At 41.6% G+C, this 72089-nt stretch overlaps 1 protein-coding gene across 2 annotated transcripts; it reads right to left on the reverse strand.

The window, feature by feature from the left end:
* Positions 1-8168: 8168 nt before the first annotated feature.
* panx1a (pannexin 1a) lies at positions 8169-25744 on the reverse strand. 2 transcript variants are annotated; one of them, XM_028800515.2, is made up of 5 exons: positions 25265-25744; positions 16318-16457; positions 15228-15409; positions 13275-13927; positions 8169-12956 (listed from the first exon to the last, which is right to left on the reverse strand). In XM_028800515.2, exons 1-5 carry the CDS (start codon positions 25443-25445, stop codon positions 12853-12855), a joined length of 1260 nt encoding a protein of 419 aa, XP_028656348.1. In that variant the 5' UTR covers positions 25446-25744; the 3' UTR covers positions 8169-12852. The 2 variants fall into 2 exon arrangements, with proteins under 2 accessions (XP_028656348.1, XP_028656349.1); XM_028800516.2 differs by having other exon boundaries at positions 13275-13924; positions 25265-25743.
* Positions 25745-72089: the final 46345 nt, after the last annotated feature.

Consider the following 72089-nt stretch of genomic DNA (forward strand, 5'->3'; position numbering starts at 1 on the left):
GTTTTGCCCAAACTGAGTCAATTTCTCTTTACCCAAATGAACCTCAATTTCCTGTTCCATCTGAGTAGCCGGTACAAAGGGGGGCGAGCCAGCTAGTGAAGTCACTTAAGGTAACTTTCCATTAGGAGGTCCTGAAATGAGTGGCATAGTGGGGGAGGCAGTAAGGAGCGGAGAAGTGTATCTCTTCAGACGATTAGAATGGACAGCTTGTAACTTGGTAGGCTCAGAAGGGCACCTTGTATAATAAGTGACACCCAAGTCATCCCCAGAAGAACCTGTGCACTCCACAATTTCAAATGGTCCTTTCCAGTGAGGAGACAGTTTCTGACTTGTAGGGTCATGCGGCCAAATAAGCTCTCCTGGGGAGTATGGCTCATGTCTGACAATATGGTCATAAAAATGCTTCTGTAACCCTAACCCTAACCCTAACTGATTATTCCTAGCAACAGTGTGGAAAGCTGCTTGGAATTTATTTCTCAGTTGGTTAACATAGTCCACAAGGGGTCCCGGTAGCAATTATAGCGGTTGTCGAGTCAGATGATACTAAAATATCAGCAGGCGTTCGAGCCTCTCTACCATAAGAAAGAACGAAAGGGTCATAGCCTGTGCTGGAGTGTGTGCTGCTGTTGTATGCAAATGCCACAGGGTTCAGAAATTCATCCCATTCCACTGAGTGTTGCAGTATGGTTCGTTTCACCTGCTCAATGAAAGTAGAAGACCTTCCTAAATGTATCTTGCAGGCATAACTAATTGAGCACTCATCAACTTTCTAAGGCACGAGTTTGCACCTGGAAAATGAATAAGGTACACAAACTGAAAATACTAGTTCCTTTTTAATCCATTACATATACACTTACCAAACCGAGTTTCTTTGCAGCCTTTGTCAATTTTCGTAAAAAGCGTTCGACTCAGTTAATCGAGCTGCCCTGTGGGACATCCTGAGGTTTTGTGGAATCCTCTCAAGGTTGCTGGATATCATGGCCGGTCTATACACTGGTACTGTGAGTGCTGTGCAGAGTGGAGGCAGGACCTCTGTGTTTTTCCCAGTTGATTCTGGAGTTCGTCAGGGGTGTGTTCTTGCTCTTACTCTATTCAATGCTTGTATGGACTGGGTTTTGGGCAAGGTCGTGGGGTCCAGCGGCTGTGGGGCATCTGTTGGTGAAGAAAAAGTCACTGATCTTGACTTTGCTAACAATGCTGTGAAGCCTGTGATCGTCAATGGAGGGTCTGATCGGGACACATGAGTGACTGAGCAAGAAGTGTGAGTGTCTGGGCTTGTGAGTGCCCTGGATAAAAACCAAGATCAGGCCTTTAATGACCTCTTGGGCAAAGCCATCAGCAGTGTGTCTGTTTGCAGAGAGAGTGCCGACCTTGTTGAGAGGTTTACTTACCTTGGCAGTGACATTCATGTCTCTGGTGACTCTTCCTATGCAGTCAGTAGACAGATTGGGATAGCATGGGGGGTCATGAGGTCTCTGGAAAGGGGTGTGTGGCACTCCTAATATCTTTGAAAAAGGACGAAGGTCCGAGTCTTCAGAGTCCTGGTGCTTCCTGTCTTGCTATATGGTTGCGAGACATGGACACTATCCAGTAACCTGAGATGAAGACTGGACTCCTTTGGTACTGTGTCTCTTCAAAGAATCCTTGGGTACCATTGGTTTGACTTTGTGTCGAATGCGCAGTTGTTCAAGGAGTCCTGAATGAGGCACATTACCTGCATTGTGAGGGAGCATCAGTTATGGCACTACCACCATGTGGCGCGATTCCCAAAGGGTGATCCAGCTCACAGGATTCACATTGTTGGAGACCAGAGTGGCTGGACCAGGCCAAGAGGTCGACCACGTAACACCTGGTTGCGGCAGATTGAAGGTCAATTCCGGAGGGTGGGACTGGACCACGTGTTTGCCTGGGGAGTTGCAAACCAGGATCCTGAGCTGTTTCATCGTGTGGTGGGTGCAGCAACACACTGTACCAATACATGCTCCCCAACTTGACTTGACTTGATATACACTTAGCTGCTGACAGATGGGCCCTGAATCTGTGGTTGAAATCCTGCACCGTTTTTATTTTTTGGGTGAAATTTCCACATTATCCCAGTTTCTGCCAAAGTTTTCCTCCCACATTCCCAAAGAAGTCCATGATCTGTTCTTTTTCAGTCTTTATGTTTGATCATTTTTATCATTATGTTTGATGTTATCATCAAGACTCCATTTTGTTTTCTAATGTCTTATTTGATGTTGTGGCCACGGCCAGGTCTATACTGGGTAAAGTTACTATATCCTTCACCAGTCACAAGACACACAAGTCATGTGACATATTACATCATCATTGCCCACCTATAAAAGATGGTGGGGATGCATGTTTCAGATTCCTTTCATTGAATTAAAGATCTTCACCATGCAGCTCTTCATAGGAACCGAGCAATTTGAAAGGTGTTCTGTTTTGTTTTTTTGCATATTGGGTTTTAATAATTGGTTCCTTTGTCTGTTTTTCTGTGCGTTCTGCCTCTGGTTCTGCCTTAGGTGTTTTTATCCCTCCATTCATTTATTAAATCTAACAGGGCACACTTTCTCATATCAAGTCCTTAACTTCAGATTAGGTTAACTGGCAACTCTAAACTCATCCGAGCTTAAAGGTGTGTGTACTCTGTGATGACCTGGGTACGTCCTGGCCAGAGTTGTTTGGGCTGGTGCTGCTGAAATAGGCCCCCACAGCCCTAAACTGGATTAAGCAGATTTGAGAATGTTATGGCATGTACATATAATCCTGCGCAGGCTGTATGTGTTATGTTTATATGTGTATGTTTATGGTATACACTCATTCTTGAGTGTGTATTGTTTAACTTGTGCACAACCTGTCAATTTCTGCTTGTGTGTACAGTATATACAGCATGTACAACTCAAAAAAAGTTTGGACAGTAAGGAAAATGCAAATAAAAGCAAAAAGCAGTGATCAGTAAATGATAGCAAATGATCTTAGACCAGAAAACAATGTAACAGCTGTGAAGGACAGCCAGGTCCCATGCCTGGCAGGGACACCCCTACTGCATCTGTTCCTGGGGAGCTACCATGGACAGCTCAATACCTCCCCCGGGATGCTTGGTGGCAGCCTCCCTGGCAGACGATGATTCCCCAACCGGGCACATGGCTCCATGGGAGATGGAGTCCTCCACAGCCTGGTTGGGGGCTCGGATGGCCGCCAGGGGGAGCTGCATGGAGTCTGCAGCCCGGCTGGTCAAATCTTCAGCCCCACCTGGAAATGCAATTAGCACCAGGTGATCAAGCACCTGGAATGCTTCCGGGTGGGGTATAAAAAAGGCCAGCCACCACCACTCGAGAGAGCCAGAGTCGGGAGGAGGAGGACTAAGCCTGAGGAGGAGTGGTGGTGAAGAGAAGCGTGTTGTGGTAATATTTGTGAGTGTTTTGGGACTGTGTTGGGCCTGTGGGACACGGGGAAGGCGTGCCCCACGGCTGAAGAAAAAATAAAAGTGTGCTTTGTTTAAGTACGTGCCCCTGCGTCAGTCTGTGCCAGGTCAGGCGCTGTATAGCGTCTTTATTACACAGCCCATTATTTGATGTTTCAAATAATGAATTTTATTTATTTATTCAAAAATAAGCATTTATTTTGATTTCAATGCTTGTAACATATTCCTAAAAATTTTGCGCAGTAAAGAATTCACCACTTTGTAACTTTACCTTTCCTTCCATAACACTTAATAAATATTCAGTTATGGAAAAACACCTATTCATTTACTGTTTCAGGTGTAATTTTGTCCCATTCGTCTTGCAAATAAGTCTTAGGGTGTACAACAGCATGGGGTCTTCATTGTCACATTTTGCGTTTCAAAATGCAGCATACATTCTCAGCTGGGGACTGGTCAGAACTGCAGTCGGGCCAGCAGCCGCACGCACTTTTAATGCAGCCATGCCTTTGTAATGCATGCAGAATGTGGTTTTTGCATTGTCTTGCTAAAATATGCATGGGAGTCCATAGAAGAGATACAGTCTTAAAGGCAGCATATGTTGCTCCAAAATCTGTATGGACTTTTCAGCATTAATAATGTCTTCAGATAAGTGCAAGTTACCCTTGCCCAGGGCTCTGACACAACCACATAGCAACACAGTCGCTAGCATGTGGACTTTTACCTGATAACAGTCTGGATAGTCATTTTCTTCTTTGAGCTGGAAGACATAATGTCCTTAATGTACCAAAAAAAGACTTGAAACTTTGATTCATGCGACCACAATACACGTTTCTGATGTGTGATGGCCCATGCCAGATGCCTCTGAGCCCAGAGAAGTGAGTGGTGCCTCTGGACACTGTTAACATGCAGTATGTGCTTACGTTTTGCACAGTGCCGTTGTAGCCAGCATTTGTGGATGTGAATACATATTATGTTACTTGATAAAGTACTCTTGAGCCCATGTGGTTATATCACTTATTGATAAATGGCAGTTCTTGATGGGGTGTCATTTGAGGGTTTTTGCTGACCTAAACTTTAAACTTAAACCTCTGGCAGTTTACCGCTTACCTTTCCACCATTTTAGATCATTCATTGCATTTTATCTGATTAAATTTGAAGAAAAACTGGCATAATGGAGGTGTTCTAAAACCTTTGACCAGCAGTGTAATTGTGCACACACACAGCACATGTATCGGTGGGTTTATTCATATGTGAGAGTGCATGGTGTGTATGTAGAAGAATAGATGTGTTTGTCTGTGTACCTTAACATTCAGTCTTATACCACACTAGCTGTGCTACTCAGCGTCACCCTGAACATTTCTGAAGACAGTCTGCCCTGCTATTGGTTAATCAGATATATCAGAAGTACTACTGCATGTAATGAAGTACTTTTTGTATACAATATTTGTAGGTTTTTTTTGCCAGAGTCTAATATCATTACTGTATAATATTCACGTATTCACTGGAGCTCCTTACTCTTGAATATGCCCCATTCAATAGCCCACGAGTGAAACATTCCTGCTGCAGATCAGCTCCTGCTTTTCCTAGTGCCTGATGTTGGCTTTTGTTGCTGATCATTGAGAAACACAATTTTACAGGGATCTGTGTTATTCTTGAATTGAAGCAGGTTATCAGTAGTAATATTTGGAATTTTGAGTATTTAAGTCCACTTGCCTTCTTCCCTGTGCTTGCTGAGATCGGCTACCGCTTCCCCGCAACTCTGCTTAGGATGAAGCAGGCTTAGAAGATGGATGGGTAGATGATGATTAGCAGTAGCAGTAGTATATATTAACAGTTTTCATTTGTATTTTCGTGTTTTTTTTATCATTTGGATGTTCAAGCTTCAGTTTTATATATATTATATTCAGTTGTATATATATTATGCAATCATAGCATATTGAAATGCACCCCTACACACCTCCTTGAGCCAGGAGCCCAGGAATTGGATTAGGCTGTTTTGAGAATGGAATATAAATCAACATTTAATGGAATGTATTTGTAAAATACAGTACCAATGTTATGAGGAGAATAATATGCAAGAATCAGAGTAATGCTCATGTCCATATATGGTATAAAACACACAAATGCTAAACTGTCTCGATTTTTTGTTTTTGCTTTTGCAGGCAGGGTGGAATGGGTGGAGAAGAGTGTCACGGGTGATGTGTGACAGACGGGTATCAGCAAGAGTGAAAGAGAAGCTCTACAGGACGGTAGTGAGACCAGCTATGTTATATGGGTTGGAGACGGTGGCACTGACCAGAAAGCAGGAATTTTACCTGTATATGTATACAGTAGATTTTGATTTGTGTCAGTTGTGTATCTTCTGTATTCGTCATGTGAGAAAGCTCGCATTCTTGCACATATTCACATCCACATTTTCACTTGGTGGTGCAGCTGCCTCGCAGTAAGGAGACCTGGGTTTGTGTCCCAGGTCCCCCCTGTGTGATTTGCATGTTATCCATGTGTCAGTGTGGGTTTCCGCCGGCTGCTCTCATTTCCTCTCACGGTCCAAAGGTATGCAGGTTAGGTGAACGGGTGGCACTAAATTGGCCCTGGTTGGATGTGTGTTTGTTCACCCTGAATGATCTGGTGCCATGTCCTGGGTTTGTTCCTGCTTTGTGCCCAAAGTTACCTGGGATGGGCTCCAGAACACCCTGCAGGTTAGAAAATTATATTTCTACACTTGCATCTGTTATTGTCTATGCAAACATGTTTTTGTGGGCATATGCAGTACATTTGGGGTCTCTAAGGACATGAATGCCACAGTGATGGCCAGGAAATAATACGGTGTCTGAAGGATCCCGAGTGGCACAGCCTGAATCGACCCTGTCTGCTAATAGCTGGCATCCATTTGCTTTTCAGTTTACATTCTTCTTCCTTTTCTGCAGCAGCCCCAAATAAGTATTCCGCATCACGTAACTGGGAGCATAGAGGACAAATTAGCACCATTAATGTAATTACGAAGCGGAAGAGGCCCTGCGTGCAGGCTGCCCATCAACCCATTAGGGAGAAAGCACTCACTTGTATGGATGGACGTGCTCTGCAGTGAGGGGTCTGCAGGACCAATCCTTCAAGAGTCCAGCACCTGCTGTTGTTGGCCCCCTTTGACTCTTGTTTAGCCAATCAGACTCCTCTGACTGCATGCCATGGACAGTATGCCACTTAGTCACAGAACTCTCTCCTCACATGCCCAGCGAGAATGTCAGAGAAACTCTGAGTCCCAAAAGTCTTAGTGTGCCCAAGTGCTTACTTCCATCTGCTCCACCAGTGTCCTCAATGGTGCCACCTGAATCCTTAGGAGTGGCAGTAGCTGTGTGGTTGGCGGTAGGGTGGAGGTGCCAGTTGTGAGGATCAAAGCCCTTCAGGAATGAGGCTGCAGTCAGCCTTGGGGCCTTTGAGCTGTAGACAAGAGAAATCTGCGTTGTCATGGAAACACCGTTCATTCAGTTTTTGCCATTATTTGAAGAAGGAAACAGTAATTCCCTCTGAGGAGAAGAACAAGCTCTTGGCATCAATAAGGGCTATTTTCTCACTGAAATCAAAGGCGGTGGTCTCAGAAAAAAACACTAGAACCCCTGCTGCTATTATGGCTCCAACAGAGCTATAGGGGGCCAGGCGCGTGTGTATGGGATAGCCTGGCTCATCATATTTAGCCTAAGTAGCCATAGTGCTGATGCCAAACTGGGATGGATACCATTTACCTGCTCTGACTTGTTCCCAGAGGTCTCCAAGCCTGGTGGTAGAGCAAAATGGTGTAAATGCACAGGCATGGATGGCACTAGGAGGAGCAGTGGGTCAGGCTGCTGGATACTCGTTCATGATGGTAATGGATGCAAACTTCTGTGTATAAGCGTATGACTTTGAGATGCAGACGTGTGCCCTCACGTGTTGGTTTACTGCCCCTCATGCAAGGAGGCCACCTGGCCGTTGTTAAGAATGTGTGGGCATTTGGGTTCTGCATGCACTGCCAACTATGCCTTACCTCATGTCCAGCATATTTTGTTTGATACCACCTGTTCTTATGTCACTGGATAGCCCCATCTCTAACTGGGTGACCACAAGCTGCCACTAAGGATTCCATTTTTCACCTTCCCACTTGAGGTCCAGGCTGTTCTGCCCCACCGCCTGGAGACTCAGACCCCCCCACCCCCACCTCCATAGTCAGCGTGCCAAGCCGTGTGCCGTGTCCATGTGCAGCTTACCTGTAATTGGATCTCTGAAGTCTAAATAGGCGAGCGGCACATAAAAGACATGTGGCTGCCGCTGCAAACAGGCTCTGCTGGGCTGTGCAGGAGATTAAAGGGGCTGTGATTCGCCATCGCCTCCCACGCTGTTTGGTCATTAGCAGGCCACTAAAGGCCATTGCATTAGTCTGGAGGGAGAAAGCATCTCCTTCAAACTGACACAGCTTAAGATTGTGAATGTCTGCCTGTCTGCTGTCTATCTGAGGTCCAGGGTTGACCGTAGCATTTGAGGTGTGCCAGAGCAAAGAGGCGAGGGTGCATGTGTTGAATGCTGGTCAGACATGCATGTGATAACTTCACCGTACAATGTACATGTGATAAAACAACTACAACTACTACTACTTATGTACATGAATCTGGATCATAAATGTCCAGCAAAGCAGATCATATGTAACCCTGCAAGGAATCAACTGCAGCTTTCTCTTACAAGTAACCTTGAGTCCAAAAAATACAGGACAGTGTTTGAGTGTGCAACAAGAGCTTTATTCACCACTGTTTCCCAGCATGCATTCCCAGTTGCCATGTGCCTCTCAAAAGCCAGAGTACCACATGATGCTCGAGAGACACCAGAGCTCTGTGTTGAGACACACTGTAAATAACCCTGCGGGCGACACTAACTCATGCCACATATGGCTTAAGGAGCACTTGAACAAAAAGAATACCCACAAACCCATAATAAATTACCAATGTCCAGCTGGCATCCCACTTCCCTGGTTATACCAGACAGGCTAAAACCAGCATATGGCCATTCCCAGCTTACATTCACCAGAACTTTAGTCTGAGATTAAGGCCATAACACCCAGTGCTAGCTATGGGACTGGCCTCTTCCAAGTTTCAGTATAACAGCTGGCATTTTAGAGTAAGCCACTGAGCTGGAAAGCTGCATCATGAGCTAAGAGAGACACATCTGAAGCTGGCTACTGGAAATTGTCTTCATCTGTGCGATACAACTGGTGGCTTTTAAATTCAATGTCCTGAGTTTGCATTTCAAGAAAGACAACTAGAGAGGCAGTGGGAACATCACCCCAAGTGACAGCTCCAAAAGTAAATGGGGGTGACCTGCTAAGCATGCAGACTGTAGGCATGCATGAAAACACAAACTATCTAATGAACCTCTGGGCTTTCCTGAGTTGCAACGATTGGAGGTTAATGGGGAGACGGAGGAGAAAATGTGGGACCCTCCAACAGCAAGTGTCCTTCCAGTGAGTCAGGATATTATTTTGACTGGAATTGTCCACTCATGGGAGACACAGCCCCAGTTACTTTACGAACCAGGATCATGCCAGACAAGAGAAGGCGTAGTGAGAACAAACCCCAGATACACTGGAGCTAAAAGAAAAAAGAACAATCAAAATAAATGCTGGGCCAAATTTAGTCTAAAGTGTGGTCAAACACAAACCAATACCAAGAGAACAAGCCCACCATGCACAAACCTCAGCCCCAAACCAATGTACTGTAGAAAGACCCTATGGATGAAATGACAATATACCAGGGCAGAGAATAAGGCCAGAGCACAGGCGAGTCCAATTTTGCCAAAAGACAGAGAGAGAACTGGCCCAGTGTCTCTGACAAACAGGTCCATAGTAATATAGAAAGAGAACAAGAGGCCAAAGTCATACCCACATCAAGTAAGAGAGAGATAGAGAGAGGGAGAAGAAAAATTACCCAGCTGATGCCATTAGAAGGAGTATAGATAGATAGATAGATAGATAGATACTTTATTAATCCCAATATAACCCATCATTAGTGGTCTCCCCTCGACTTTCTCATATACTCAGATATGGGGATGGATATTTGAGAAGTAAACCACAAGACAATGATTATATTCTTATATTATGTACATGAACCATCAACAACAAATCAAATCAAATTATCAATATATTGAACAATTAAAGCAAAGTTAATTAATTGGACTCTACAGCTGCATGAATAAAAGGTAAAGTACCACTTCCAGTTAACAGAAATACCCCAAAAGTAGACAGAAATTTACATTTTGTACCTAATACTTGCATGCAAAATTTGGTTGACCTAAATGAAAGTGTACTCAAGTTATCGTGTTTATATACAGTAATCCCTCGCTATATCGCGCTTCGCCTTTCGCGGCTTCACTCCATCGCGGATTTTATATGTAAGCATATTTAAATATATATCGCGGATTTTTTGCTGGTTCGCGGATTTCTGCGGACAATGGGTCTTTTAATTTCTGGTACATGCTTCCTCAGTTGGTTTGCCCAGTTGATTTCATACAAGGGACGCTATTGGCAGATGGATGAGAAGCTACCCAACTTACTTTTCTCTCTCTCTCTCTTGCGCTGACTTTCTCTGATCCTGACGTAGGGGGTGTGAGCAGGGGGGCTGTTCGCACACCTAGACGATACGGATGCTCGTCTAAAAATGCTGAAAGATTATCTTCACGTTGCTACCTTCTGTGCAGCTGCTTCCTGAAGCGACATGCTGCACGGTGCTTCGTATACTTAAAAGCTCGAAGGGCACGTATTGATTTTCGATTGTTTGTTTTTATCTGTCTCTCGCTATCTCTCTCTCTCTCTCTTTCTCTGCTCCTAATGGAGGGGGTGTGAGCTGCCGCCTTCAACAGCTTTGTGCCGCGGTGCTTCGCATACTTAAAAGCCAAACAGCCCTATTGATTTGTTTGCTTTTCTCTATCTCTCTGACATTATCTGCTCCTGACGCACACTCCTTTGAAGAGGAAGATATATTTGCATTCTTTTAATTGTGAGACGGAACTGTCATCTCTGTCTTGTCATGGAGCACAGTTTAAACTTTTGAAAAAGAGACAAATGTTTGTTTGCAGTGTTTGAATAACGTTCCTGTCTCTCTACAACCTCCTGTGTTTCTGCGCAAATCTGTGACCCAAACATGACAATATAAAAATAACCATATAAACATATGGTTTCTACTTTGCGGATTTTCTTATTTCGCGGGTGGCTCTGGAACGCAACCCCCGCGATGGAGGAGGGATTACTGTACACACAAACACAGACATAATTCCAGAAATGGTATTTTTGGACTCAGGAAACATCGATTCATCAAAATCTCGACTTTGAATTTTTGGATGATTACAACACTTTCCCTATACTTCGTGTATGAGAAAGTAAAAAAGCCAAAATACTATGCACATTGATTCACACTTACAGCTCCAGACAAAGAACAAGCCCACTGCGTACTAGGGCTAGACCTGTTCCGACACAGAAAGATGTCAAGTCCAATATAGCTTGGGGCCAAAGTGGTATCCAGAGAGAGACAGAGTAGGTGTACCCTACAAACAGACCCACACTAATATAGGGGGAACACAAACCTGTTGTACACCGTGGCTAAACCAGTCTCAAAAGAGAAATGTGCTATGTTCCACTTGAACTGGGAAATCAGAGTTAACTCAGAAGAGTTCCCAGTAGAAAGTTGTAACTGGAAAGTCTCCACAAGTCAGATTTCCAAAATCTGGAGAGCCTCACCAACCCTGACCTCATGATCCAAGATGGCAGCACCATACCTCAACAGAAGTGAAAGCTGTAATATTACAGGTATACTGTTTGTTAGCACTTCTGTCTGTTTGAGTCTCATTAAATCTGTGGTACACACAGTACTGTCCACCTTCTATCTGTGCACATGTTGCTACGATGTTTGGATGCACAAAACTTGTTCAGTAGTTGTCATTATTATGAAAGAACAAACACAACAAATGTTTTCCTGGAGGCATCTATTTTGGTTTTCTGAACGTTTTACTGGAATGTGGTCAACCCGGATATAACCTCTGACTTCCGAGGTAAATGGAACGCAGCCCAGTGTACCTTAGGACTCATCCCATTACTAGTATATAGCGATAATAAACCCTGTGCATGCTGGGACCAACCCTACGCCTACATAAAGAGAAAGAGAGAGGCCAATAAACACTAAAGCCAATCCAGCACCAATAAAAGGAGAACAAGCCCAGTGAGTAGAGGGACCAAACCTTCCAGTATAAACAAAGTACAAATTCAATGGGGATACATTTGTAGCTTTAGAGATAGAGAATGAGGACAGTTTACAAGACTAATATTAAAAAAAAAATGAGCCAGTGGTCACTGGGACCAAACTCTTCATAGTGTAAACAGTGAATGATCTGTGTGAACTACAGTAGGTCCAGTCTACCACCAGTGCAGAAAGGAGTGAGCAGCTCCCGAGTATGGAGTACCACTAGCACAGCGAGGTTTAACTCAGAGTTCCCTGAGATCAATCCATTTCCAGTGTAAAAGTATAAGAACCAGTGGACGGTCCCTACACAGGGAGGCGAGGCCCAATAATCCAGTCGGCAGGCACTATGGAGATTAGCACCAGTACATCAAAGGCCACAGTTGATCCTGGATGCTCGCTCTGACTCAGCAACGTTACTGGCCAGAACATTAAACGAGACTAAGAATAAAGAAGCTGAAACGAATGCACTGGATGCAGTGGGGCACTCTTTCCTAACGGACTCCGAGATGGACGGGTGAATAACATGTGATGCTACAAGAAGAAAAAACAGTCCTGTGTGTCCAGGAAGTCCTTCACCAAGAGTTCCCTGAAGGCACAAGTAATCAAAGTAGAGTGTGACCACAGGTTTTGCAGTTTAAGTATTAAAAAAATCACACACCTACACTACTTTAGCAGATTGCAGCCACATAAGGAAACTCATTGGTTCTTCTGTTCCATTCTTCTTTTTTCCCAGACTCAGAACTTGCCTACCAATAGAGTCTGGTGTCTTGGCTTCATGGTCACTCAAACAGTACAAACACAATGGTAGATTAGCTGGGCCTTGATTGACCAGTCCAGAATCAGCTTCTCATAGAAATGCCATTGACGATGATCAACCTTTGGCAGTAGTCAGCAATGTCTACGGTGAGCACTTTTACATGGTATAAATTCAAGTTAACATCTTGGCAAAATTGTGGCATTTCAGCAAAATCATTGGCATCAGTGGCCATGTGCACTCTTACAGCCCAGAAGTTGTTCTGCACCACAAACACGTCCACCTTTGTCCCTAGCCAACCTGTAAGACTAGTTTCCTGAAGTCTTCTGAAGTATCTTGCAACAACACACCATGCAGTCAATATGGATGTCAAAAACCAGAATAGGGTTCTGCACAATCATGCAAATGCCCACAACCTGAGGTCAGCATGTAGTGGAGGGCTCCAAAAGCCTCTGGCGAAGAGGGCCATCTTTAGGATTCTTTTCATCCTTCTTTTTTCCATCACTCCCAGACTGATCCAATACAACTGAAAAGAAACCAAAAACAGATGTGAGCCCTTGCTACATGTCTGACCTGATGTGAAAACCAACTCAGACCTGTCCTAAAAGTGGGGATCACACTGCCTTAAACTTATCTTTGGTGACACCATCCTATAAGCTGGCCCATTTTCAATGAGTCTTGACATTTCCAGTCCTGACAAAATACTCCACCACTGACCGAGTTAAAAGTGGTTACATGAGAGTCCTTTTAAGCCCAAAACCTGCCCCATCAAACTAACTTGGTCTGACATTTCAGGCCCATCCAGCTCGGTCCAATGTCTAATCTGCACCAATGAAGTCCTTACCTTGCAGTTCAAGGTCTGAAATCTTGCCATCAGCACCTTTGCAGTTTGCATTAGATATTTTGCCATCCACGGTGTCCATCTTGACCTGTGCCAGGTTCCCCATAATGTCAATGATATTCATGTCCTCGTTGTTTTCCTTCAGAAGCTCAAGAACTTTCACACACTTGTAGGATTTGAGCTCACTGAGGTTCTCTTCAAGGAACAGGAGGTAGAGGGTAAAATCAGTGAAGGGGTTGCTAGTTAGGTCAATTGCTGTGAAGGTGGGCAGGATGCTATAGGCTGACAGGAAGTCACAGCTCTTGCGCACTGGGAGCAGGGTGGCATAAATGATGACAGGTGCTAGAGAGATGTACACAATCAGGTTGATGAAGCTGAGTACCTGGAAGACGCCCACTGCTATCAGCTTGCACTGCAAGAACTCGGGCACAGTTGTGTCGTTCTTGAGTATGCCTGTCTTGATGGTGCAGCGGAATTCATCTGTCAGTGAAGCCAGATGGATGTAGTAGCCTAGGTAAAGGCAGGCCAGGATGATAACGACTAAGGTCATGATCCTGCAGGTAAGGTACTTGATGACCAAGTCTCTAGACAGCTTTTTGGTTTTCAGGTACTCCTCGGCCAGTGGGTATTTGAAGAGGGTTTCATTTGCATCACTGCTACAGAGAAACAAAACAGAGTTAGGTAAACCTGGAATAAGTAAATTCCCAGAGGAAAAGGTGAACAATGAGATACTGGAAGGGGAGCAGACAGCTGAACAGAGAGAAACAAAGAGTGAGGGAGGGGCTGAAGAGTATGAGAAGAAACAGTCTACCAAAAATAAAGAAGAACATAAAGACAAAGTCTAAATTCATACCTCTGCACATTCAAGGCGTTTCCATGTGGTTCTTCTAGCCACATAGTTTTATTCAGCATGTACCCTGTATTTGTGTTTTGTGCAGACATTTTGTTGTGTAAGGTGTGTTGACGTGGAGTTGTTCTGCTACCATGATGCCTGCTTTGCCAATTGTAATAGAATTCGTGGCAGTTGTAATCCTGATGATATGCTAGAAATGGTAACAGTTTTGGGCACAGAATGTGCACAGAATTTTCCCCACACAGTTTTCCACTGTTGGTTTACAGCATGAAAACTCGTTGTGGCTTTGTCACTGTTTGAAAGTTGTCACGCATTATTGCTTTCCTGGCTGTGCTGAAATTAGTGGTACCACTCCAGGACATTGGGGGGAGCTCATGCTAACTGTCTCTTCTCTTCCAACCACAGCTCAGTAAGAGCAACTGTCCTTGTCCAGAACGTCTAGAGCTGCCCCTGCCCCTTTCTGTCAGGGTTCTATAAAACTGGATGGAAATATGAACGGAACACAGGAAGGAAGACATGAAGTAAAAAAAAGAGCAGGAATTTCCCTCTACATGAAAGCAGGTATCCAAAGGTCAGAAGGAAAGGTGGTGGAGGAGGAGGAGGATGAGAAGGGTGGTGGCAGAAAGAGGAAGAAATGGTAACCAATAAGAGTGGTGAAAGTAGTGCTGTGAAGGAGTTCGAGATTATCAGGGAGAATGTAAAAGGATGGAAAAAGACATAGCTGGGACCAATAATGAGGAGTGAAAATGGAGCAGGCAGACAAAGGGCTTAGCAAACGACACAAAGGAATTACAGGATGTGACCGAGAAACCAACAGCAGGAGAGATGAACCAAAGGAGTATGGCCTGATCAAGAGAGACTGAAAAAATGAGACCCGAATTTTAAAATGCAGATGAGCAGGGATAAAAGCACCACCAAGGTTTGAAGGTGTGGGAGCCAGCAGGCCAAGGTGCCTGTTTTCAGGATCAGAGATGAAAATTTCATACCAGTAGAAAGATCCTTCATAAAAGATGGTATTCTGGACATTGAAGCTTTATTATTTGATAACCTTTCCCTCCCCAATTTCTCCTGTTGCCAGTCTACCCCTTCCTCACTTCACTCACCTATTTGTGTCTCCACTGCTATAAAAACTCTTGGAAAATCTGATGGCCCTGTTGTATTTCTTGTCCAACTCCTCCATGATGAAGGCCAGGTCAGCAAAGAGGTGAGGAGTGACTGTGAAGCGCCAAAAAAGAGATGGGATATACGAGAAGACAGCCATGAGCAGGAGGACATAAGGGAAGAACTGCAGAGAAAGAAAGAACGTGAGAATGAGGACAAAATAAAAAGGCAAGAATTGACCGTCCAGGAGCACCAGTGCAAGAGAGTAAGGGCATCATGGTGTTCTGGGCAGCAGCTCATTATTTCAGAAACGACTTCCAGAAACCAAATCTAAGTCTCTGAAGGACACGTGCCCTCACTTCAGCACTACACACCTGCATGGCAATATCACTCCTTTTCTCTACTAAAATACAGAGGAGCTGTCACTCTACTCAGGAATTTGCTCAGGATGATGCTCCCCTCTCAGCCTCTTGTCGAGACCGCAGCGGTGGAGCTGGGATTTGGCCCACTAGATTACTCAGCAGCCTTTCTGTTTGGATACATGTCTTGTTCTCACGCCTTTTACTGTACGTGATTTCCCCTATGCGCCAATCATTACTGTTTTTCCTTGATAGCACTGCATAGTTATATGATAGGTCACCACAGTCAACCCTCCCAAGCTGCATGTTGGTCTCTGTGGCAATGCACTGCAGATGAGCTACTTTAGTATTTCAACAATGTATTGCAGTGCACTTTGTCACCCTTTTGCATGAAATGCTAAAAATGCAAAATACATTTACCTAGTTTCATTTTTGCAGAAGGTGTCTTATTTCTGCTTGTGGATGTAATGCAATCTGACCATTTAAATCTACAACATATACAGTAGATCACTGCAGGAAGGAAATTATATTTCCCACTACAAAATATAATTAACTATATAAATGATAAGAATGGTCAGCTTAAATTCTTAGCATAAGAGTTAATTGTGACCATACCCTGTACGTGAATGATTTCCCTACAGTAAGCCACCATAGCTGCAATCTGTCAGTGAGTGGCCATTTTCTCTTGTTCTCCCAAATGCCACCTGCCCAGGTGCCCAGATGCCATGCTTACCTTGTGTAGCCAAAGAGGAGTGCCATGGGGATCTGACTGGGATGCATGTGCCTGCTGTACTGCTGCCCAGCAGAATGAGTCCACATAGGCCGCCTGTCTCCAGGAGAAAGCGGTTGGAGAAAAGCAGCTGATCTGGGTGCCTATGAGTGCAAGCAGATGGAGCAGTTAGTGAAACTGAAAAACTGTGTGCATTACCTACAAGCAGTACATGACTGGGAATAGCAATCCGGCACACAAACACACCCAGTCCGCACGCGCACACACACACATACAGACTCACTTCACCTTGTTAATGTGTACAAAGTTGATGGTACAACAGCTTTCAATAATTTACTGTATGTGTGACCCAATGGTGAGGTGCTTAATACAAGAACTGTGACTGCCACTCACTCTGCGTAAGTGTGCCTTCATACATAAGTGGCTCTCACTCCTTAATGGGTGGGTGCACAAATTACGTTACACTCAATTTTGAATTTTTAGTAGTTTGTGAGGAAAAAAAAAAAACTGGGAGATACTGTGGGTGTGCAAGCAAGCAAGTACTTACAATAGTCTACTGCAACCTGGGGATGGATCCTGCCTTGTACCTGATCCCACCTTGATACACAGTGGCCCTAAAATTAGATTTAGCCCGCTCATTAATGATGACGCTGTAATAGATACCTTTAATAATTGATATATTGCCTCCAGTAAAACTTTACAGAACGCCAAAACGTCCATCAATGTCCCTCCAGTCATTTTACATTTTCATGGAAGAACAACCTGCACTGGCTATGTAGGCTGGCCATGATGCCAAGTCTGTTTGCAATAATTAAACCGTTTTACCCTTCACAAACTGACTGCTTCCTCTCAGGCTTAACACAATCAACATGCTGTAGTCAGTAAACATTTCCAAGTATCAATCCAGAAGCCAATGAGAATTTTTTTAAATGCTAAGTTGCTGGTCAAGTCAATTTTATTCTGGATTTTATACAATATGGGCAATACTACTACACTATATTGTATACAATGGAAAGAAAAAGTAAAGGAACCCTTTGAAAACAAACACATTTACACCAATCAGCCACAATATTAAAACCACTCCCAGGTGAAGTGAATAACATGAATTATCTTGTTAAATCAGCACCTGTCAAGGGGTGGGACATATGAGGCAGCCAGTGAACAGACAGTTCTTGAAGGTGATGGAAGCAGGAACAACATGCAAGCAGGGGAATCCTATTGACTTTAACAAGGGCAAAATTGTGATGGCATCTCCAAAATGGCAGGTCTTGTAGGGTGTCCCTTGTATGTAATGGTTAGAACCTACCAAAAGTGGTCCAATCAAGGACAACCGGTGCACAGACGACAGGGTCATGGGTACCAAAGTTTAGCCTGTCTTATCCAATCCAACAGAAGAGCTACTGTAGCACAAATCCCAGACAACCTTAACTCTGGCCATGAGAGAAATGTGTCAGAAGACACAGTGCTTAACAACTTGTGTGTATTGGGCAGTGTAGCTACAGATCTGTTAGAGTGCCAATGCTGACCCCTGTTCCACCACCAAAAGTGCCTACAATAGACATGTGAGCATCAGAACTGGACCACGGAGCAATAGAAGAAGATGACCTGGTCTGATGAATTACATTTTCGTTTTGACTACGTGGACATCCGGATGTGTGTGCTTCATTTACCTGGGGAAGAGATGGCAGCAGAATGCACTGTGGGGAGAAGGCAAGCTGGCAGAGGCAGAGTGATGCTCTGGGGAATGTTTTGCTAGAAAGGTTTGAGTCCTGTCATTCATGTGAATGTTACTTTGATGCGTACCATCTACCTAAAGATTGTTGCAGACCACATCCACCCCTACATGGCAATGGTATTCCTTGATGGCAGTAGCCTCGTTCATTAGGATAATGCATCCTGCCACACTGCAAAAATTATTCAGGAATAGTTTGAGGAACAGAACAGAGAGTTGAAGGTGTTGAGTGTTGACTTGGCATCTAATTTCCTGAGATCTCAACCTGGGGTTGAATATTTTCTTCTAGTTTTGACTTCTAGTATTTAATGCCTGGCTTCTCTGCAAACAAATGTGAGTAATGAATAAATTAAAGTTTGAATATTTCCTCGCCGAAACTTGCCTTGTTTATTGATAACATCGGCCCCAGTGTGCTTGTTTGACAGACTCATTATTTGTTTGATCTTTTTAGCGATCTGGCCTTGTTGGAGTATGTCTCTTATGCTTGTTCAGGTGCGAGTTGTGCTCATTCTGCTAGAACTATGAAGCACTTTCAGGAGTAATGATGAGAGAGCTGGTGCATCGCTGGACCCTGCTAAGGTATTTTGAAACTGACATCACCAGCCTGTATTGCTCTGTTTGATGTGTGCAGCCCTTTCAAAGGTTATCTGATAAGTCCCAGCAGAAACGCAACTCTTGAAGTGAATCCTTTGCCAAGGTACAGTATTCTGAAGTGTGACCCTTTCATTGGAAGTGCGCAGGGGCAGCGATAGACCCTTGGCCTCTGTAAAGGTATTCTTGCTTGCTCTGTTTTGAAGCGAAGGTCTGCAGCCTTGATCACATTGCTCAATTTCATTTGTGCGCTTCAGATAGGAGTGATGAGTGGATGTCAGAGGGTGTACATGTAAATCAAGGCTAACAAATTAGGCATTTTCATTATTAACTTGTCCTCCAATATAAAAAGTACCCTTCATGGACATTTTTAAAGTGTAAAACACTAGTAAAAGACTCAAAAGTCAAAAATAACATTGCATTCATAATCACTGACCATGGAACAGTCTAAAATGATTCTCCACATGCCTATGTTTGAAATGTATCATTTGTAACCATCTGGCAGTGGCTCTTAGAGGGCTAGGACCACTAGTAAAGAATCAGATATCATAAATGTTATCATATTCATGATCAGCCACCTCAAAATAGAATAAAGAACCCTCCACATGTCTAATATTAATTCCCAGTTTGTAGAAGTTCTCTGTAAAGAAATAACTTTGACCCCTTGTATCCCATTGTATCCCATTACATAGTGAACCCCTGGGGGTATGCAGAAGTCCTTCTGATCATTTTTGCTGCAGACGGTTTACTCCTTATCATAAGGGTGTTATTTCCTGCGCACAATATGTCCCAAAAATGTCCTTATAATGAGTTTGTTTTGGGGTTTAGAGGCACCCCAAAAAGTATGACGTCTTGATCAAGACAAGTCAAACAATGTCTCTTATGTGGGGGTTTCTCATACCAGTGAGTCGGTAGGCACTGGACAAAAACAAAAAACTGAAGTGATTTCAAAGTGTTCACAAGTAATTCTTAAGAACACAATACGATTAGTGTCTGCTTAGCTTCACCAAAAGAGCACAATATTGAAACAACTAGTCCTGAGTCTCCATTTATATCTGAAACCACAGTGAGTTGGGTAAAAAATGTCAAGAAGGGACCCCAGATGCTCCTTGAGCCCTAAAATGGAGAGCCCCATTTGGAGGGTCAACAGTTGACTTGGCATTGGTCCACATTTGCAGAGTCTGATTTATATTTAGAAGCACTAAACTGCAGAACAAATGCAAGAATTTCTTTTTCTGGAGGGCAACAGCTCAACTCATTCCATCTTGCTTAATATTCTAAATTTGCCAAAGTGTATTGAATGATGAACGTCACTTTCAGGTCCGCCTTCTTAGTAAGTGATTAGTTAAGAATGTTGTCTATCTATTTGTGCGCTCATCCTGTCCCTCGTCAGCTAACGAAGTTTACCATAAAGCGTATACAGATGAGACTGGGGGAGAGGACATGAAAAGGAACATGAGGATGACCTACATGACTGTAGGTCCACTAAAAGTAAGTTTGTTTATTCCAACAACAAAGAAATTAAACATCCCAACCCTTCTGACTGGCCCTTTCATAAAATTTAACAATTCGCCTTTCACATACACTAATCACTGAGAGGTACGTTTTACATGATTTCATACTCTCAACAAGGGAACGATTCATTGTGCACAAGAGCAAAGGACAAGGAAAATTTACAAAGAAAGGATTGCTTATATCTGTTTGTGCAAGCCCCATGGAAGGATCTCTTCAATCTGGACAATAAAAAATAATGGAGCCTAATAATTTAAAATGATGTCATGATGGTGCTGTGGTTAGCATTCTCACCTCATTCTGGATTTCCTCACCAACAGACGACAGGTTAGGTTAGACAACCACATTTCCTCCAGCCTAACCCTGAACTCTGGTTCAAGGCTGTCCAACAAGGCTGTCCACAACCAACAAGGCTGTGTGCTGAGCCCTCTACTCTACTCTACTCCCTCTTCACTTTTGACTGTATCCCCTGACATGGATCTAACACAATCAGTAAATATGATAAGCCAGCCTACTGAGAACAGGTCCAGCGCCTAAGGAAGTGATGTTCCGACAATAAGGTGGTTTTGAACATCATGAAGACTAAGGAGCTCATTGTGGACTAAGGGAAGTCCAAAGGCTGTAGACACAACCCTGTTTTCATCAACAGGACTGTGATTAAGCATGTCTCCAGCTTTAAGTTCCTGGACATTCACATGTCTAATGATCTTTCATGGTCCTCCAACAACCGAGGCAGCATTTTTATTGACTGAGGAGGCAGAAGAAAGTTCAATTCTCTCATCAGATTCTACTGAACTTCTATCACTGCACCATCAACAGCATTCTGACCAGCTACACCACAGTATGATACGGTAACCACACAGTTAGACCAGACAGGTTTGCAGATAGTTGTGAAAACAGCCAGGCACATCACTAGTGTCTTGTTATCTGATATTGAGGTCCTCCAGAGCAAACACTGCCTGTGGAGAACATGTAGCATCATCAGGGACCCCTATCACCCCAGCTATGGTCTGTTTTCCTTTTCACATTCTGACAGGTGATACAGGAGCCTACACATCAGCACCAGTAGGCTCAGGAACAGCTTCTACCCCATAGGTGTCACCTTGGTTGAACTCAAATTTCCAAGTGCTAGGCCACCTCCACCTGTCCAACCACACCTTAAAGCCATACATGTACACCTTTGGGCTTGGCATCTTCATAATTATATTTTAACTCTCATTAATCGTTCTGTACATACTTTTGTTTGTACAAACCCATTTCTGCTGTTATTATTTATATTTACCTGGTTACTTCGTCTATTATTTACACTTTTGGTCAGATGCAAAACTGCCCTGCATTTCGTTGTCGTGGTATATAACGTTGAATTTAATCGACCTAATGTTATTACTGCTATGCCAGGTAATACCCTGGTTTTCTATCCCACACCCAGCTGTTGTCTTTCTGTAGTCTGGATGTTCTCCCTATGTGTGCATGACATGTGTTGTTGCCCATGTCAAATCAGCACATCCTCCATGTGTCTGTGTGGGGTTTTCTTGAGTCTGGATTTCATCCCACATCCCCAAAGATGCGATGGTTGTGTTAACTAGTGACATCAAACTTGTGAGTGTGAGTTTGTGTGATTCTGCCCTGTGATAGACTGGTGTTTACTGTCCAGGGTTGTTTCCATCCAAATGAGCATGTGATCAATACAGCCACAGATTGTGAGTAGTCAGGAATCATACTGTACTGGTGCCTTCCCGCCTCAGGAACTTTTTGCAGAAACCAAGGCATTTTTAGAAACTTTGGAACTTTTGTAGCATTCCCACCACAGGAACACAGGCCATTTGTAGCTCCTGGTACTTTTTTCAGCTCCTACTCTAGGATATGTACTTTTCATTCAACCAGAAACTATTGTGGGTGGGGCTTGGGTGATGAATTGTGCGGATTGGTTGACCACAAGAACTGTCACCATCATATAAATCTGTTAGTAGTTTGGACTTGGAGAATTACCAAAGAATCACATCACTTTTCACAGCTGCCTCCCTAGTGTGCTGCATTGAAGCAATAATCCCCCTTGTGAGGTCGTGACTGCTTCAAAGTAACAAAATAGTAGGGTTCCCCATGAACTACCAATCGCATCACACTTCACACCGCATCATTCTTCACAACCATCTCTCTGGTGCCCTGCACCATGCACTGCATTGAAGCAATAATCCCCCTGTGAAATCCCGATTGTGCCACACTTCAAACTGCATCACTCTTCATTGCCACCTCTCCGGTACTTTGCACCATACACAACATCAAATCAATAATCTCCCCCATGAAGTCTTGATCCCTTCAAAGCAAAAAGATGTAGGGGTCTGCCATGAACTCCTGAATGCTCCTCTCTTTGCACAGCATTACTCTTCTAGGCACATTACATACTTTGCATAAAGGTTACAGTGAGGACATGGCACTAGAAAGTGCCCAGGGACCACATCATACAGGAATTCATTAGCAAACACCTTATGTCACCTCAGCAAAGGATGAATGGTGCTGCCAGGTTTATGTCACAGGCAATTTACTGACAGCTGACAGAAAGAAAACCACTGCATAATTGTTGAAGCTGGTGAAAAAAGGCAAGTGATTAAAGGACTTTTTTTAGTTAAAAATAATAATAAAAGTTCCACAGGCTGGTCTTCTTTGCCCACTTAAGTCCTTGAATAATATCATCTATGAGCCAAACCAATTCAAAGAATATCTTTGTGAATGTTTTTATTTACACTGCAGATCATTATATTGTCTGTGGTGGGCTGGCGCCCTGCCCGGGATTTGTTCCTGCCTTGCGCCCTGTGTTGGCTGGGATTGGCTCCAGCAGACCCCCGTGACCCTGTAGTTAGGATATGAGCGGCACAAGCCATCGCGTGGGCATTTTTTTGCATATTAGAATGCCACTCTGTGCTTTGTGGGAAGTTATCATTCACATCATGTAAAACACAGCCTGCTCGGAAAGAAGCTAAGATGTCAATGCAAATAATTGCTTAGTAATAATAACAATGTATACAAACAATGCTTTAAAGTCACCTAGTGATCAAGTACCCTTCTACCACTCTGTAGTGATGTGCGCTAAACAAAGTGCAGCTTGGCCTGGCAGTAAAACTACTGGACTGTAAGTCGTAAGAATGCAAGTTCAGTTCTCAGTGCTATACTGATCTTGTGACATATTATGCTGTTAGTGTTCTATTCTCAAATTTTGTGTCAGTTACAGTCACAAGTGACCAAAAGTAAACACGGAAACTAGAAGTCACAAAGGTTTGTTTGTTGTCACTAGAGAACAGCCTGATCATCGCACTCATTTGTTCATGAGGACAGGGCCTACCTGCATTCTTTCAGAAAATGGAGCAGAGGTGCCACTTACAGCAGATGTGCTATCTTCACACACAAAAATGCACCCTGCCACACATACTTGGAAATAGGAAACCGTACCTCATCATTTCAAATGCACGTGTACGGGTGATATAGTGGCTACCACTGCCTCCTTACTGGTCCTAGGTGTGAACAGGGTGTCCAGTTCATGTCCACGTGGAGTCTGCACATTCCCCTTGTGTCCCTCTGTGATTTTGCCTTCAGGTACTTTGGTTTTCCTCTTACATTCCCAAAGACGTGACGGTTAGTTTAACTAACAATTCCAGGCATTTGTGAGACCTGTGACTGAAAGGCGGTCAGTGCGGTTGGGATAACTTCTGGCTACTCATGACCATGAACAGGATTACGGTGGTCTGAGTACATTTATGTCAATATGGCCTTCCTGTGCACTTATGAGTTTCCATAACACATTCACAATCAACCCTCCCTGCCAGACTGACATGTTTATGCTAATGAAAAAGTGGGGGTCTTTGTTGTGTTCTTTGGCAGCCAGGATCCTGATAGTTACATTACATCAGATGCTTAAAAAATGTGTCCGTTTACATTAAATAGTGTGGCTGTTACATGTAACTGCTCAGAAGAAACAAGTAAAAACAACACCTAATAAGACCCTACTCACTGTCAGGCCAGATGAAAGTGGATTATGTGGAAATCACTCAGGGTCAGTGGTAGCATAAAGAAATGAGGGGCTGCCTAGTAGGAGAAGGAAGTCGGGAGCATACGGTGATTATAGCGTCCATCACACGCCAGTAGAACAGAGTATTTTTTCCGTTTTGCACAACGTGAAAGTGACGTTCCCCATCGTACTGGTTTATGAGACACAAATGCATCTTTTGTAATCAAATCAGGCTGATAAGCCTATTCCAGGGGCATTAGCTATAAGGCTGTACAAACCCCAGATGGTGGGGGCCACCTCAGTGCACACTCTGGGCCAGTTGAAAGATTTCTGTCAACCTAACAGAGAAGTGTGTGGAGACTCAGAATGGAAAAATGTGAACACAACTCACAGGTCTCCAGCAGTTATTTTAATTCGTTTAAATAGGATCATTTAGCATGTGCTTTAAAATACCATAAATGCTAATTCAATTATCATATTGAGGTATGAAAATAAAAAGTTTAATTGATCTGGGACAGTACGGTTTTATCGTTAGTTAATTTAAACGACATCGAAATGAGCCGCGCACTTTGAAACGAGAGCGACTTAACAAAATGGGGTGTCATACTCCCTCTTGTAACCGTTTCGCTTTCTTGTTCATAATGATGCGGATAAGCCAACTGCTGGCGTCGTCTTCATACCCTTGCGAGATTTGTTGATCGTTTTGCTTTCTATTGCACGATGGTCCAGGCCCGTTAGTATAAGTGCAGCGCCACCTTCTCGTTCTTGACAGTCTTGGGCATTTTGTCTACAGGCTAACTAACCGGTGCCACTTCACTGTACAAGCCACGTGCGCTCTGACGGCCCTTTCTTCTCTTCCCGCTCGATACTTTCGTCCCATTTTTAGCAGCGGCATTTCGGCCGCTGACGGACCAATCAAATGTTGTTTATGAGTTGCTTGCCGTCCTCAGTTTGCTTGTCTCATTTGACGGCCTTAACATGCATAAAACTAACAACTGTAAGAAACACAGATGTATCATAATGAAAGCCAACCTAGACGACCTATCCCCCCGAACGCCCGGTTATTACACTGTTCCAGTCCCATGATCAGTCTTTGACCCAGTGAACAAGCTTACCTACGGACACCTCCTGAGCAAAGGCAAGTGAAATCAGCAACAGTGGCAGTCCCACTGCTACGTATGTAACTATCTTGTCCACTGCTAGCTCCAGGCGTAGTCCTTTAAACTTGGACTCCGGGGGATCTTTAAGAAGAAAATCCGTAAAAACGTACTCAGTGGCCAGATGTGCGATTGCCATCACTACGAGCAGTCCAGATGACACTCCAGAAGAGAAACTCTATGTTCCTTGCATTAGATCATTCGGCAGGCCGAAACGTTCTCGCTCGCTACCTCTTCCGGGTATAGTCTTCGTTTTCTTAAGGTAGCTACAATCTCAGTCTTCCTATTTGCAGATCTCTAAATTGTTAATAATCTTTGTCTCTTTAAACGATCCGTGTCGTGTCACTTCAATACTTTTTCTTTGTGACACAAAGAGGCCTCGTTTACACAGATGTATCTTCTGTCAACCGCCTTCATGTCCAGTAACTTGACACTACCTTAAAAGAGTACTCAGTGACTGTAAAATGATCCTTTTGTCCGACATTCTTCTGCAGAGAAACCCAACCCATTCGTTCAAAAGGCCACGCCCACTTCTTAGACGCCAAACACAACAACAGGCGCTGAAGTAAAAATCCGACCGAGATAAAGCTCAGTGTGCGGCTATGGACTTTAAAAGGCTTTGTTCTTTGGAACAGATTTTGACAATTTACTTTGATGAAAAATATAATGGAGGCTATTTTAAATCGCTACCTAAAATGGTCTCTTGATGGCCAGGCGAGGGATTCTGAGTACAGCCTGCAGTGTTTTTTTCTTTTTTAATGTACAGTATGTTGACATACCAAGATTTGATGTTCATTCAAACAGTATCTTTAGATAAAGTGGATGAAAAAAAACATGAAAAAGTGCCCTTGAATTAACGTACTCAATGAAAATTGAACAGATATGCTATGCCATTTTCATCTGGGGAAAAAGTACGTACACCTTTAAATAGCTGGTATTTGCCCTGTTTGGCAGATACAACGTAAGGAAGGCATTTCGTAGAGCTGTCAATGACTCTCACATCGATTACGAGAATTTTTTTTCCCCACTCCTTCTTGCAGAATCCGTTCAGCTGTGCAATGTTTAAGGGGTGTCTTGCTTGTACAGCTCATTTTAAAAATTCCCCCACAGCATCTTGATGGGATTCTGATCTGGGCTTTAATTAAGCAGTTCCAGAACCCTCCATTGCTTTCTTTTCAGCCATTCATTCGTGGATTTACTGGTATGTTTAGGGTCTTTGTCATGCTGCAAAGTCCACTTTCAGTTGATCTTCAATCTTCTGACAGATGGTCTCATTATTCTTGTGCACCATCTGGTATAATTAAGAATTCATTATATTCATTGAATTCATTCACCCATGACGCTGAGTTGCCCACTCCCTGATGCAGCAAAACAGCCCCAAACCATAACATGTCCAGCACCATGCTTTACAGTTGGTATCAGGCTCTCCTGGTGAAATGTTGTCTTTGGTTTTCACCAAACATGTCTTCTGGTACTGTGGCCATATAACTCTATCTTTATCTTGTCAGGGCACTTGATTCCATAAGTCCTGGTCTTTGCTTAAGTGTTAATGGGCAAACTTTAGTCTTGCTCTGATGTTCCTCCTGGCACACATCCCATGGACATCAAATTTGTATAGCCTCTTTCTAATTGTATACTCAGGCATTCTGACATCAACAGTGGATAGAGCTACTTGTAGGTTCCATGATGAAGTTCTTGGGTTCTTAAAGACTTCTTTCAGCATCTGGCATTCTGCTGTCGGCTGAACTTACTGGGGTGGCCTGGTCTGGACAAGTTGGCAGTTGTTTGAAATCTTTTCCACTTGTTGATGATGTTTAGGATTGCGGAAGGGTTGATTTCCAAGTTTGGAGATCTTTTTAGATGCTTTCCCAGTCTCATAGGCATCTGTAACCTTCTTTCTGAAGGACACAGAGAGTGTTTCCAGTCTACGCATGGAGATAACACACACTTCAATAACAAGGAGTAAACCGAACTAAATGTCTGTGGTTTAAAGAAGACGGGTCCCTCCAAGACTCTCTCTAATGATGTTCTGATCACGTACACCTGATCTGGTGCACCTGATTCTAATTTTAGTATCTGAATTAGTGATAAATGTTCACCTACTTTTTTCACGTGCAAAATCTGAATTTACGTTTATTTTAAAACATGTTGTTATTTCTATATGGTGTGACTGAAATGCACGTAAATATCCTTAAATGAAAGTCTGTGCCCTTTTCTCACATCTAAATGGATTTGTACTTTTAAACTGTGCAGCAGAGATAAATCAACAGAAAATGGAGGGAATTGTATATCACCTTTATCGTTAGATACTGTTTAAATGAAGATCAGATCTTGAAATGTCTACATATGTTAAAAAAGCAAAAAAGCATTTCATGGGGTGTACTTACTATTTCACAAGACTGTATTGTAACCTGTGACACTGTTTCTCAGATCTATAGTATCGTTAAGGGAAATAAGATGGCACTGCAGAGAGTCAGGTGTGCACCATTGGGTCACCCGTTTTTTAAAGTAGGTTGTCATGCATGGGCATCGGAGGACTCCTCCGTGGGCTTGGTAAAGGTATGTAATAACCTGCTGAGACGAGAGGGGGGGCTACCACTAATTTTGTCCTATTTTTCTTCTTCCCTCACAGCTCAGAGAAATCACCCAATAACAACAACATTTATTTATATAGCACATTTTCATACAAATGATGTAGCTCAAAGTGCTTTACATAATGAAGAAAGAGAAAAACAACAAAATATATAAGAAAATTAAATTAGGCAATACTAATTAACATAGAATGAAAGTAAGGTCCGATGGCCAGGGAGGGCAGAAAAACAAACAAAAAAAAAAAACTCCAGACAACTTGAGAAATCAAATAAAATCTGCAGGGGTTCCAAGGCCACAAGACCACTCAGCCCCCTCTAGGCATTCTACCTAACATAAATGACCTCAATCAGTCCTCATGGTATTCAGGGTTCACATAGAAGAACTTGATGATGACGGTTATGTGGACTTCTGGCCTTTAATCCATCAATGTAGGGACAGCACAGTGCTTTGATCAGGTGGTGATGGTGGTGCAGGTCATCACCACAGAAAACTGGAAAAAGAACAGAAGAGAAAGTAGGGGTTGATACGAATTTTGGAGCCACCATGGATAATAATGTTAATTAATTGAATATACAGAACATCAGGATTAAACTAAAATGAAGTTATGAGAAAGCCATGTTAAAGTAATGAGTTTTCAGCAGTGTTTTAAAGTGCTCCACTGTATTAGCCTGGCGAATTTCTATTGGCAGACTATTCCAGATTTTAGGTGCATAACAGCAGAAGGCCGCCTCACCACTTCTTTTAAGTTTAGCTCTTGGAATTCTAAGCAGACACTCATTTGAGGATCTAAGGTTACGATTTGGAGTGTAAGGTGTAAGACATTCTGAAATATAAAATGGAGTGAGATTATTTAAGGCTTTGTAAACCATAAGCAGTATTTTAAAATCAGTTCTAAATGGCACAGGTAACCAATGTAGAGACATCAAAACTGGAGAGATGTGCTCAGATTTTCTTTTCCTAGTTAAGATTCTAGCAGCTGCATTCTGCACTAGTTGCAATCAACTGATGTCTTTTTTTGGGTAGTCCTGAGAGGAGAGCTGCGATGATGCGAGTTTGTTGCATGCTCCCGTCTGCTGTCCAGGAGCCCTTAAACCCGACACCGTTGGTAATGCTACCGATGAGCTAAGCAGTGAGGCACAACATAGCAAAGGAGATGGTGTATAAAAGTGCCAAGTGCTTTTATTTAAAATCCAACAAAAACAAAGTATCCAAATGAAAGTGCAGTGCATCAAAAAGTCATTAAATAAATAATCCATAAAACAGTAGTGAAACGTGGAGGTTAAAAATATAGAAAAACATCTTCTTAAGAACAACGAGGGTAAAATAAAGCAGGAAGCATTCTTTTTAAAAAAACAACAACAAGCCCGGTGCCTTATTACCTGGCGGCTCCCCTGCTTCCCCCATCTGGGCTTCTCAACAGGGGAGTCGCCCTTCCTGCAGCTGGCCTTCTCTTCACTCTGCTGTTGGTCGTTTGCCTCTCCGATCCTTGGCTCCGGTAGGCACCACCGAACAGTGACTTGGGATTCCCCAAAGACCAGGGCTCTCACGCTGGGGAAAACCACATCGCAAGTCCCGACTCCCGCAGCCTTCTCGGCCTTACGAGGCCAATCACCCGCCTTCTGGTCACTCTGCGGGAGCAACCACTACTGCTACTCCTCGGGTGTCAGCCTAATACCCAAACTCCCTGATCAGCTGCGCACGAGCATGCAGTCGCTCGCTTGCTTGCTCTCCCGCACCAACTTTCTCCTGCTACTGCAGCTTCCTGCTGTCCTGCAACCTCCGGCTTTCTTTCACCTGTTGTCTCTCTTTTCCTTTCTTTCTCCCTTAGCTGACTCGCGCTTCTATATATCAAGAGGGCATGGCAGCTGTGGCAAATCAGCAGCCCCAGGAACAATCATGGATGCGGGCGGTTTCTCACCTGTGCACTTAAGTGAGAAACGCCTACATCGCGAATTGCCTTGAGAACCGCTTCAGCCATACAACCACCACACCTCCTCACCAAGCTGTGAGCGCGGTGATTATTTTAAAACTGGCCTTTGATGGGAGCTGTGGACCCGCTATACCACAAGAGCATTACAGTACTCTAGCAAACTGAAAACAAAAGTGTGAACTAATTTCTCAGCATCTTTCAATGTTATAAGAGATCTAACTTTTGCTATATTTCTTAAGTGAAAAAATGCTGTCCTAGTAATCTGATTAATATGTGATTTAAAATTCAGATCACAGTCAACAGTTACCCCTAAATTCTTTACCTCCGTCTTGACTTTTAAACCTAATGCATGAAATTTATTTCTAATAACCTCATTATATCCATTTTTGCCAATCACTAAAATTTCTGTTTTCTCCTTATTTAGTTTGAGAAAATTACTACTCACCCATTCAGAAACACAAGAAAGACATTGTGTCAGTGAATCAAGAGTGTCAGGGTCATCAGGTGCTATTGATAAATACAGTTGTGTGTCATCAGCATAGCTGTGGTAGCTCACGTTATGCCCCTAGATAATCTGACCTAACGGAAGCATGTAAATCGAAAAGAGCAGCGGACCCAGGATAGAGCCTTGTGGAACACCATATAGAATATCATGTGTCTTTGAGTTGTAATTACCACAACTAACGAAGAATTTTCTACCTGCCAGGTAGGACTCAAACCAATTTAAGACACTGCCAGAGAGGCCCACCCATTGACTAAGGTGATTTCTAAGAATATTGTGATCAATGGTATCAAATGCGGCACTCAGATCTAGGAAGAGGAGAACAGATAAACGGCCTCTGTCTGCATTTACCCGCAAGTCATTTACTACTTTAACGAGTGCAGTTTCTGTACTGTGATTTGTTCTGAAACCCAACTGAAACTTATCAAGAATAGCATGTTTATTGAGGTGGTCATTTAGCTGCATAATGACTGCCTTCTCTAGGATTTTACTTAAGAAAGGCAGGTTAGAAATAAGTCTAAAAATTTGAAAAGCAGAGGGGTTGAAATTATTTTTCTTGAGCAGGGGTTTAACAACAGCAGTCTTAAGACAGTCTGGGAAAACCTCCGTATCTAATGACGAGTTCACTATGTCAAGAATATTATCAATTGGCACAACAGATACTTCTTTGAATAAACTTGTTGGTATTGGGTCAAGGACACAGGTGGAGGGTCTCAGTTGAGAAATTATTTTATATAAATCAGGTAGATCTATCCTGGTAAAAGAATTTAATTTGCTTAAAATGGAATACCAGGGCTTAAGAGGATCAGTATTGGGGAGATGTACTATATTATTTCTAACATCATTAATTTTTTGATTAAAAAACACAGCAAAAGCCTCACAAGTTTCACTGGAAGTTTTTTGGAGGCATTCCATTGAGTGACCTGGGTTTAGCAGATGATCATCTGTAGAGAATAAGATGCTGGGATTACTAGCATTGTTATTTATAATTTTAGAGAAATAGCAGCACCTCTCAAGATGGACTATGTTGTTGTATTCTGTTATTTTAACCTTCAATATCTCATAGTGGATAATCAGTTTAGTTTTTCTCCATTTACGCTCAGCTCTCCGGCACGTTCTCTTTTGATCAGAAAATTAGGACACTTCATCCCACCCCTTCCTAACCCTAACCCCGTTCTCCATACAGGATGAGAAGCCTAAAGAAGAGTCGTCTTTTGAAGGCCAAAACAAGCTGCAGAGCAGACCACTAACGTGAAAACAGTTTATGAGAAACCCCTGACCAGGGAGCAGTACAAACCGTGCTTTTTCATTTCCATTTTTCATTCTGTTTATTTCATCTGGCAATGAATACAAGGGATTGCCCAGTTAGCATTCCAAAAATCTTTCCAATTTCAGTTTGTTCTTCCACTGCCTGACCCCAATGTACATATTCAACACTAAAGTGACATTGACCTTCCTAAGGTGGCATCAAAGATGTTACAAAAAAAAAACAAAACACAACACATAAATTATTAGGAAGGTTGAGAAAATAATAACAGGACCTCAAAAAATCCTCAATTCAAGTACAATATATAACTATTTATATCCAAATAAGCCAAATAACCCACAACAAAAGCAGATCTTGACACTTATAAGGAAAGATGGCATCCATCAAATAGAGTGAAGCAATTTTTATTTTTTTGGCTGAGCTTTTCTACTTTAGAACAGATGTGTTTTAGTCTGATTTCTTTTCACTTCTTTTCGGCCCATGTTTTCTTTTTGGCTGGTGTGTGGCAGAATTAATTTGGTTCACTAATGTCTCCTCATCATACACATGAACTTTTCTCAAGACTTTGAATTTCATTGATTTTTTTTACAATTTCTCTTTATGTTTATTGTCTGTTTACACATAGCTTTAATTCTGTAATTCTTTTTTTAGCTCGAGGTGCTGCTATTTTAGTCCTTATTTCAGTCAATGTATTGACCAACTTGTTTATACTCCTCAAGTAATTTCTTATTACATTTTGTAAGATTTCTAAACTCGCTTGGGACTCCTCCCAATGGGACGACATGTGCAATGACCGCGTCTGTGGAAGACAATTTATCAGCTGCCAGGGCAACCACGGGTTCCCAACGCTGCAGCGGCCCAACTAAAGCAGATCCGAGTCGATCGCGGTCACACTATAAGCTCTTGCCGTCGATGGATGATGCAACCGACATTATAACTACAGGGAACAGTATTACTTGACCACAACCCTGACTGACTGCTGTGTCTGTGTATAGGAGAGTGGTAGATCCCGCTACAATAAATAACTGTGCTGTTCCTGTTTCAAGTTGAATAAAGCTGGTTTTGCTAAAGTACTGAGACTCAGCCTCGTGTTTTGGGGTGCAAAACAGGGACTCACACGTCACAATGTTAACAAAATTCTTACTAATAGGTTAAGGTTTGGTCTACAATTTGTATTCTCCACCCTGCAACAGACTGACACCCCGTCCAGGTCTGCTGCCTCCTTTGTGCCCAAAGCTGCTCCCCGAGACCCTGCAATTGAATTAAGCAGGTCGGGTAAGTGAATGGATTGATGGACTTGTCCATCATATTATGCAACACATGCATTACACACTCATCTGCTGCACTTCCCATTATTTTACCATGTAGAAGTCTTCAGCAATTTTATTTTGTATTGTATCAAATGTGTTTATGCATACTTAGCTTTTGTATGTCTTTTAAGTTTATAGTAAATTTCCTTCAATGTTTTGAGGATTGGCTTCAGCTCTCATAATCCACCACCATCTTAAGCAGATTATGTGTTGATAATGGACGACCAGTTCAGTGGAATCAGAAAGTACTCACATCCCTTCACTTTCTGCACACTTTAATGGGTTATAGATTTAGCTTTACATGGATACATTTGGCAATTTTGCGATCAGTCTGCACTCAAAATTCCATAATGACAAAGTGGAAACGTGTTTTCAGAAAGGTTGGTAAATGTTTTAAAAATCAAAAACTGAAATCTTATTCATATAAATATTCAGCCCCCTTTGCTGTGGCACTTTACACTTTGGTCAGGTGTGTCCTGTTTGCTTTAATTCTCCTCGACATGTGTCTTGAACTTGATCGGAGTCCACCTGTGGTAAACTGAACTGATTGGACGTTGCTGAGAAAGGCACACACCTGTGTATAGAGGGTCCCACAATTCACACTGCATATCAGGACAACAACCAAGCCATGAAGTCCAAGGATCTCTCAGAAGACCTCCATGATCAAAATATGGTGAGACACAAGTCAGGGCAAAGGGATAAAACCATTTTGAGTGTTCCCAGGAACAAAAAAAGTGGAAAATGCATTCATTTAAAATTAAATGTACAACACAATAAAGTGTGCACCAAGTGAAAGCGTCTGAATATCTTCCGAGTCCACTGTAGATTAATATTTTACTTTTGGCCCCATGGCCTCTGTATACTTCACTACATTTCACCATCTGTTCTTTATATGTTTATTTTACTCTCCTCATTTATAATTTTTGCAATATCTAGCAGTAGTCACAAGTTAATTGATTCATTACAGATTTGTATCTTTCATAATACCACTTCAACAAATTTCCTCACCTTTTCTGACCCTTTCACTTCTTTATTCAGTTTGATATCCTCTGCTGTTGAAGTATATTTTATTAATAGTAACTGATGAAAGCTTGGAAAATTTTCCTTCCTCTTGATTTTGAAATTTCTTGTTAACTTTTTTTTCACAATTGCATTTACCCAGTTCTCAAAATTATATCTCAATGAGGTGCAATAAAGAATTTCCAGGATCTGTCTTCATGCTGAGTCTTCCTGGCATTCAATGGTAAAGTTTATGAAAGTTGTCTCTATGACGGTGAAATATGGCTGATTAAAGCAAATCTTGAAAGATCAGCAATGAGGACGATCAATTGGATGTGTGAAGAGTCACAGAGTGAGTGGATGATGAATGCCAAGTTTAGAGAAAGATGCACTAGCAGTTGTGCCGAAAACACATGGAGCCAAAAAAAGCAGACAATAATGAAACGGTACCAGTCAGCTCCAAAACTCCCTAGTTGCTTCCAGGGGCCACCTGAACCTAAGAACTGTGAATAACGTATCCGAGGATGAGCCAGATAAATGAGAACACACACAGACACAGAGTCAGCAAAGGGCTTGGTGCAAAGTGATTCAAGTGCTTTTATTAAAAGTCTCCAAAAGTGCAGTGCAAGTTCTTCAATAAATAATCCAGAAAATCATGTGAAAATTTAGGAGCAAAAATTCAATAAACAAGCAAACAATAAAAACACAGTCATCGTGTCCTTGCTCTTTTTGATCATTCTAACCGAGTCCAGCACAACTTCCTCTCTCAGGTCTCCCCAACTCATATCATGGCTTCCTCAGCCAGTAGAGATACCAGCCACTGCAGTCCTCGCTTGTGACTCTGTCTTGGCTGCCTCCGTCGGTGTCTGCTAGGCCGCTCAGTGTCGGCTGTCCCCAAGTCTTCTTTCACGCACTCCTGGTCTCCCTTATTTGCACGTAAAGTTTCAGGTTAACAGATGCCTTAACAGGTGGACAAAGACGGAAGTGGAATGGATGAGGCCAAGAAGGAAGCCAAACAAGACCTGGTAGGAGGTGGTGCCAGATAATATGAAAAGATCTGCCTCACCCCAAAAAGATGCCCAAGACCACGGAAAATGGAGGACAAAGATTTGGGGAAAACTGGCCAACCTGGGTGAACCTGGAATATTGCACTTAAACAACTGAGAATGTTATTGTCTATTGTAAAATAAAGACAAAAAACACGGTCAAAGGTTTGGAGGGATCCTCCATATACTGTAGTACAAGCAAAGGAATTGACATCTTTACAGACTTAAAAGAAACTGTTGGTGATATACAGTATATATATTAGTAGACTTCAGGAAGTGATGTCATGGCTTGAGGATTGGAACCAGAAGTGATGTTCTTCAGTTGTTCTGCTGGGAGAGAGGAAAAAGAGTTAGAGGGCAGTGCCATCCCCTGGTTCTGCGGGTAACTGCATCTATTTGAGCCCGTAAACTGTCTCCGAAACGCACTTGTGTGACACTATCCATACATCCAGTTTTGGTAGAATCCTATGTGACCTCAAATTCAGATTAATGCACTCTTTCAAACTTACATCGACAGAGAGCTTGTTTCATCTCGTATATTCCCTCTGTTGCTTGTCTAACTGTTGCTACTGATGGCAGGACAGATCCCCAGTAGCAGATTTTGAAACGCCAGTGCAACCTTCCTCACCTCAGCTGCTTGTGTGTGCACAGGTGAGCTTCAATAAAGATTCAAACCCTCTATCGTATGTTTAAAAAATATGAACTACAATCAGCCATTGACCTTTCATAACCAATAACTAATAAACCACATCAATGGGTGCAATTTTTGAATCACTTCAGCTTGAATCTTCCATTTCTGAAAGCCAATCCGGCCAGCACAAGCCCCTCTGGAGTCAGTTTTTAACTACAAAGCTCCTGCTCGACTAGCAGGACAGGAAACAGCCAGGCGCCAACCCTGCAAGGGGCAACAGTCTATGGAAGGCACTCCTCACATACCAACTCAATTTATAATCTCCAGTTAACCTAACAGGCGTAACAGAGAACTTGGAAGAAGATTCCTGCTGGTGGCAAGCAGGTGCTGGTTTTGAACCCAGGACACTGGATCTATGAGGGAGCAGTACTAACCACTGAGCCATTATGTCTCACTTTCAAATGCTGTTAATAAAACACAATTGAAATTACATTAGGCCACTTGCACAAGCTTGTAATAGTTATTTTTTTCTTCTGTTTATTTATCTTTTTGTTTCATCACTACCATTTTTCTGTATGTCCTTCTCTAAGCAGAGGTCCTGTGATAACTTCTCTTTTAATTCTTTTTATTTCCCTGATCTTTTTAAAACCACATTTCTTCATTATATGCAGCTGTTCCGACTTTTCTGTAGTTCCTTCCATTCACGTTTCTCTCTCAGTTCCCCTTTCTTATTCTATGAATGAAACACTTTGGCTTTTCACTTATTATACCTACATCACTCCCTCATATCCCCACTCTGCTGTTTGATTGCCTTCTGAAATTCATCTTTTTCCAAATGCCCCCAATTCCATTTTTGAAACCATTTCCTTTTTTTTCCTCTTTATTATCCCTACCTCCTTCAAGGAGCGTCACTGCCATCTGATGACCGATAAACTGCAGACTGTAGCCGATGTTTTATTGTATACTGCATGTCTTAACACAAAGCCAATTTTCTTCTCACTCCTTTTCATGTCAATTCTTTCTTTTAGTTTATTTTGTTAATTTTCCTGCACTTATCTGTTAACTTACAGCGTAGTATTAATTTAAAATATTTTAAAGTTTGTTTATGTTTACTTTGTATTAGACAGTTGAAATTGCCAATGATTATTAATTTCTTCTGATTCTGTAGTTTTGAAACTAAACACAGCCACCTTTATAAAATACAGTGCCTGTCTCTCTGTGGTCAGCACGATGCCAAGGCACTTTACACATAAACAGGACAGGCGTAGTGCGGACAGGTCATGTTAAAGCACAAGCACTCAAGAATGGAGAAGGCTAACACCCTTTCCAGGACCCCCACAAGTTTTGCCCTTTCCAGCCCCAGATTTGTATAAATAGCGCGAGAGCCAGAAGTGGGAGTTCATTCTCAGTCTTGTGACTACTGGAGCCGCATAAGCCTGCAGAACACTGAATTCCAGAGAATGAAACAATACCTCGAGTTACGCTGTGACTTTTCTTTATGAGCGTTGCTGCTGATAAACTGGGATCTCTGGGGGGGTTGCAACAGCTCATCGTGTCTTGTCCCATTCCCCCCCACACCAAATACTGCCTGTGATTTATATTTGGGTCCCAGTCAACTTAAGTGACTTGCTCAGATCATATAGTGAGGCAGATGCAGGTCTCGGCTGGCAGCTTTGGGGTTTAGAGTGCAGTTCCTAATCCATTATGCTGCACATATTGTTAGGAAAAGTGACTCCCGAGTTTTATTTTCATTTCCATTTATTCTGTCTGTATAATTTTCAATTTTAATTTTTAATATTTCTGCATTCCTATTTTAATTTGTAACTATTGGCTACTCCTTTCTGCAGCTTCTCTTGATTTCCTTATAGTATATTAAAAAAGTGCTAGATTCCTCCAAGGAATAGTCTTACCACCAAAGGGACTCAGACAGAAAAATAAATCTCCTCCTCTTTCATTTTTCAATTCATTTTTTTCTCTTTATGTACCTTACAAAAAGTTCTTTCTTTCTGTTTTGTCTTGGTAGAGTAATATATATTGCTCTACTTTCCCCTATTGTATTATTAATATGTAGCCTTAGAATGCCTAATCTCACAAACTTACCACTGTTTATAAGGTATTATTGTATATAACTTATCCCCACCTTCCCTTCTATATCTATAACCTTAGGCAATTAGATGCAGTAAAAAAACAAGCAGAAGTTAAGTTACAGTTTAAACAATGTATTAGTATTATTGATAATATTCATAAATAATAACAAAATGCAAAGTACATTTGAATATTGGCAACCATACAACCTGATTAAATGGTGATATGTAGTTCAGGCGGAACACAGTCTTGTGGTTACTTAAATGTCTCTAGGTAAGGCATCATTGGTGCTCAGCTTTCAGCCACGTGTCTGTTCAAAATGGCTGCTGAGCTGTGCTGTTCATTGTGTTCTCTTCATCATCACAGGTTAGCAAGAGAGATGCTTCTTCATCATATGTTGATTGGTAAGAGAGAGAGTGTGAGGTTAAACAAGTAAATATATAGATTTTCTGTCCAACCCCTACAGCCAATAGGGCGTTGTAGTACTTAAAGGCTTCTGAACCAAGCCAAGTCCAAACAGCCATACTTCAGACCAATGGGGGAAATAGAACATCTTAACACCTGCCTATTTGCGGGAGTAGAAATGACTTTAGCAAAGAAACACTTGCCAAACTGGTTTAAAACACACATCCCCAAATCCTGTTGTAAAATTCAAACAGACCCATTCCTAATTGGGGGGGAGGGGGAGACACTAAATTACATTGCTTTGCCCAAATTAGAAATAAAAGACATACAAAACATTTATCAAGTTATATGTAAAATCTCACATCACAACACTTTCTTTCTTTCTTTCTTTCTTTCTTTCTTTCTTTCTTTCTTTCTTTCTTTCTTTCTTTCTTTCTTTCTTTCTTTCTGATTCCATTATTATTCTGTTTCATCTCTTCATTTTCCTTCCATTTATCCAGTCCTAATGTTGCTATTTGCTAGTTTTGTTTTAATCTGGTTTTCCTTCCTTTCTGTTTCGATTCTTTAATTGATTTTAACATTACCAAACTACCAACTTCTTTTGTTAAATCTCAATCTCAGCTTCTTCTGATCTTAGGAGATTTTTTTTATTATTTTGTATCCATTTTCAGGTAGTTTGAACAATTTGTTGCATCTTTCAGTTAAATATTTCTTTGGGACGTTGTCCTCTACTCATTACGTGTATTCAGTTTTCTTAACATAAACAGAGTGAACTCAGACCTGTGCTAATGGGATGCAGACAAATCAGTGGCAATTTCCTGCATTTTTTCAGTCAGTCCCTAGAAAAATGTTAAATGGGGGGTTTACTGTTTGTTTCCTGGTTAAATTTGTAGAATGGGTTTAGGAAAGAAAGCAAAGGTTTTTGTGTTTGTTTTTTTTTAATGGTGGCCCTGTTGTTAGTGCTAGCTGTCCCATCCATCATCCACACTGCCTCTCTATCAATGTCTCTGCTCTTGTGAGTTGAGAGTTTGTTCTTTTTTGTTCTGATTGGATTCTTGCAGTAACATCTGGGTGTTAACTATGAACACTGTCATGTCTGACTTGTCCTCTTAGTCCAAGATGGGCAGTCTGTAGTGCTTAAATTATGAAAAAAAGCAGACAAAGCAGAAGTTAAGTAACAACCTTTTGACTTCCCTTTGTACTGCGCTGCACTTCCACTCACAATCAAGCCTCACCCAACACTCCCCTGCACAAGATACCTCCTTTTTATAATAAAGTAGACAGAAGAAGCATTCAGCATTTCAAGAATTTGTTCTTTTTAGGACTGTTTGAAATTCAGAATTGCAATAATTCCTTGCTGAGTTGTAACCCTGAATGCTGTCATGTCTGACTCATTCTCTTAGTTCAGGGTGGACAGTCTGTAGTGCTTAAATTATGAAGAAAAGCAGACAAACCAGGAGTTAAACAACAACTCTTTTATTCTCCTTCGTGCTGTGCTGCACTGCCACTCTTGATCAAGCCTCACCCAACATCACCCTGCAAAATGCGCACAATACTCCTTTTCATAATACAGTAGATAAAAGCACTACAATGGTGTTGCCCTGGTAAGTAATGTTAAGCTCTGGTCATTTTGTCTACTAGTTTGGCTTCAGTCTGTTTGGATGTTTCACTTGCTCTGTGCCAGCAGGTGGCACTGGTGTGCAAACAGGAAAAAAACCCAACTGGGACCCTCATGGTCAAAAGTAGTCTATCTTATCTATGTGGTCCTAGAGAGCAACTACGCAAAATTTAGTCCATATTGGTCAAAGGGGGTAAAATTGTATGAGGAACAGACAGACAGACAGCCATTGTATTTTACATGTATACAAGAGGCGTTCCAATATAAACAGGAATTTATGAGCTACACTTTATTTATTGAATACAATGAAACGAGTTACACACTATTTTTCTATGTAATCTCCTGCCATTACAATACCCTTGTTCCAGCACTCAGGAAGTTTCTTAATCCCAGAAGAGTAGAAGTCTTTTGACTGCATGTTGACCCATTCTTGCACAGCGTCAATAACCCCTTCATTCGGCTTGAATTTCTTCCCTCCTAAAAATTCCTTAAGTGGACCGAAGAGATGATCGTCCCTCTCTGAATGACTTGCACCAATCATACACTCTACACTGAGAGACAGAGACACTCATCCCCAAACTGTTTTTTAAGTCTCGAATAAATCTGAGATGGAATGACTCCTTCATTTGTCAAAAACTGAATAATAATGCACTGCACAACACTACTGTGTACCTCCTGCTCCGACATGTTGATTACAACTGCAGCTAGCACTACTAACGACAAGTTCAAACATGAATGTGTTTGTCCAATGAGTCAGGCCTGCCTTGCACTATTTAAAAGAACAGAGCATGAAAATTCCTGTTTATAACTCAATGACCCTCATAGATACAGTATGCTTTATGCTTTCATTATTGTGTTGTATCGGGGTCTGTTAGAAGAAACACCAAAAACGTCTTTGTTTCCAAAAATTTCTAGCAGAAAGCGGTTTAATTTCTAGTTAAACTCTGACTTATTTGTTCTACCAAAACAGTAGTATCTTAAAGTTATAAAAAGTTACCCCAAACTGGTACCTGAAAACCCCGCAGCCTCTAGACTCTGACATGCAGGATAATCATAGATGCTGACCGGCTCAACCTTCTGAAATGTGGCCCTCCTCAACCCTCTAACCTTAAACTTCACTTGACATCTGGAGAAGATAACGGCTGGAGCACTGAGTGCACTCAGCTAACAGAGAGGGGCTGGACAGCGAGTCCTAACTGCTGCAGCTGCACTCCCTTCTGGGATTTCACATGAGGTTCTCCTGGCAGATCCAGATGTGGATTGTACACTGCATGATTATTTAATACAAGCAAAGTATACACTTTTTATTTGTGTTATGAGTGGTTTTGGTTGCAGTTGTTATTTTGTCACTGTTGTAGATTTAAGGTAGTGCTGTAAATGTGAATCTTCTGACAGTAAGCCGGGTGCATTTGTAGGGCTAGCACTACCTGCTGGACACAGGGCTATTGTGTGTGTGTGTGTGAGTGTTTAATAATGGATATTGGAAGGTTGGCATCATTTGTGGTTATATTGAACTTGACATCGAAAACACATTGAACTGCATATATAAGCCTTTCACCGTCTCTATTAAATCCTGCAATTTAGTATCAGTTTCTTTCCGACCATTTTAGGACCATGCAAATCCATTAGGTGCCCTGCTTTTGAAGCATCCACCAAAAGAATTCACTTTTAAGTGCCAGGCATCATAATTTGTCCTTCACAATATCAGGCGTTTTATATAATTCACCTTCAAGCTGAAACTGACCGTGCAAAAATACCTAAAGGTAATGTTTTACAGTCAAGGTTGTGGGAAACACCAAGTTCTTAATCAGATGTAATTTTTTTTTCCTGCTTCTGTCAGTTTATAGGCTATACACTTGAAAAAGCCTGTCCTCACAATATTAATTATTAAATCATGTTTTATTTAATTGAAAATCATAAAATGATAAACAATTGAATGAGATATAAATTTAAGAAAAACAACTTTGGATGTCCAGGTCTAAGAATCCACAGGATCGGACTGCAGAAAAATCTAATCATAACGTAGCTGAAGAAGCTTAGATTCAGCTACAGGCCATAAGGATTAGCAGCAAAAGACAGTATGCCAGCTCAGGTTATTAAAATTATTATTAGCCAGTTAAAATACCTTGAAAAGATAATATTTTAGTAATACAAAATATACACACCAGTAAAGACAAAATATTTTAATATCCACTGACTAAAAGCTACTATGTCGTGTCGTATGATCATTCTTGAACAAGTAGTGCTGAATGCTGACTGTGCTAAAATCTTTGTGCTCAAACCTGATCACTCAATACAGCTGGAAACCAAATGATAATTTGTCACAGATTTACATCTTTAGGGCATCCCAATTGTGTGAAAATGAAGTAATCTTGATGCTTTCATGCTCACATCATTTATAAGAATGCATTGAGACTTTTGTCTAATGAAAAGTGTAAAGTGGATCTGGCTCACAGTCCCCCCCCCCCCCCCCCCATTCAAAAGCTGAGGCTGAGGGGCTAACACTAATGCTAATGACAGTGTGGCATTCTCGTGTTTATCTTGTGTCAAAGAAGGAGGAAAAAAGTCTTTGTTCAACAAGGAAGAAGGTGATATGAAAATTTAATTTTAATAGAACTCACATATTATCTAATCTCAGAGCTTATCTGACACATAACATATGCCACCTGTAAATGTATTGTAAGGTAAAAGTGAAACACTGCTCTGTATGATTGATAGTTACGGTCCATCAAGAAACACTTTTTCAATACCTTCAGAGATTCCAAGTTTTTCCTCAAAAGACACATTCCACAAATATTCCAGTCCTCTTATGGAATGTTACTTTGTCTATTCATCCATCCATCCATCCAACATCTCCTAACTCTATTTATTCAGTATTAAGTCCCAGGGAACAGGGAGTTTGTGCCACAAGACAGAATTCATACCCTAGATGGAGCCCCACCTTGTTACATGTCATACTTAAGCAGTAGTAGTAGTAGTATTGTCACAAGTATAGGGTCAGTCTGGAGAGGCCAGTGAAGCAATCCTGCATGTCTTTGATAAACTGAATGAAATGTCATGCAGACACAAGGAGAAGGACATACCTGCACACACATAAAGCGCCTGGGTTAAGATTTGAATGCAGTACTCTGGAGCTGTAATGCAGCAATGCTAATGTCAAGTGCCCGACTCTCTTTCATTTGTTGGTGTAACTTATCACTCTGCTTGCTTATTTTAATTCAATTCTTGAATGAAAAAATAAAAAGGTGAAAGTAAATGCACAGCAACATCATTAGTGTTATACTAACATTTAAAGCTTATACTAACAAACAATTTTTTTTTCCATATTGACCCTTTAAGTCATTGATTTAACTCTGTAAATACTCTTATACACTGATAAGTTTGTTTTTTTATAATGCTAATCCTTTATGCACTAACATTTCTTTCTTTTTTTTTTTTTATTAATTTTTATTGTAATCATTCCATACAAACAGATCAATTTATAACCAAACAAATTAAAGACAAATCAGACCCCACCCCAGAGAAGGAGAGCTTAGCTAAAGGAGAATTGCTTAAGGCTTTTTAATAAGGCAACAATAAACAAAAGAAAGGGAGAAATAAATATCTATGTAAATAAGAGATGGAGAAGGGAATTAAATGCGGTAATAGTTATTTCTCTTATTCTAAAATAATATTGATCAGATCCTGCCAGGTTTTGAAAAACTTTTGTACAGATCCTCTAACTGAGAATTTGATTTTTTCCAATTTCAAATAATATAAAACATCGGTTTCCCACTGACTTATCAGAGGAGAGTTAGGATTTAATAGATTTAACAGAATAAGTCTGCATGCCAAAAGTGTAGTGAATGCAATCACCGTTTGCTTGTCCTTTTCCACTTCAAGTCCGTCTGGAAGAACACCGAACACAGCTGTTAATGGGTTAGGAGGGATTGTGACCCCAAGGCTGTCTGAAAGGCACTTAAAAATTTTTGTCCAAAATAATGTTAATTTGGTGCAGACCCAGAACATGTGACCCAGTGAGGCAGGAGCTTGGTTGCAGCGTTCGCAGGTTGGATCTTGTCCTGGAAACATTTTGGACAGTTTTAAGCGAGACAGATGAGCTCAATACATAATTTTTAGTTGAATAATTCTATGCTTTGCACATATGGAGCTCGAGTGAATTCTCTGCTTTGCTACCTTCCACTCCTTTTCTGATATATTGATTAAGAGATCTTCTTCCCAATGTCCTCTTGGATCTTTGAAAGGTAGGGACTCTAATAGGATTTTATATAATGCGGAAATAGTGTTTATTTCCTCGAAATTGAGCAGTATTTTTTCCAGCATTGTGGAGGGTGCGAGGTGGGGAAAATCGGGCAATTTCTGTTTAACAAAATTTCTAATTTGAAGATAGTGAAAGAAATGTGTAGCTGGGAGGTTGAATTTGGAACGTAATTGTTCAAAAGATGCAAATATGTTGTCTATATAAAGATCTCTGAGCATTTTTCTCCCAAAACTTTTCCAGGTATTAAAAACTGGATATGTTTGCAAGGGTTGAAAGAGGTGGTTTTCTTGCAGAGGTGCCACCGATAAAAGATTTTCCATCTTAAAATGCTTTCTAATTTGGTTCCATATTCTGAGTGAGTAAAGCACAATTGGGTTATTAGTATATTTGCGATAACTTGCATTTATTGGAGAGCAGAGCAGGGAGTATAAAGAAGTACTACAGGATTTTATTTCTATTGCGGACCAGGCCTGTGTATGTTCATTTATTTGTGTCCAGGTTTTAATGGCTTGTATGTTTGCTGCCCAGTAATAAAACTGAAAATTAGGTAGAGCCATGCCACCTTCTGCCTGAGGTCTTTGAAGGGTCGCTCTTCGGATATGTGGGTGTTTTGAGTTCCAAATGAATGAGGTTATTGTTGAATCTAATTGCTTAAAAAATGATTTATTGATATATATTGGAATGTTTTGAAATAAAAAAAGAAGTTTAGGAAGGATATTCATCTTAACAGCGTTAATTCTTCCGGCTAGAGTGAGATGAAGGGTTGACCATCTATCCAGGTCTTGCTTAATTTTTTCCATACAGACAGCAAAGTTTTGTTGATAAAGAGCTTTATGTTTACTTGTGATATTTACCCGTAGGTATTAAAACTGATCTGCTATGGTAAAAGGTAGGGTGTCCAATCTAATATTATATGCTTGTGAATTCACTGGAAAGAGTATACTTTTATTCAGATTAATTTTAAGACCAGATATCTTTTGAAATTCTGATAGTGCTGTTAGAACTGCAGGCACAGTGTTTTCTGGGTCTGATATATATAAAACCATATCATCTGCATATCGAGAAATTTTCTGTTCCAGTCCTTCTCTGACAATCCCCTTTATCTGATAAGAATTTCGGCAGTGAACCGCCAGTGGTTCAATGGTGATTGCAAACAGCAGTGGTGACAAGGGACATCCTTGTCTGGTGCCACGTTCTAGCTTAAAGTAGTCTGAGCAAATGTTATTAATACAAACTGAAGCTTCTGGATTGGTATACAGTAGTTTGATCCATGCACAAATATTCGGGCCAAACCCAAATTTCTCCAATGCAGTGAAAAGGTAGTTCCATTCAATCATATCAAATGCTTTTCCTGCGTCTAATGATAGTAACATCTCTGGGGTGTTTGATTTTGCTGGTGAATATATAACATTAAACAAGCGTCTGAGATTGGAAGATAGATGTCGGCCTTTAATAAATCCAGTTTGATCTTGTGATATTACCGAGGGCAGCACTTTCTCCATCCTTCTAGCTAGGATTTTTGAGAGTATCTTAACATCATTATTCAGGAGTGAAATTGGTCTGTATGATGCACATTGTAACAAGTCCTTATTTTGTTTAGGAAAGACGGTGATTAATGCTTGTCAAAATGTTTGAGGTAGTATTTGGTTGTCTCTAGCTTCTGTAAACGTTGCCAATAAGAGGGGAGCTAGCTGAGTGGAGAATTTCTTATAAAATTCTACTGGATAACCATCAGGGCCTGCTGATTTCCCGCTTTGTAGTGACTTTATAGCATCTAGTAATTCTGTTAGCGTTAGAGGTTTATCCAGTTCCTCAGCACTTAAAGCATCTATTTGTGGTGTCTGTAATGTATCCAGAAATGCATTAGATTGTGTGTTGTCTTCTTTGAGCTCAGTAGAATATAAAGACTTATAATAATCTCTAAATGTGTGCATTATATTTTTATGGTCAATAATTTCTTCTCCATTCGTGTTGGTAATTACTGGTATTGCATTGCGAATTTCTTGTTTGTGAATTTGTTGAGCTAAAAGCTTACTAGCTTTTTCTCCGTATTCATAGTAATGATGTCTAGACTTATAAATAAGTTGTTCAGTTTCTTTAGTTGTTAAGATGTTAAGTTCTGTATGCAGGGCCTGCCTTTTCCTGTGAAGAGCTTCGCTTGGACGCCTGGCTTGTTCTTCATCTATTCTAGTAATTTCGCTTCTTAGCTCTGATATTTTCTTGGTTTCTAATTTATTTCTGTGGGAAACAAATGAAATAATCTGTCCTCTTAAGAAGGCCTTTAGAGTATGCACTAACATTTCAAAGTTATTAGAGCAGGTCAGAACAATGGAATGCAGAAGATTTTCATTCCTCACCTTAAATCTTTATTCTATTATCCCTTTTTATTTCTTACTCATGCTCTGGGGATTTGAAGGAACACTATTTTATTTTATTAAGTAGAAGTGTATTGTTTTCATATTGCTTAGTAAAACATATTATCTTTATGATGATCAAAACTAAAATAATGTATCTAGCTGCTTACTGAACATCAGGCGGAATGTCAAAGGAATGAATCTAACAATAAAACAAAGCAAAGTTCAAACTCATCTCTTGAACCTTCAAGGCTTTGCTAAACAAAATGGCTGACTTTTCTAATCTTCCTTTAACACCAGGGTTATATTAGATTAGAGATTTTTATCATCACATACTCTGCACAAGCATTGTGAAATTATTGTGCAACAGTTACGGTGATGTATAAATAAATACAATACATACATAAGAGTGGGCGGCACGGTGGCGCAGTGGGTAGCGCTGTTGCCTCGCAGTTAGGAGACCCAGGTTTGCTTCCTGGGTCCTCCCTGCGTGGAGTTTGAGATCCTAAATTGTCCCTAGTGTGTGCTTGGTGTGTGTGTGTGCCCTGTGGTGGGCTGGCACCCTGCCTGGGGTTTGTTGCCTGCCTTGCGCCCTGTGTTGGCTGGGATTGGCTCCAGCAGACACCCGTGTAGTTAGGATATAGCGGGTTGGATAATGGATGGATGGATGGATGGATACATAAGAGTAGCATAAGTTAAATAAATGCAAAAATACATAGATAAATGAAACAAATAAGAGTTAGTAAAGTAATGTACACATAAACTCACAGGTGGCTACAGTACACAGTGCACAACAGGCAGGATCACATTACTGGCAGTGCAGTGACCCTATGGCCTGGGGGATGAAGCTGCTCCTAAAGCTGTTGGAGTGAGTGGTGAGGCTCTGGTGGTGCTTCCCAGAAAACATAAGTGAAAACAGGAGATAAGCTGGCTGGATGTCAATAGAGATGATGGATTCAGATCCCCTTAGACATCTGGTTGAACAAATAGCATGGACCTATGGAAGATCAGTCCTGGTGATTTAGAAGCTGAGTCGACAGTCCTTTGGAGGAGTTTGCAATCCTTGCAAGCCAGGTTACCAAACCACACCATGGTGCATCCAGTCAGGATACTTTCAATAATGCAGTTGAAAAATTTATTAGTGCTTTGGTTCCCATCCTAAAGCTATTTAGCCTCTTCATAAAATTGACATTTGTTGAGCCTTTTTGAGCATGCAGCTGGTGTTGACTGAACACGAAAGGCAGTTGTTGATGTGGACACCCAGGAACCTGAAGGTGTTAAGTGTCTGGACAGGGAAGCCGTTGTTATGGAGTGGAGATAGGACTGCTTTAATTATGGCTAAAGTCCACAATGACCTCCTTTGTTTTGCTGACATTTATGTTGTCATGATGGCATACACACTGTTTTGCTATATGGTTGCGAGACGGATGCTATCCAGTGACCTGAGATGAAGACTGGATTCCTTTGGCACAGTGTATCTTTGGAGAATCCTTGGGTATCGCTGGTTTGACTTTGTGTTGAACAAATGGTTGCTCATGGAGTTCCAAATGAGGTACATTACCTGCATTGTAACTGTTTCATTGTGTGGTGGGTATGGCAACACTCTGTACCAGTGCATGCTCCCAAACCTGACCTGACCTGACCTGATGGTAGCATATAGTCAAGTCTTTTATCTCTCTCCTGTAGCTAGCATCCTCATTGATGTTGATAATGCCAATCATAGTAGTGTCATCACCGAACTTGGTGATTCTGATGCCCTCATGCTTTTCTACAAAGTCATAGGTGAATAGACTGTATAGCACTGGGCTCAGGCAGTCCTCATTGACTGTGATCTATTTCAATTAAGGCAAACACCCAGCCACAGATGGAGCTGCTCAAATAAATATCTCTGAGCCTTAGCACCAGGCTAGAGGGCACAATAATGTTGAAAGCAGAACTGTAGTCAATGAATAGCATACTGACATTGGTGTTTTTCCATTCCAGATGTCCCAGAACAGGGGTCGGCAACCCGCGGCTCTGGAGCCGCATGCGGCTCTTCAGCCTCCTTGTAATGGCTCCTTTTGGCCTTGACAAAAAAAAAAAAAAAAAAAAAAAAAATGAATAACGGCAATTTCTTAATTTAATTTGTATATAATATATGTAATATATATAATGTTTATTTACTACTACTACTGTTATACACTTTAACATCTAATTTTTATTTTTATTTATAATTTGTCAACTAAAATATGCGTCACATCTACGTCTATAGCCCTCGCCTTTACCTGCAGGTGGCTTCTGGAGTGTGCGACCCCTGCACTAACCATGAATAAATCCCAAAAATGAAAAATCCCACAAGAGAACAGAGAGTTTAATTCTGCGTGGACAGAAGCATTTGCCTTCACCGCCAACGACGCTGGCTTACCGGTGTGCTTAATATGTGGCGATAAATTATCGAACAACAAAAAATGTAACGTTGAAAGACATTTTCGAAACAAGCACTCAGCATTCACTGAAAAATACCCAAGTGAAGATGAGCGAAAGAGAGCAATTTCGGAACTGCAACGGAAAGCTGAACAGAGCAAACATACTTTCAAAAAGTGGATCACTTCTCCACAATCAACTACAGCTGCTAGTTTTGTGGCAGCTCAAGAGATCGTAAGGAGGGGTAAGCCGTTCACAGACGGAGAATACTTGAAAGAATCGTTCATAAAAATATCAGAGCATCTGTTCTCTGACTTTAAATGTTTTGGTGTTTGAGCGCATGATGACAGTGTTTGCCAGAGATGTACAGAAAGGTACACTCTCTCACTTCCCCTCCCTGAGAGAGTTCAAAGCAGTGAACATTCACATAAATTGTGATTATTTCCACCGTACAATTATTGCAATGCAAGCTGCATTTAGAGAAAGATTCAGTGAGTTCAGAAAGAAAAAAAACACTCTCTCCTTCCCTGGACATCGACCCATCCCTGCTGAACACATCCGCATTCACAGGAGTAAGTAAGCCCGATCTAGAAATTGAACTGGCCGCATAGCGGATAAAGATTTATGAGTGTCCAAGTTCAAATGCCTGACAGCGGATCTTGAAGAAGTCGCCCGTCAGAAGGCTACTCTCGCTAAAGAGCACAAATGGACTGATATTGAAAACCTCCCCAAACCCGACAAACTTGTTTTCAATACATGGAGTGCCATTCCCGAAACATATATGAACATGAAAAAATATGCATTTGGAGTCCTGTCCATCTTTGGCTCAACATACTTATGTGAGCAAGTTTTCTCAAGAATGAACTTCATAAAGTCCAAATATCTCTCACACCTCACACATGAGCCTGCAGTCCTGTGTGAAGGTCAAAGTCACATCGTATAGCCCCGACATAGAAGAACAACAACATTTATTTATATAGCACATTTTCATACAAAAAGTAGCTCAAAGTGCTAGAGATGATCTGCAGCGAACTTCAGAAACAGAAGTCACATTAAACAGGTGAGAACAATAGCATTTAATAGGCTAATATTTAAAAAAAAAAAAAAAAAAAACACATTTATTTCAGACCCGGAGCTGATGTAGGTTTTTTTGTATGTTCAGGTGCTTCAGTTGATTGCTGGCTGAGAGGGAAACCTGAAGAGGATGAGAGCACACTGAAATGGAATTTTATGTTTACTTTTTTAAAGCTGCTAAGCTACAGCTAAATGTTTTATTTATATTAAAGTGGGCTAGTTTTTATTTTAATTTTATACAGGTATAGGAAGGACTCAAATAGGCCTGCAGAGTTCAGTTAAATTTATTTCAAAGTAGGCCTACACATGCGCACTGCACTTCTGTTTGTTGTATTCCGTGGTTGTAACATGTAAAATCTAAAAAAAGATGAAAACTTTTAAAAGTTTATAAGCTGTGTTATGTTTTGCGGCTCCAGACTATTTTTCTTTGGAGGAAGAGGGAGCAAAATGGCTCTTTTGATAGTGAAGGTTGCAGACCCCTGTCCCAGAACAATGTGCAGGGTGAGGGAGATCACATCATTCATAGATCTGTTACGCTGGTATGCAAACTGTAGCAGATCCAGGGTAGCAGGGATGTTGTGGGTAATGTGGATTATGATCAATTTTTCCAGACACTTCATCACCATGGAGGTTAACACAATGGACTGATAGTCATTCAGGCAGAAAACAGCAGATTTCTTTAGCACAGGCACAATTGTGTTTTTCTTGAAATACTGTGGCACAGTACATAAAGACAGGCACAAACTGAAGATGACAGTGTACACATGTGACAGCTGGTTGCCATATGCCTTTAAGACTCGGGATGGGATGCCATCTAGGCTGGCGGCTTCATACCAGGATAGTATCTGATACTATCAACAATACTATTAATATATTGTTAGTTATCTCCAAACATGAATGGTTTCCTCAAAACAACACATCCTGAGATAATCTGAGGCAGCAATGGGAATGGAGGCCTTTGATTAGAATTTTAGCTAATGAACTGAAATCAATTATCTGTAAAACACACTCCTCATCAGTTTGTGTCAACCACAGTCTGATTCTACTTGAAATTGGACATGTTTATTGTGGCATCATTTTGTTCCCAATGCTACAACCTTGTTATACAAAGATAAACAGAAGTGTGCAGCATGTGATGCTAACACTGAGATGGCATGAAGGTCAGCACCTTGCACTTCCTGGTTATCTGAAATTGTGGATGTAAACTCCACACTTTGGTATCTGCATTTTTACCATAATAAGACTCCTGTGCTTTGACAATTTCAATTATTGTTTTTGGGTTAGTGAAAAGGTTTTGGTAGAGGATCTTGGCTTGGGTAATGACAATGTCTCTTTTTCTGGTTCCTTTGATTTGAAAACTGCCTCCTTGTCTTATAGAAAGAAAAACTTTGGACTTGGCTAAAGACAAAAAGAGCTGTCACAGTCGCAGTGTGGCATTATGCAGCCGTATTGCTGTTGGTATGAAGGAACCCTGGAAGCGTTACTTAACACACTTCTTTCAACTGAATAATTTATTGGCTGAAAGTCCTCAGTGTTAGTGTGTCAGTGAGAGAATGTGCAGCATTGTTCATAATGGCACTCAGTTTTATTTTAATGATCTCCTTTGCTATGATCTCCAGGGGTCCAGAGTGTGTCCCATAACTGATCTTCCCTTTTAAAATAGCTTGTTGATTCAGTAGGCCTCACTTAAAGTGATGTTACCAGCCATGGCAGAGTTGCAGAAGATGTGGAGGATGTCACTACCCATATTAAAGGAATGCAGTCTCCTAAAAACAAGAGACTCCTCTGCCCATTTGTATATAGTTCCTCTGTGTTATGAGACCCTTCCAGCCTGTCATTGATGTGGACCCTCATCTCAATAACCACTCTCTGAAAAGTGACCTGACATAAAGGTTCTTTGTTACGGTGAAAGTCAATAACCAGTTCCTTTATTTTGCTGATTTTAAGTGGCACACAACTTCTCCAGGAGTTATCCATCGGACTCCTATACTCTATCTCATCTCCTTTTTTCAACATACCAGAATCTTCAGATAATTTCTGCATGTGACATGACCTGGTATTATATTTATAGTCCGAGGTGTACAGAACGAAGTGGAAAGGAAACAGAAATGTTCTTTGAGGTGCTCCAGTGTTGTTTACATCCATATCAGAAACACAGAACTCGAGGATGGACCTGTGGTATAGCGGGTCCACAGCTCCCGTCAAAAAGGCCAGTTTTAATAAATAATCACTGCACTCGCGGCTTAGCAAGGGGACGTGGTGGTTGTGTGGCTGAAGCAGCTCCTGGGATGATTCGTGATGTGGGCGTTTGTCACCTAAGTGCACAGGTGAGAAACCATCCGCATCCGTGATTGTTCTCAGGGCTGCTGATTTGCCACAACTGCCACGTCTTCTTAATAAATAGAAGCACAAGGCGGCTAAGGGGGGAAAAGAAAGACTGAAAGAAACGGAGGATGCAGGAGAAGGCAGGAAGAGAAAGCCGGTGTGGGAGAGCGAGTGAGCGAAGGCTCACATGCAGCTGAGCAGGAAGCCTGGGTGTTGGGCCGACACCCGGGGAGTAGTCGTAATGGTCGCTCCTTCTGAGTTTATAGTGAAGAGCGAGAGTGACCGGAAGGTGGATGACTCTCTGTGTAAGACCGCAGAAGGCAGCAGGAGTTGGGACTTGGGACGTGGATTCTCCAGCGTAAGAGCCCTGGTTGTTGGGAAATCCCAAGTCACTGTTTGGTGGAGCCTACCGGAGCCAGGGATCGGTAAGGTGAACCAACCAGTAGGACAGTGGAGAGAAGGTCAGCTGCATGTAGGGCGACTCCCCTGTTGAGAAGCCCAGGTGGGAGATGCAGGGGTGCCGTCAGAGGAATGGAGACACCGGGCTTGTTTTGTTTTAAAAGACTGCTTTCTGCATTATTTTAACCTCGTTGTTTTAAAGATTTTTCCTAATTGATTTTAACCTCCACAAAGACACTTTCTTTTTATGGAGTATTTATTTATTTATATAACATTTCACACTGCACTTTTGGACACTTGTTTTGGTTTGTTTATTTTAATAAAAACACTTTGCACTTTTTATACCATCCTCTTTGCTCCATTGTTGTGCCTCACTGCTAGCTCATCGGTAACATTACCGACGGTGCAGGGTCCAAGGGCTCCCGGACAGAAGATGGGAGCGTGCAGTGAACCCGCTTCGTCACAGGACCCTATCTGGTCCTGCAGCTTTTCCTGTGTGTAGCTTCCTCAATTGTCTCCTTACTTGGTCTTCAGTTACAGACAGTACACACTGATGGGCAGAGGTGGACTTGTCATTGGCCATTCCAGTTTACATGGTAGGAGCTGTTGATGTAGTAGGGATGGTGTGAGGAACGGATTTTTAGAAGAAGGTGGTGGAGATAGTGGAAGGAGTGAAAATCGATTACAAATAGGTTCAGGGCATTAGCTTTGTCCACATTCTCTTCTAGTGCCTGAGCTGTGGACTGTCTGACTCCAGAAATTATTCCAGGTCCATTCTAAACATACTTCATATTTTGTTGTTGTTGCTCTAATCTTTACTGGTTAAGTTTAGTCTGATATCTTTCCGATTTCCATTCTTACTTGTTGGCTTTGTTTCTAATTAGTTTTCTATTTTTATCAGTGATATTTGTTTCTTATGCTCTCTGTTTCTTCTCGATTGATTTCTTATTGTTAATTATGTTTCCTTCTGGTGTTTGGTTTAATAATGTTTGTCTTGTTTTTTTTTTTATTAAAGCTGATTTCAATTTGCTCATTAATTTTTTCTATTTTTGACTAGTAAAGGTTTAGGTTGCATCCATATGTCATGGATGTAATGAGTCTATTGTGTGTGTGCGCCTTCAGGAGGCAAATCTCAACTACAGGCTTGCATTTCGTCCTCCCTGTTTGCCATTGTTTTTGTACCATTACTCACAAAATATAACTATTCCAAATATCCAGTGTTTCTGAGAAAAAAAAAAGAATCTGGTGTCCTGACAGGATGCACATGGAGTCGTTAATGTCATTTGCACCCAGTCGAACATGGGAATACAAAGTGCCTCTTACAAAGACTCATTTCATGAGTATGTAAGGAAAGAAATTAGGTGTGACACCGCCGCTTACATGTGTCCTTCTTCAGCCTTTAGATCAGAAGAAAGTGAGCCAGAAGAAGAACACTGACCCACCAAGAACTCTCTGCCTAGCCCTGTGTCTTCCAACAGAATCATCCAAAGCTCCACTGTAACAAGACAATGCCGTCAGTTAGACTGGGCAAACCAGTGCAGCCTGACTTATAATAATAATAATAATAATAATAATAATAATAATAATAATGCATTTTATTTACAGGGGAACTTTACATTAGCAGTAAATCTTAAAGTGCAACATAAAAAGATTAAACAAAGGCAAGGCAAGGCAAGATAAAAACAGAGATAAAACAACAATAATTATAGGATTCTTGTTAGTAAGCTTTCCTAAATAGAAAAGTCTTTAGCTGTTTTTTAAACCAGCCCACCATCTGCTATGTTCTTACGCTCTCTGGTAGGGCATTCCAAAGCCGGGGAGCAGCGGCTGCAAAGGCTCGGTCACCCATTGTATGAAGTTTGGTCACAGGGGGGCGAAGGCGGTAAGTATTTCTTGTAGTGGATTGTAATATAAGGAGTTCTTTAAGATATTGTGGAGCATTTCCATGGATACACTGGTGAGTGAACAGACAGAGTTTGTATTTGATACGGAGATGGATAGGGAGCCAATGAAGTGACCGAAAGATTGGTGAAATGTGTTCATATTTCTGCACCCTCATCAGGATTCTTGCAGCACTATTTTGAATTTGTTGTAGCTTTTGAAGGCTCTTGTTGGGTATCCCGATGAGGAGTGCATTACAATAGTCCAGTCTGGATGAGACAAAGGCACGAACCAGCCTTTCAGCATCACAGAGGGAGAGGTAGGGACGGAGTTTGGCTATGTTTCGCAGATGAAGGAATGCAATTTTACAAAGATGATGGATATGTACATCAAATGACTTGACGCTTTCAAATTCTTTACTTCCTTTTCAGCCCAAACAACAGCTCTTAAATGAGGTAATCCATCACAAGTAAAGAGAGCTGTGTGTGGTTATCATAACTGATTGAAACAGAAGATGTCACAAAACAGCACTTGTTCATGACAGCAGTAAACGAAATACACAGTTAATGAGATATGGCTCAGCATTTCAGCTTTGTTAGCTGCAATTAACTTTCATATACAGCTGCTACCTCATATCCAAAGACAAAAATGTTTGATTTCTAGCCTGTTCTGTTTCTGTGCAGTTTGCATGGGCCTCACCATGTTCACTGAAGGTTTCTCTAAGTACAGTGGTTAACCGCCATCTATAAAGTATGAAGGAGTGTTTGTGATTTTAGCTTTGTGCTCAGTGCTTCCTGAATAAGTTCCAACAACCTTATGAATGGGCAGTACAGTACACTAGAACCTCTGGTCACGAACGTTTCCGAACACGTACAAATCAGGTTACGATCAATAAGTTTGCCAAAATTTTGCATCTGTTCATGACCACACACTCTGGTGGCAAACAAAAGCACTGGCGGCCAGTTTCCCTACGCACGTTCGTACGCGCCAATGATTTCCCATTCTCCATTTCCCATTTTCTTTTGTTTGTGTATACAGGGCCTAACAAAGCAGCTGATGTTGCAAAAGGAGTTACAATGTTAACCAAGCAGAGGCCTCAAGTGCTGGAAGAGGTGGAAAAACTATTGCTAGTGTGGTTGAATGAGAAGCAACCTGCAGGGGATAGCGTAAGCGAGCGATCATATGCGATCCTTCTTCAAGTGGCGATGGTGAGGAATTTAAAGCCAGTAGAGGATGGTTTAAAAAGTTTCACAAGAGAAGTGGAATTTAATTTTTTTCCCTGTGCTTAAAACTCATAAAAAAAGTTTACAGCAAGCAGTTCATAAGGGTCTAGCGCAAACTCTTACAATGTTAAGTTTTCTCTGTTGTTCAAGGTTTTCTCAGTGTTATTCAATGTTTTTACATTTAGTTTACTATTACACTGTGCATTCTATGGTATAATTAACTATTTTTGTGCTTAAAATATATATATATATTTACATACAGTTCATATGGTCTGGAACAGATTAATTGTATTTACATACAATCTTATGGGGAAATTACATTCGGGTCGCGTCCAGAGTTTTGGAACAAGTTACGGTCGTGACCAGAGGTACTACTGTATATTCATATTGGGTGGTGCAGTGGCAGTGCTGTTGCCTCACAGTAAGGAGATCAGGGTTCCTATTTCTGGTCCTCCTTGCATGGAGTTTGTATGTTCTCCCTGTTTCTGGGTGGTCCGAGTTTCCTCCCACCACACAAAAACATGCAGGTTAGGTGGACTGGTGGTGCTACATTGACCCTAGTGTGTGTTTGGTGTGTGGGTGTTTGCCCAGTGATGGACTGGCACCTTATGCTGGCTGGGATAGTCTGGATTAAGCAGGTTAGATGTGTGTTTGTATTATTTAGTGTACCGTCATGTCTGATGTCAGTCTAGTGCAGTGCTTCTCAACCTTGGTTCCTCTGAGGTTTTTATAACTTAATTACAGAAGCTACTTTGATATCCTGGATTCAGCACTGGAGTGTTGCCATCAGTGAAGGCCAACTGTTGAAATGCAAACGTGCTTTACATACAACAGTCAAGTGAGCGGAAAAGGCACAAGAATCATGGAGGGCAGCCTCAGCAGTCAGGTAACCTTCAGAAGAGTAGCCAGCACTGAGACCTGCGCAGCTTTAGAAAGTGAACTGTGTGTGTCGTCAGGAATCTCCACCATGAGAACATCACGTCTTTAATTGGAATCATGTACAACACTCACGTTCTTGAAGTTCTTTAGTGTGGCAGGCCACCTTCTTTCACTTTTTCTAGTTGAGTCATTAAGTGTTCTGGCTTCAGCAGTGCGCTGTGCGGAGCGGATTAATGTTAGGCATTGTTTCCAGTTCAGTTACTTTATTGCTGCCTTATTCTCTGTTCTGTTTGCAATTGTTAAATAAACTGCAGCCACGCACTTGTTCTGCTACATTCTTCCCAAACCAAGTATTGCATCGCTAGAATATGTTATATACTGTACAGCCCGCAAGGCCTGTCAAAAGATTTCTCAAAGACCTTGTTTAACATTTGTTTCGTATATAATTTATTTGGATTACATTTACACTGGTCATTAAAGTGTGTCTCCATGGTCCCCTCCCTATAAACCTCACACTGTTCTAGCCATAAGGGACGCCCGCACTACTGAACTTTCTATCCGAGTTGTACCTTGCTGCTGTATTTTTGGTCTTTTGCCTGGTGTCTAGACACAGGTCACACTGCCATCATCCCAGCAGGGACGTGCGGTCAGAGGAGGTCCTCATGAAAAAATAATAAAAAAAAACTAATAATGATAACATAAAATACATTTGTCCACTGGTCTGTGCTATAAATTTGTTTTATCTATGATTCCTATAATTTTGATAATTTTTATAGTCAAAATTGCTGTATTGGCTCATTTCCTGATAAAATACAGGGGAAAAATGCGAGATGCGGTAGCGACAAGACGAGACTCACCTCACCAAGGACTGCGCTCCCCTCACACACTGGGTCGATACATGCAGTTGGCACGTGCCTGTCGCTGTCTCTCTGTATGTCGCCAATATAATGCTTGCAGACACGTTTATTATTCACCGTGACAGTCTGGCTAATATCTTTAATGAATGTCTGTGACATATTTAGTCTTGCTGATCGGATATAAAACCGCAGTGAAAAGGCACAAGGTGAGGCAGACAGTACTGTGGTGCACTGAAGGGGGCAGATGTGAGCCCAACAGGTGCTCTTTGCTACAGTTCTTACACAAAGGCACCAATAAGTTAGTGATATCAGAAAGTCAAGTGCATGGCAGTGGTCCGTTTATTTTTATTTTTTGTCCCAACTGCAAAAATGAAAGATTAAGACTTTTAAAACTAAAGGAAAATAAGGAGGACTTTTACAAGAAAGTGATGGAGATTTTCATGGAGAAGGTTAGGCGCATGGGCTTCATTTACAAATAAAGTTAAGACTGTAAACAGTTTTCAATTTTATAAAAAATGGGATCAGACTAAGAAAAAAAATCCAATATTTAAAAACTAAATTTTGACCTTAAATAGAATATTCTTTTGTTTTTTTGTGTTAGCCCTAGTGTGTGCTTGGTGTGTGGGTGTGTTTGTGTGTGTCCTGCGGTGGGTTGGCACCCTGTCCAGGATTGGTTCCCTGCCTTGTGCCCTATGTTGGCTGGGATTGGCTCCAGCAGACCCCCGTGACCCTGTGTTCGGATTCAGCGGGTTGGAAAATGGATGGATGGATGGATGGATCCTTTTTTTGAACAGTCTGTATTAAAATTAACTAAAGCATCAGAATTTGAAAACAACTAAATATTTCAATTAATGTCAAAACTGAAATCCATTTTTTTGTTCACCACTCTGTACTTTCATTTGTATTGAATAAGTATGAATTGTGGAATTGAAACAGAAAATTTAGAACACATGGAGGGCAGAGTGCTCTCTCTGTTCTCTCTCACCGCTATACATATAATGTTCTTTCTTAGCCAAATATGTGCCTTATCTATCAGTGTGTAAAGAATGGTGATGAGACATGAAACATAAGCAGTAGTCAATGTGCATGCTGCCAGCTGAATAGTGAATAAGCTGCTCTTTTGGGTTCAGATATTTGTAAATCTGACTCTGAAGGAGTCGGTGCCTTACCAGCCATGAACCTCACCACACGTCACTGCATCCCACTTCACTTACCCCAGTTTCTGCACCACCGTACATTGCAATGACAACCCGCCCTCTGTTTTCTTCACAGACAAAAACTGCCCAGACTACACCACATTTGAACTTGGTTGACATGCTCCACACTTGTCTACCCATTCATAAGAAAATCCTCCCATTTCCACTCCAGGCGAGACTGCAGCCAGCAGAAAGGGGAGGAGCTGGATGTTTGGGGAGGAGCATTTTCATTGTTCATTCTTTAGCAGACTTTCTATAGCAAACATTTAACAGCATGTTTTTTGCCAAGACCTGTCCACCTTTTGTAATGTATAATGCTGTGACTTATTCGGTTTATTATACCACTTTACACTTAATCACTTCCCACCCTTTCCTTCCCTTACATTCACCCATATGCAACTTCACCAATTCTAATATTCATTCTAAAAAGCTTTGAAATCAACATCAAGTTACTATCTAGGTAAGTAAACGTCGCAGACAGTCTATCGCAAATAAATAAATAAATGTATTTCATGGTATGTCATGTGTCAATCTGTTTGAGATTCAGAATTAGAACACAATTAGCCACACAAACGCAAAATAAATTTAAACTATTTTCAATAATGACTTCACTTGTCTCCCAATATTTACTGCTTTACTTTATAAGAAATTAATGGTCTTTTTGACTGTGAGACAAATATCTGTGTTTGACTGTATGGTGATAATAATATAATTTATAGCATATACTCAAAATATAATCATAATTACAATTAGGTCACTAGTCTCTTAAAAACTATTAGGATGGTTGACGTGTATATACATTAATTTTTATAAAGTTAGAAATTTTGGTCAACATAATGTACATATACTAAGATAATTAGAAATAACTTACTATACTGTACGTTACAAGATTGCAGCAGATTAGGGTGAAACAGGTTAGATATTATGTGCTGTAAGTATGAAAAAAATGAAGCATAAATTCCATGTAATACAGTAAATGAGCATCCACCTGACATCAACATTCAGCTCCTCCCAAAAGATCCAGCTCCTCCCTGCGCCACAGGCTGCAGCAAGGAGTACTTGGTCCAGCCCAGCCCTTGCCTTTTTAATTCATCCAATCACCGTGCCACTCCCTTTTAACCACTCAGTGTCAGTCTTTTGCATGTCTCCCTGATTTACATGACAGGTAGCTCTCCATGGTGCTGTCTGTCTCCCTGGCCAGATCCAACATATCCATGGTTTTGGATGTAGGATATAATAATAATTTCTTCTTCTTCTTTTGGCTGCTCCCGTTAGGGGTTGCCACAGCGGATCATCTTCTTCTATATCCTTCTGTCCTCTGCATCTTGTTCTGTTACACCCATCACCTGCATGTCCTCTCTCATCACATCCATAATTCTTTAAATTTATATAGTGCTTTTTCACTACTCAAAACACTTTACATAGTCAGTGTGGAGCCACTTCAACAACCAAGAACGTGTAGCATCTACCTGGATGATGTTATGGCAGCCATTTTTGTGCCAGTACACTCTGCACACATGAGCTATTAGGTGGTGAAGGAGTGAGAGATAGTTAGCTAATTAGAGACAGGGGATGATTAGGGGGACAGAATGACTAGACCATGGAGAGCAACCTAGCCCAGACATCAGAAAACACCCTGATCTTTACAAAAGATGCCCAGATATCTTTTATGACCACAGAGAGTCAGGAACTTGGTTTCAGGTCTCATCCAAAGGATGATGTTGTATTTACAGCACAGTGTCTTGATCACTGCACTGGGGCATTGGGATCCAGACTCAGAACACAAAGTAAGCACTCCTAGCTGGCCTCACCAACATCTCTTTCAGCAGCAACCCAAGATTTTCCTAGATGGTGTCCCATCCAAGTACTGACCAGACCCAAACATTCTGTAACTTAATTTAAATCTAACAGTGAAAGGGACGAATGGTACATGTAATTTAGTGGAATGTGAGTATAGGGAAGAGTCAGGATTGATCGATCAGCTTATGGGTCAGGCAGGACATAACAGGCCAAAGCAATGTGTTGTGCACAGATTCCATCAATCCATACAGTTTAAAACAAGTTTTGTTTCTGGTTATGGTCACCAAATTCAGGGTCAATCAGGTAAACAATAAAGTTTATAAAAGATAAATCAGCTGCCCATCTGAGCCATCATCTGATCGTATTACTAGGATGATCTGCTCACAGCCAGAAGTAAAACTTTTTGTTCTGCCCCAATTAACCATTTTATGAGCCAATATAATGTTTTGTTTAATCCCATTCATGTTTCTAAATAAGAAGTTTGAACTTCCTCATAAGTTGGCCCAGCACAGAACTCCCAGTGCAGCCGACTTTCTGAAGCTCTGAGTAATCCTTCTGCTTTGAAGGGATTTGTCTGGCGTGGCCTCTCAACAGTTACATTTCTTGGCTTTATTCATGCAGCAGGCTTGATAGTAAGGTCACGTCTTTCCTTCAGATTTTCTGTAACCCTTGATTCCCAGGCAGGTGATGCATGTTTCATAAGAAAGAGTTCGTTTGTATTAATACTTAATGTGAACCCAGTCAATAAAAAGAATTTAGAAATGGAATTCTAAGCCTTTGAAACACTTTCATTAAAAAAGTGTTTTTGTATGCACATTTTAATTCTTTACCTGTACACTGAGTGGTATAAAAATATTTGACATCTCTAGGAGAATAAGGAAAAAGATCAGAAGAACTTCAGATCACTTTAGTAAAATAGTAAATGTTAATCCAAATAAAAATGTACAAAACCATTTTCTTCACTCCTGTTTTTTACAAAGACACCCTGCTCCTCTTTTTCATTTCCTACAGTAAGCGCTGTTTTACTTTGCCAGTCCCGTCTTTGTCTCTTCTTCCCTTCTAAATCATAATTCATATTGTGTCAATCTTCTAGTTGCATACTCTACTTATTCCTATCTCCTGCTAACTATTTTAAGTGTAAACAGAGCAAGAATGAAACGTACTGTTTGTGTCTTGTGGTTGACCAGTCAGATATGTGTTTTGTTGTATGAAGGACCTAGACACCTTCAATGATAATAATAATAACAATTACATTGATATAGTGCTTTTCAAATTCCTCAAAGTGCTTTACATAGACAATGGGGAATGAGTTCAGCCACCACGAATGTGTAGCATCCACCTGGATGATGCAACAGCAGCCATTCTTGCACCAAAGGGGTGAGAGAGATAGCCAATTAGAGACAGGGGGCCAGAATGACCAGGCTGTGGCGGGCAATGGAGCCTGGAAAACAATAAATATCTTACTCTTTTTAAAAGATGCCCAGGAAGCTTTTATGACCACAGAGGGTCAGGATCTCGGTTTTATGTCTCATGTGAGGGATGGAGCCAATTTTAAATGCACTGAGGCATTTGGATCTACACCCAGAGATAACAGAAGGCAGATGGTATGACTTGCATCCTAAGTGACTGCCCCAGAAGTAACAAACACAGAAGAATAGTAAAGGGGGCTGATAAGGAACTTAATAGAAGTTCCTGAGACCCTTAGAGAGCAGTTACGGTATCCTTTCTGTTATGTATGGATGCCTGCAGTACACCAGGGTTATCTGGGAGGTTGTGAGGGCTAAGGAGCACATATCTGACCCTGGAAGTGATTGGGGCACTTTGACTGTATGGGTCCCTCCAGTCAAAGGCGTATTGAACTTGTAGATGGAAGGTCAATTAGAATAAGGGCCCTGCAGGTGGGAAGAATAGTAGCCAGAATCTGGAGAAAGCGATGGCCAGTAAAGGAGGGGTGTTTTATAGCAGGTCTTAGTGGTGAGCAAGTAAGTAAGCCAGCCATCCCTTCTGATAGGACCCTGCATTGGAAGGCCAGCTTTGCTTTCTGCTCTGCTTGTTCTGTAATTTGTATTCTGGATGTGCTCACCCTTCCCTCCTGCTTACGATTTCTTAAATAAACACTTCATTTGGGGTACTTTGGCTTTCTTGGTGTTACTCAGAGTTCAAGGGGGAGAATCAGTTTTGCCCTCTTTAATTAGTGCACCGTAAAGCCATTGAAACCACAAATCACACACTGACTATACTCCTATACTCCTGTACTATCATTAAATTTGCAGATGACACAACCATTATCATCTGCATATCAGATGGACAGCCCTGACATCATGGTGTCGGGACAACAACCTGCTGCTCAACATCAATAAAACCAAGGAGTTCATTGTGGACTATAGCAGATTGCAGGGTGGTGCACTTGCCCCATTCACATTGAGGGAGCAGAGGTGGAGAGAGTCAGTTGTTTCAGATTCCTGGGGATCAATGTCCATGAGAATCTAAGCTGGTCGCACCATAGGTGTGATCACAAAAGCAGCAAGACAGCGGCTCTTCTTTCTACGCTGGCTCAGGAGGTTTGGCATGGACTCCAGAATACTCACCAATCTCTACCGATATACCATCAAGAGTATTATCTCCGTCTGTATCACAATCTAGTATGGCAGTTGTAATGCTGCTCTGCAGAGGGTGGCCAGATTGGCGCAACATATCACTGGGACTGAACTAGCAGCCATTCAGGCTCTCTACAGACAGTGCTGCAGGAGGAAGACACAGCGGATCCTCTCTGATCCCAGCCATAGATTCTTCATGCTGGGATATACGCAGGTGGTACATGTGCATCCAGACTGGCACCAGCAGGCTCAGGGACAGTTTCTACCCACAGGCCATCAGGCTACTGAAGTGCTGAATTCTGATCACTTTGACATCAACGGTCATTTTAAAAATACTAATCACTCTTAGACTTACCTTCTGTACCTAAGTTGGAACGTACATACGGTATACATGCCCTACACTCCCTTGCTCTACAGACATTTCATATTTTACTATCCACCTTACTATTTTATTATTACTTTTATTATTTGTACTTTTTTTATTAATGTTAAGTATTACTCTACTGTGCAATCTGGGGGGGGGGCTCTGAGCCCAAGAATTTCATTACTGGTAATGATGTTCCATTGTTATCTATATATGACAATAAAACGTGAAACATTCAGTAGTTCTAGAGGAGTCCATTTAAGTATCTCTTATAGCTTAATGTGCCGCATGTGTCCTGACTGATCCTGAGCTTTCCTATTTCCTAGGGTTAGGTCTGCACTGATTATCATTTGAAATCCTAACTGGCCAGGAAGGATTTTTATGTTGTTGTGGCTGGCGTCAGCTTTGTCTTCATCCAGGCAGGTGTTACACCACTGGCTTAGCAAAAGTCGAAATGGAGAGCAGGACTGTCATCAGTCAGAAGAAATGACACTGCAATGTGCCGGCTGTCTGAATTGTATTAATAATTTATTCATAATAAATATTCAAACTGAAATTTCATCATCTGACTGAGCATCCTTTGTCAAGTTTAATCTGATTTGTGTGACTTAGGTTTAAAATGTAAATCAGAAACAATTTTCATTGATTCCAGCAATTCCATTGTTTTATTTGCCTCTTTAAACAGAATATTTTGGCATCACTCAATAATTCATCCATCCATTCTCAAAGATTTCAAACTGTAATATAGGATTATGAAACCTTAATAGGAATGCCAGTCTCTTTCTTTCAAATAGTGCCTAACACTTTATGAAGAAACACAAAGAAACTCCATCTCTGCTTAATCACATAAAGTAATGTAAAGAGCTCTCAAGTGCCTAGCCAGATATTGAATTATGAAACTATAAAGTATAGAGGAAGAAGCAAGAGACAGCTAAGAAGGGAGCGTGGTCACAAGAGAATTAGTCAGCTCTAAAATAAATCAATAAATATGAGAATAGTAGATCTAAAATGAAAGAGTCCACTCCATTACTTGGTCCATTCAAACAAAAGAACGGCCACAAATAAACTGATCTGTCCACAAGTCCTTGGACCGTGAGAGGAAAATGAAGGTTCAGGAAGAAATCCAAGTGAGCACAAGAACAATCTTTGAAGAGTACACAACAAACAGTGTGGTCTGGGCCCCTACAATCCATCGATCAGTCTTTGTTTTCATGCCTTTGCTTTGGAGTGTATTGAACACTTTATACCACAGTATGGTTTGGGTGGTATACTGGCTAGCACTGCGGCCTCATACCTCCACAAACCACAGTTTAAATTCTGCTCATGTGGAGAGGACACATTCTCCCCTTGTCCATGTAGGTTTTCCCCAGATACTCCAGACCTCCTGCATCCCACCGATGTTTGCCCAGCTTAGGTTAATCTCTGATACGAAACTAGCATGGTCTGAGGCAGTGAGGACACTTCTCTAGTGCATTCAACACCATGAACCCAAACTGCGGGAGGAGAAACTCCGGTCCGTGAGGGTTGGTTCTACCACTGTGTCACGCATAATGGACTACCTAACTGGTAGGCCACAGTTGGTGTGGCTTAAGAACTGTGTATCTGACAGGGTCATGAGTAGCACAGGGGAACTGAACTGGTTTGCTTTCCTGTTACCCTGTACATGTCAGACTTTAGATTCAATACTCAATCATGTCATCTGAAGACATTTTCTGACAACAGAGCCCTAGTTGGGTGTATTAGCATTGGGCAGAAGAATGAATACTGAACACTTGTGGAGGACTTGGTGCAAACTGAACCACCTGCAGCTCAGCATCAGCAAGATAAAGGAGACAACGGTAGCCATCTCAAGCCCACTCTGCCCCCAGGTTCTCGTTGATGGTGAAGATGTGAAGGCAGCAAGGACATGCAAATTCCTCAGGGTGCATCTGATGTCAGAACTGACTGGAGTGCCCACACAAAGTCTGTGTACAGTACAGGAAGGGTCAGAGTTAACTCAGTTTCCTTAGAAGGTTCAGCTTGTTCGGTGGATGTAGGCCACTCTTACATGATTTCTACCAGTGGGCACTGTGTTTTTCTAAGAGGTAGTGTGCTGGAGAAATGGTATTAGTGCAGGTGATGCCACCAGAGTAAATACACCGATCAAAAGGACTAGGACTAGTCAGGCTGGACTCACTAGAGGAAGTGAGGTCAAGAGGTCATTTAGGGAGCTGCTGACTATTCTGGACAACCACTCTCACCCCCTCATGAGGTCTTGGCTAAATATAGGAGCACATTTAGTAAAAGACTCCAACAATAGTGTTGTTCCAAGGAGCCGTGTGAGGTGGATTCTACCCTCCCACCATCAAGCTCTATAATGGATCTGCCAGTGGCTGTAGGGTGGTGTTGTGTTCTGTGTGCTGAATGACACTGAGCTGATCTAGCAGACATCTTCACATACAATGACACCATGTTTAATATACTGTGCCAATGACTGGTATCCTATACCGCGAAAGTATCACATATTAGTTTTTGCCACTCTAATCAGTTTACACTTAGTAAATAGGTACACTTTGTTAGTCTACTTATAGTCTTGCAGGGCCAGACATAATTCTTAAAACGAGAATACAATACTAGTTACAATCCTTTAAAAGGGGTGTTGTGAATAGCAGTGAAATGCCGCACTGCAAAGACTTCACCCACAGGGCTTCATCCTAAAATACCCACCCCTAATTTCTCCAGTCCGTGCATTTTAAACCACTGCCAGGGTATCTGGGAGACAGCAAAAGATACTTAACAAATGATGTGACGCTGAGAGACAATAAAAAGTAAACATTGTTGTTATCCATTCAGGAGCTCAATTTCACAAGGTTACTGATTATTAATAATTAATTTGTTCATTGTAATGAGCACTGCGACAGTGGAGAGAGTCACGCATGCTCACACATAGATTTCCGCAGCTATTGCACTCCACACGTTTGAGAAGTGCCTCTGTCTGCTACAGTATTTTTCTGTCATTTGAACCATTGCATCAGTATATGACATAGCATCAGCAAATACAACTAAGATAAGCATTGTGGTCTATGAATACATAAAGTGTTAAAACACTGCCGCTATTTTGTCATGACATGTTTGCATTTCCGGTTAGACAGTAATGTTAAATTTCTTTAGTTATTCATTTAGACATGCAGTCAGTCAGATTATTGATCCGAGTGTTTTCAGTACTGAAATCTGCAGCTCTTCATTATCAGCTCTCTTAATAGCAGTACTTTTGACGCAGTGTGACACACCGTTTACTTGACACGCATATTTTGCAGTTCATATTTTCATGAATATATTTCAAGCTTAAACAAACTCCAACACTATCATTATAATGCTGAAAGCATACACACAGTACCCGCAACAACATAGCGTTCATGATTAACATAAATCCATTAATGCTATAGAATGCCAAAATTTAATCTGATGCTACAGAAATGTTTTTCCCCTGCATCATATTACATTTATTTTTCTAACCATGGTATGTGCTCTCAACAAACATGACACACATTTATACGTATGTCTAACAGGGCTTTCTTAAGAGACACTGAATGTAGACAGTTCATTGTAAACAGAAGCCTGCTGTCTGTCTGAGCAGGTTAACAACAGTACCTCTGATCTTTGCAATTCAAAATCACCGCCCCTACTTTGAATGCCGCCTTCATGAGGCGTTGGATTGGTTTAGAATGGGGATACTCAGTGAGCCATCTAATTATTCCCACCCAGTTTTAAGCACGATTCACTTGTGGTTGTCTCCAGGTGTATATGTTACATATCCAGCTTCAGCGAGACTAATCTGCTTCTAGATAATTCATGTTATATGTGTACTTCTACCTTGTTAGCACACATACGATTTCCTGTTATACATATATTTGTGTGTTTTCTGTTGTGTGCTGTAACCTTGCAATTTCTTCCAGGATTTCTAAAGTTCTATCTATCCATCCATCCATCTGTATGCATGACACGGACTTTGATCGCAACCCGTCTGTCAGGTCAGGTCAGATTGAGGAGCATACACTGGTACAGTGCGTTGCCACACACACCACACGACGAAACAGCTCAGGATCCTGGTTGGCAACCCCCCAGGCAGACACGCACTCCAGTCCCACCTTCCGAAAATGACCCTCTACCTGTCGCAGCCAAGTGTTACGTGGACAACCCCTTGGCCTGGTCCAGCCACTCAGGTCCTTAGCAATGACGATCTTGTGAGCCGGGTCACCCTCGGGGAATCGCACCGTAACTGACGCTCCCTCACAATGCAGGTATTGTGCCTCGTTCAGGACTCCGTGAGCAAATGCTCATTCGACACAAAGTCAAACCAGCGGTACCCAAGGATTCTCCAAAGAGACACAGTACTGAAGGAGTAGTCTTTATCTCGGGTCACTTGATAGCATCTGTGTTTCACAACCATATAGCAAAACAGGAAGCACCAGGACTCTAAAGACTTAGACCTTCATCTTTTTTCAAAGATATCTGGAGCGCCCCACACCCCTTTCTAACGACCTCATGACCCCCCATGTTCTCCCAATCCGTTTACTGACTTCATAGGAAGACTCACCAGAGACATGAATGTCGCTGCTGAGGTAAGTAAACCTCTCGACAAGGCTGACACTCTCTCCGCAGATAGACACACTGCTGATGGTTGTGCCCAACAGGTTGTTAAAGGCCTGGATCTTGGTTTTTATCCAGGACACTCGCAAATCCAGACACTCAGACTCCTCTCTCAGTCTCTCAAGAGCCCTGATCAGAGCCTCCATTGAACTCTGCAAAGATCACACATCATTAGCAAAGTCAAGATCAGTGAATCTTTCTACGACATTAGATTCCCACAGCCACTGGATCCCACAACCCTGCCCAACACCCAGTCCATGCAAGCACTGAGCGGAGGATGAGCAAGAACACACCCCTGACGAACCCGAGAATCAACTGGGAAAAACACAGAGGTTCTGTCTCCACTCTGCACAGCACTCACAGTACCAGTGTACAGGCCGGCAAAGATATCCAACAACCTCGAGGGGATCCCACGAAGTCTCAGGATGTCCCACAGGGCAGCTTGATCAACGGAGTCAAATGTTTTAGGAAAATTGAGAAAAGCCTGCAAAGAAACTCTGCCGATATCCACATTTGTGCTCCAAGAGAACCCTTAGTGCCAAGATGCGGTCGATGCTAGACTTCTTAAACGTAAAACCAGACTGCGCTGGTCGCTTGTAGGTGAGAAAGTGATCACAGATATAATTGAGGACTACCCGATCAAGGACCTTACCCAGTACCGAGTGCAGTGTTATCCCCCTGTAGTTGCTGCAATCCAGGCGATTACCCCTCCCTTTGCAGATAGGGACAGCAAGTCCTGTTTACCTGTCAGGTGGGATGACGCCCATCTCATCAAATGGAAGCAAAGATTGCTTGCAATGCCAGGAGGACAGCCTTACCATCAGCAACATATCACTACTGGAAAAGCTCTGGACCTCTGTGACCCTATAAAAGTGTTTGGAAAATGAATGGGAGAATGGCAGAAACATCATTTTATAAATGATTTACCCTTTTATGTTTTAGTTTTCAGCGTAGGGACGCCGTAGATATTCTGCCACCCACATAACATACGATGAAGCTTGACCCGCACCTCCTCAAAAATGGGACTACCGCTTGCATCGACACGAACCCTACACAGACCCCTACCACTTCGACTGTCCAGGTTGGTTTTTACGTTTCCCCTCGTTCCTTTTGCAGTTTGGAGGTCGACGATTGTATGAGAAAGTGGATAAACAAGTTCGCCAACGAAAGAAAGCGTGTGGCAAGAGGAGCGGTGATCATCTGGGACACAAGACTACCTGCGTTTTAATGGATCATTCGCATTTCTTGTGTGCTACAAACACCACCGACAAGAATCCAGGCATCTGCCATCGGTGCGGTGAAGTAGTGTGCATTGTTTCGATAGCGGAGCCCATCGTGCAGCCTCTGCACATAGTTATGGCGTGGGCTGAGTACAGAGATGTAAGTCAGCCTTTACAATACCCAAGCAAGAAAGTTCTGCGCATGCGCCATCGCGTAATCGTATCCTCTTTGAATATGGCTACTACCGCTCAGGAAGTCACACTAGCCTCATAAAGCCTCGTGGGACACTGGGGAAAATTGTCTCACGGGACTTCCAAAGAACAAGATTACCGGCAAATCCTGCATAATTTCGATTATCAACAGGATTCCCCAAAGCATTTCTCGCAACGAACACGTAAAGAAAGGACTCCGATTAGCTGTTAACCTTTAGAAAAGCCGCCCATCCTGCTTGTTTTCAAGGAAGATCGGCGTTCTCATGAATCTTCACACTGCCTCCTTACGGTCGTAAGTACGGTCGGACGTTACTAGGTAAGACGTAAGTACATGGATGCCTGTATTAGCACCAGATGTAAAATACTGATTTCTGTGAGCGCCTAGTTCAATTCCACGTGGCTAATTTGCATATGTAAATAGACATACAATTTGGCCCCGATACAAAACAAACCTTAAATGATCCCTCTAATCACCGGAAAACATAGGGCAGGCTGTAAAATAAAAACGAAAGTTTTATTACTATTTATGAAGCGTTTCTTTGTTCTTGATGTAGTGAGAAGTCAAACAAAATGACACGTTTTATTGGCTAACTAAAAAGATTACAATATGCAAGCTTTTGAGGAAACCCAGGCCCCTTCTTCAGGCAAGATGGGCCTGAGTTGCTTCGAAAGCTTGCATATTGTAATCTTTTTAGTTAGCCAATAAAATGTGTCATTTTGCTTGACTTCTCACTACATTCATAATGGCTAACACGGTACAACACCTTTGTACGTGATTGATAATGCACGTGAAACAAAAAAGATATGCCAGCAGTGCAATGGAATGAGCCGGTCCCACAGTGCTGCTTCGTGGCATGGTAAATGTGTGCTCCAAGAGTGGAGCTCTGTGAGCGCAGTGATGTACATTTTATGTACTTATAGATAACAGAACAAGATGTAGAGGACAGAAAGATATGGAAGAAGATGATCCGCTGTGGCAACCCCTAACGGGAGCAGCCAAAAGGAGGAGAAGAAGATTGCTAGCTTGTAGCCGGATAGATAGATAGATAGATAGATAGATAGATAGATAGATAGATAGATAGATACTTTATTAATCCCAATGGGAAATTCACATTCTTCAGCAGCAGCATACTGATACAATAAATAATATTAAAGAATGATAATAATACAGGTGAAAAAAACAGACAATAACTATGTATAATGTTAAATATTAACGTTTACCCCCCCTGGTGGAATTAAAGAGTCGCATAGTTTGGGGGAGGAACGATCTCCTCAATCTGTCTGTGGAGCAGGACAGTGACAGCAGTCTGTCGCTGAAGCTGCTCTTCTGTCTGGAGATGACATTATTTAGTGGATGCAGTGGATTCTCCATAATTGATAGGAGCCTGCTTAGCGCCCGTCGCTCTGCCACAGATGTTAAACTGTCCAGCTCCATGCCAACAATAGAGCCTGCCTTCCTCATCAGTTTGTCCAGGCGTGAGGCGTCTTTCCTCTTAATGCTGCCTCCCCAGCACAGCACTGCGTAGAAGAGGGCGCTCGCCACAACTGTTTGATAGAACATCTGCAGCATCTTATTGCAGATGTTGAAGGAAGCCAGCCTTCTAAGGAAGTATAACCGGCTTTGTCCTTTCTTGCACAGCGCATCAGTATTGGCAGTCCAGTCTAATTTATCATCCAGCTGCACTCCCAGATATTTATAGGTCTGCACCATCTGCACACAGTCACCTTTGATGATCACTGGGTCTATGAGGGGTCTGGGCCTCCTAAAATCCACCACCAGCTCCTTGGTTTTGCTGGTGTTCAGGTGTAGGTGATAGAAGCTGACATTGTTAAACGGGGCATACACAGGGACAGCTGCAAGAACAGACATCAAGCATACATGGGTTGGTTTAGAGTCAGAATTTTTTAATTTTGAAAGATAGGCAAACATAACTTGTTATAACACCACACTAGCTATTAGGAGTAACACAGTGTTAAACAGGCATCTCTGGCTTAATGATGCTGACAACAATCATTCACTAAACAGAGCTATTTCCAATTAGTACCTGTTTCTCAGCGTGTGCTTCTGCCCCACATACTTTTCTGTAAGTTCCCTCCTGCTAAGCCATTGAATTACATAACACTATTTTTTGAGCTAATGGTTCCTTTTTTCACTTCCACATCTTTCAGAGTTCTTTTCTTATTTTAGATGGCTTTATAAAGTTCAATCAACCCAATGATCTCTACATATGGGTCTGTCCTACAGTAGTTGGTCTTCATTAATCTTAATGAATTGGGAGTTTTAACCACATGACCAGCTCTACTTAAAGCCTAAACAACTAGAATAGGAGCTAGTTATACTTCCACATCTCAACTCTTATAATTTTGAAAACTTAGGTGAATAAGGCCTGAGGAGCTAGATTGTGCTGAATGACCTGTTCCTTTCAAATCTTTAGTCATGTTTGTTATGTTCGTAGTTGACTATTCATCAGTCCATTCAATAGTTTATGTGGCAGAGATGCATAAACTGAGCTTTAGGTGTGAAAAGGGCTGATAATTAATCATAGCACAAGTCAAGTAGAACATATAGAACTGCTGAAACAAAGTGCCACAACCACAAGGCTAACCAGAGGTCTAAAGTCAAACCTAACAGTTCAAACCACAATTACATTCCCTGATGTGTTTGTTTCTGTTTTTAATGGGAGACTGCCCCACTAACTTCTTAAAAGTTGGGTACTTGCTTA

The sequence above is a fragment of the Erpetoichthys calabaricus genome, chromosome 4 (assembly GCF_900747795.2).
Source record: "Erpetoichthys calabaricus chromosome 4, fErpCal1.3, whole genome shotgun sequence".
Classification (NCBI taxonomy): domain Eukaryota; kingdom Metazoa; phylum Chordata; class Cladistia; order Polypteriformes; family Polypteridae; genus Erpetoichthys; species Erpetoichthys calabaricus.

Excerpts from the sequence above, each read along its gene's own strand:
- panx1a (XM_028800515.2), bottom strand. The coding sequence starts at position 25,445 with ATGGCAATCGCACATCTGGCCACTGAGTACGTTTTTACGGATTTTCTT. Across the intron at positions 16,458-25,264 it reads TGCTCAGGAGGTGTCCGTAG|GCACCCAGATCAGCTGCTTT; the intron begins GTAAGCTTGTTC and ends TTGCACTCATAG. Across the intron at positions 12,957-13,274 it reads TTCAGACCTTGAACTGCAAG|TTGTATTGGATCAGTCTGGG; the intron begins GTAAGGACTTCA and ends GTTTCTTTTCAG.